At 38.1% G+C, this 72,089-nt stretch overlaps 1 protein-coding gene across 1 annotated transcript; it reads left to right on the plus strand.

Annotated features, from left to right (window-relative positions):
- The first annotated feature begins 561 nt into the window (after positions 1–561).
- LOC122412980 (uncharacterized) lies at positions 562–55,049 on the plus strand. The gene is made up of 4 exons (XM_043423017.1): positions 562–1,057; positions 1,736–2,005; positions 39,929–40,144; positions 53,590–55,049. The coding sequence occupies exons 1-4, from the start codon at positions 782–784 to the stop codon at positions 54,067–54,069; spliced, it is 1,242 nt and encodes a 413-aa protein (XP_043278952.1). The 5' UTR covers positions 562–781; the 3' UTR covers positions 54,070–55,049.
- Positions 55,050–72,089: the final 17,040 nt, after the last annotated feature.

Genomic DNA, 72,089 nt, shown 5'->3' on the forward strand with positions numbered 1-72,089 from the left:
TGCACGGAAAAAAAATTTGGGATGGTATATTTTTGTAAAATAAATTTCATTTCATCAAATGCTTGGTAATATGTGTAAGATTTTTTATTGAGAGGCCTCAAAAGGTATGGGATCGATCGTTTGGAAATAAATTTCCCTCGCTTTATCTCGACCGTGAGTGGCGTGAATATTATGCCGGATCATTTTGTTGGCATAATAACTTGAGGTTATGCTTTTCCATGATAAGATGAACAAAATCGGAGGTGGAGACCTTATTCTGAATATTTACCTTTTTTTTTAATGTAATGTTTTTTTCAAGATTTGTGAAATTTTTTTCGAATTGTTCTGTTAAAATTATTCAGAGTTGGTTTCATAATTTTCTTTATAGAATTTTCAATACATTTTTCTTCGTGATATGGTCAGGAAACAAGGGACCATTAATGTACTTGTCCCTCCAACCTTTTTTTCCTCAAGGGTTGGTTTTCAGTTGACACTAAAAGTTTACGGAAGGTTATCGGCTAAATTCATAGAGGTTACAAAAATTGTACTGGCACTTGCAATCGTTATTTCCTCTGTTCCCTCCTTCCTATACGTTTCCCCGACTGCTCTACGCCCTTTCCGTTGTGTCCACAAAACAAGGAAAAGCAATAGCGGTTTTTTTCCCGCAATAAAAAAATAGATTATTCAACAACGCACTGATAAAGCTGATAATATCTATCCGTGTTCAAATAAATTCCACTGTTTATCCTATTCATAGATCGCCCTCCTTTTGCCTGTCCAATTAATAAATACAGACCGGAATATGTGGAAATTGGTGACACGCGGGATACGTGAATCCCTTGAACGTCGTGCGAGCTGTCGCACAAATATTCATTCACAAACGCCAGGAGATAACCGTGGTACAACCAAAAGTGAGGTTAAATATGATTTTATCAAGAACCATAAGTTTCTAGCACCTAACATCGTAGTTAAGTGTAACAGCGGCCCCGGAGGTTCGACGAAAACTGATGGACCTAAATATAAAAAATACAACTCCAAATGGGATACCCGCAGATCATGGTCTGAAGCTGTCGGATGGGTAATGAAATTCATCAAGTGCATCGCATGAATACTATTGTTATTCCGTTTCTATTTTCATTATACGAAAGGTCAAAATAATTAATTGTTCTTTTACTTTGAATTATATAAAGATAGATCTTCAGGCAGAGCCCTAACTTGTCTCTGCAACTGGACTCTACATTCCTTGTATATATACCCAAATATGTATGTAAACAATACGGGGTCTGATTGCTTTGTAACAAAATAGGATTCTGTCTATTTTTATCACTTGAATTGATAAGTTTATTAAAATGAGAAGTGATATTTAGAAGCAGGCTGTGCAACTTTTTATTGAGATTATTTTTAAAGAATATGCTCGTCTTTTGAACCTACAATCAGTCATGATCAATTAAATTAATTTTGAAAATTTCCCCTAATACCTCTTAAACTTTCCTTCATTTAAAATGCTAAAAATTAGGATGATGGATGATCCAATGATACGAGTGTTTATCTCAGATTTTTATAAATTCTATCTTTTATTCAATAAGTCAAGGAGAATTTTGAAGAAAAAATTTTATGTGCATCCGATCTTTGCATTGAGTTGTAATACTTTTCTAATAAGTGATTATTAACCATGACAATTGCATTCATAAAAATATTCCTTATAAGTAACATTATGAATTCCCTATGACATTGCTCTTTGTTTATTTTATTTCAGTCTAGTGCACTTGCAGTGGGTTGGGTCGTTTGTCAATCATTGTGTTTCCGCAGACGTCCTTTCAAATGCTCAACGGAAAACAAATGGCACAATCACTTTTCAAAATTACACAGCACACGGTTTCTTTTTGTCGATACTTTTGGTCTTCATCCTCAACCGGTATTACCAATAACCAATTGCATTGCCAATAACAGAATTGACCAGTTTGAGAATAATGCAAAACAAGAATGGCTACCAGCAAAGCCATATGGCCCCATTACTATTGAAGAGGTGAGGATTCTCTATAGCAGTCATTAAACCACCTAGTTGATCAGACAAATGAAGTATCTCGTTTCCCTTATAAAACTTTTCAGTAATTCTGTAGATTATTTATTACTTTTTTCTGCATTATTTTTGTTATCAGTGTGGAAATATAATGAGATAACGAATGTTTTTTTAACCGGTTGACTGATATTGTATCATATATGTACAAAAATGTCAGGCCCATTCTGGTAATGTATTATATATATACATTAGCATAGTCCTTAATGGGATGTTTTTGAATTTCTTTGCTCCCAGGGATTTGAATGCTTCCAATTTGATGACAAAAAATCCTCTGAATATTGGAGCTCTTAATATTAAGTCTAAGATAGTCTGCATTCCAACCTAAGATTTTTGTGGAAACAATATGAGAAAAATTTCTTTCGTTCTTTAGGATTTTACAACTTTGGGATAAATGAATTCAAAATTACGAGTCACACATTGTTTCGTAGAGAATTTAATGCCCTACAAAAAAGGTCTCTTAGGTAAATCTTTCTTTTTCAATGTTGCTGCCAAGTATTCAGCTCCATCTTTAGGCAGTCCTAAACCTCGTATGAGATCACTCAATACTTCTTGATTAAAGGTTTGGGGAGTTTTGTTTCTATCATCTGGGACGTAATCGTTACCCTCGGAAATTTCTTCGTAATAGATCTCGTCAACCCCTATTACTACCGCTTCATCAGAAAGTTCCACATGCATCGTTTCGGGAGTTACGATTTCGTCCATGGCCACTATTTTTTCTGGTTTCTGTACTGATGAAACGTTGGCGTACACAATTTTACTTTTAGTATTTTTAATGAAACCAGTGATGTCGGTCATACAAAATTAGCAGTTCTCTTGATTTGTCGGTGCAGATCATATCATAGATTTTGTGAATTGCAAGTACTCTTGCTTTCTGGACTTGTCCCATCGGTTACATGGTCTTACACCGACCACAAACTGTATGTGATATCTAGTTTGCATACTAGTCGATCATTTTAATACCGAGGTAAACCTCATAAATCAATTTAAGTCGTTCGAAGACAAAAGAATCCGTTACAAAAGAAAGACGGTTTAAGATCAATGACGATTTTTTTCTTCTCGTTATTTGCACAAAAGAAAAATCCTGCTTGTGACAACTTAATATTCAAGTTTTTTATACAATTTTCCCCACTTTCTTGTTTTTCGCATTCATAATTTATACACTTTTTTTGTGTATAGTTTAGATGAATTGTGCATGTTTAAATCATTTACAAAACTACTTTTTGACATTTTCTTCTACTTTTAACGATTTTTGACAAAAGTATGCATGAACGGGACAACCAGCTGTCGGGTTCGGATTGAATCCCTCGAAATACGTAAAGAACGTTCTCGATCCAAGTGTCAAAAATTTTTCTCATATTCATCCCCTACGATTTTTTTTAAATTTTCATCCGTTTTTAGGCGGTTTTTCCCATGGTAATTAGATTTTGGAGATATATTCGTCAATCTGACCCCGGATTCGGATTCAGCAGGCCTATATACGTTGAGATAGGTGGGCCCGGTCCACGGTACTGACCAAATGTGAAATCGAAGAAAATGTTAACTCACGTGTTAATTTTACGGAACTTACATTAACGCTGGCACTACACGCCTACTTGAATTCGGATATCATCTAACATATGATCGGCGGCAACTTCGCAATGATTCATGGCATCAAATGGATCATGGAATAAACAAAACCATTGTAACGGATAGAGGCTTTGTATTTTGTGAATCGATTTTTTTTTTTTAGAGGATATATAGTAATTCACTAGGGTATTACTTTCCTTTGAATTGTTAAAAATGCTCCTGTTGTACTTATCTTTTGATGTTGATATCAACCGGGTACAATTGTGTACGCAATCATAAAAAAAACGAAATTTTACGGTCAAATCCACGCGAAAATTTATTGAAATGCGATTTATTATTAGTTTAATATTTTCAGTTCAATCTCTCAGTATAGGTCAGTTCTTGTACCGGATCAAATTCGTTCGTAGACAGAAATGTAAAGTAAAAATTGCCATCATTTCAATATAAATTGGGAGGCTAATTTGGAAACGGGTGGGGTTCAATATGTCGAATAATTGAATTGTAGAACGGTCGATATTTAGAAATTTTAATAGTTGTGATATCAGTTTGGAGAAAAATAAGTAATTTGAAATTCTTATTCTCGATCGACTATTCAGCAGATTGCGTGTTTAATCAAAAATTCCTTCTTTGAATTCGTATTTACCCGAAAATATATATTTCAATAGTTTTCATTTCGAATGCAATTTTAACAGACCATCCAAATGTCAAAACTTCATATTTTCGAATTCGAAATCAAAAAATCGAAAGTGAATTTTTCGAGCCTATAAAACTTATAGATATGCAGAATAGCGATAGCTCGAAAAGGTGAAAGTCAAAATGGCGATGTTTAAAATTGGAGATCACCGGTCTGAGTGAGTGAGTGAGTGAGTGAGACGCGTGTATTTGGAGCTCAACTGCATTTCTTTATTTTGATCGATCGACTTTCTAACGTTTCACTATTTTGACTGTTCGACTTTTTGGTGTTTCAGTATTTCAACCTCAGTAATATTTGGTCTTTCGTTATTATATTTTCAAAATTGTGAATTTTCACAGTATCACTGACTGTAGTAATTTATGAATCGAAAGAGTGATAGTCGAATTTTCGAAAAATCGATATTTTAGTCATCGTCCTATGGGCGATTATTACATTCTATTTTCGATGTAAACGTGCTTCGAACCTTGCAGTTTCTGCTTTATTTATTTTTGGCATTCAAAGCTCTAGTCGAATCTAGTCTCCATATTATCATTCGAAGTTTATAAACTCGAAATTTTAGCTGTTCGAAATTTTAGTCATTCCAACATTTGATCCCCACCCTTTGGAAACTTGAAAATTTTTCTCGTGCGAAGTGTACTCTTTTCTCGATACACAACAATATCTCTTATATAGTACAGAAAAATTCGTTTACATTTTTTTATGATGAATGCAATTAAGTTAAAATCTCTTAGAGGTAAGGTTCTCAATTCCCTCTGTATTATGCATATGCGTTTTATCAGATCTGGAAGAGATCTGGTTTTTATTTGAATGAGCAATTTGAATGGAAAGTGATAGGCCGAACCAGTACTTTTAACACATATTTAAACATAATTTGTACCGATACGAAATCGACGTCGAATATTATCAATAATACCAGGGAATCCTGAAAGTCTGAGAAGAATCGATTTTCTTCTGAGTCTCTGCCACCATAGAGTAACAAATGATTTTTACATTTGATGTGATTTTTTTTTTATTTGAACGCTTCTCGGAAAAATTTCATAAAATATTGGAGAATTGAAAAATTGATTGAAGCAATCTTTTAATAATTTTTCACATTCGAGACAAAAGTATTCGTCAAATCGATGTTTTTTCACCTCCTCACACATTTTTTTTACAAAATTAAAAAGTAATAAGACTATTAGAAAACAAGAATTTAAACATTTTTGATGAACATTTTTTTGAAAGTACATTCCACACCAATCGGTAGTTTTGGAACCTAAAAAAATACTTCTTATTGGGAAAGAGTATAGTATACATTTTTTAACGTCAGCTGGATAAAAAAGTTCGTTCGTGAGAGTTTGTTATTAATAAGTGCAAAATGCACCCAGGTAAATACTAGAACTCTAGGTATGTTAAGAATTGTTTTAACTTCTGTTTTAAGCTGTATATTTTTTTCCCAAGTGATTCTATGTAATATGATAAATAATAACTGATTGAATTCAAATTTGGAGCTTCCACGTATTTTTAGATATTCGATAATATTAGCTGCCCTTTCCACACCAAGAGTGTTTCATAAGCGGCTGTTTGTTCCAAAGATCATTGGAATATATTTGTTTATATGCCCGATGCCATTCAATAGATATAAATTGAAAGTTGAAGTTATAACTATACTTTAAACTATCCGTTATAGAGTTTCCATCTCAAATCACAACCATCATTTACGATAAAGAAAAACAGCTTATATAAGAATCATATGAACTCATCTCGAAATTTAAAAACTGAATTTTTTAAAAAGTTTAATTATAAATTTCTGAATAGTTACGTTTTCGTATTTTATAAATCTTTTAACGCATAGAAAGTGTTGATTGAATTAAACGAATCTCACGAGGGGAGGCCGTGGGAGGTGCATCGAGTTAATGACTCCCACTTTGCCTACTTATGGTATGGGGAGGGGGGGGGGGCAACCAAATTCCACAAGTGTAGGTGCCAAGTCGGCTTCGTTTCCGAGAAATCGCCACTTGAAGTTGGGAGCCCACTTATGAACCATAAAGTTTACACTTTTTCACAACCAGGCGAATAGCTCAGTGGCGAACGTACTAGACTCCTATCTCAACGGCTTCCGGGTTCAAATCCCGTCCGTGAAATTTTTTTTTTACTATTTTTTTCAAATTATTATTGAAATTTATAATCCACAGATAAACAATGGCAAAAAATTTACGTGCTTTTATTGATCAGAGCTGACACATTCAATATTAATTGTTGCTCTTTCAAATCTCTGGCCATTTTTAATAATAAATTAGCCGTCATCAAGAGACTCGGTAGAGTTTCGGGACAAGTACATTGATAGCCCTGTCGTCTGCTGGCCTGAGACTCCCACCGTGACTATACGTTCTCTGAATAAAACGATTCGCGGTGGTGGGGTTAAAATTGGCATGTCAATTTCTTTAATTACGAAGCTCACGAGTTATGTACGGCTTTGAAAATTGAACTTTCAGCTAATTAAGAAGTTCGACCAGCAAAAAACTGGTCGCAAACATACACTGAGAAACATTTTTGGTTCATAGTACCATATTTGCATGTGTCTCTGAGGTGATAAAAATACTTTTATGGTAACGCTCATCCAAAAAAAATATGATTGTATTTACTAAATTTTATAAGTCGTTTACATCAAGCGCATATATTAACAGCAACAATGAACTTGCCAAACATATATTGTGTACATGTCACCAAATTTTCCTTCTAAAATAAATAGAATCATTGACGATCAGGTATTGTACTCTCGACTATATGCTCATAGTACGCTTGGCAAAGATTTACGGTTGACCACGGAGAGGAAAGATTTTAACAAAAAGAAAGAATTTCAACAAACGGAAGAACATTGATTGACCTAAGTGAGACTCGATCCCGGGACTGTTGGAGTTCGAGCTTGGAGGGCTATCCACTGCGCTACCATACGTTCTATAACTAGGGGATACAAGCAAACGCATATATAAGTCGTTATCACGGTTTATATAGAAGTTTTGTTTTTTTCAGCTATAAAGTATGTGGTAGCGTACTGGATTGCGTTCCAAACTCAAAGTCTGAAAGTCCCGTAGTCTAGCCTTCCTCTGATTGACTTTTTTGTCGCGTCGTATTTTTACTCAGAAGAACGGTATAAACATCCCTTGCGGTATGGTTGCTTAACGATAACAAATAATCATCAATACCTGGAAACACAAGTTTACGCAAAATTACAAAAATTGTTCCTATCATGAAATATTATGATAATGCCTATTCAATTATAGATGTTCATTGCAATATAGATAGTAAAATTCAGTAAGGTTTGTCCAAACATGAATATGATACAGTATACCATACTTTTCATATCCAAAACAACTTACTTATAAAGTTACTTGCATTATCTGATCATTGTGAGGATTTTTACCGTAATTGTTAGTTACTTTTAAATAACACATGGTCATTCACTGTCACGTCCCGCTTTTAGTTATCATTAAACGCGAGACTTGACGACGATTCCTCTCAACTTTAAAATATTTCTTTTATTGAAACTGCTAGAACGTTCTTGATTCGGTGGGTACGCGATGCCTTGTGCCTTAGCAACCACTTGGAATCCGCCGATTCGGCATCGCCTGATCGCGATCTCCAAGGTGGCACGCGGATACCCTTGGTAACGACTAAAGTCATAACTTAGAGACGAAAGTGCTGAGATGCATTGAAAACCCCATCACGACGATCGCTTTCGAGCTCTCGTTGCCGTGGCGAGAATTTTTGTACATTAGTTCCGTTTGATTCTTAACCGACACTCGGTCGTCCCTCGGGATAACTCCGTAAGTTAGCAACTCGCGGCGGTTTAGTAAATCCTGAAAAAATGATGAAACCGCATAGAGGACCCGTAAGCCTAACTTCCGATAACAAACGCGTAGTGAGCAACACACCGCCCCTTGCCTCACGGACGTTCTTTCGCCGAGTTTTGCAGACTTTTGCGTACACCCTTTTGTTAAGTTTATTTTTCAATTTGTTATTCTTCATAAAACCAAGTTAATTCTGTGCGTGTGTGTAAACCGCGCATCAAATGACGGCGCGGTTATTGTGTGTGGAGCAGAACGGGAGAATTGTTCCCGTTCGTGTGAGAGAGTAAGCGGGAGTAGATGTTAATTCACGGTTCCGTCTTCAAAATCGTACCTCGATTCATTCAAATTATAAACCTTTTTGTATCTTTCCTTTTCGCATACTTTTCACATATATTTCTGTTCTCGTCGAACCTTCTATTTCCATGTCAATAAATCTGATTTCCCGGTTAATAATTATTTGAGCGACTCAATCTCCTGCTTCGGGGCCCGTACAGGACCATATAGGCGCCCTTTCGTTATTTCTTAAATTATTTCGATTATTTAATCACCTCAATATTGCAATATTTCGGTTATTCTCATAATTATCCAATTATTTTAATTTCATTTAGACCGAACAAAATATCTACTAAACATTTCACATTTCAAAAATCCTACACTTTGTGTAGGTTGGTGGCAGTGAAAACTAAGTAAATTTCTCAATTATGTTCGTCCCTTCTGGACGTAACATCATACCATAGGGATTACATGTTTTGTTGATCATGACAGATATAGTAGCAGCAACCACTGCTTTTTTTCTCAGTGCACAATGTCCGCAAAAAATACGAGAAAAAACATTCACTATCTAATCGGAATCGGCCGGGGTTTAACGTTACGAAGTGCAGGACAAATGTAATAAACGTTTGCATAGTTAGTGAATAATATAAATAAGACAAATAAGTTTATCAAAAATAGGTCTGGAAGTTTTGAGGAAAAACGTTCGTCAACCTATAACGTCAAATTTTCTTTTTTGCGAACTAAAACATTATGGTTGATAAGTAATAAAACAAGAACACACGGAACTATCAGTATAATGTGAGAAACTCCAATTGAATAAATGTTTTCTTATTTATTTCTTGTGTCATGATTATTTTTGAATATTCCCATATTTTGCTTCCTATTGAGTTTGGCTCTGCTCTTTCCGATCCTTGTTTTCACTCTATCAGTTTGCAGCGGATCGATACATGTTATTAATTGGTTGCCTAATATGTGTCCTATGATTTTCTACTACTTCTTCATGCTGATTGTGGTAACGTGATTCAAGAGGTTTCTAACCATGATCTTCAATCGCACATTTTGTACATCAGATTTTCAAAACAGTTTCTGGTCTTGATATAAGTGTAGTTATTTTTTTTCCACCTAGTCTGCCGAGTAATAAATTTGGAAACTTGTTCCAGAAAGCCTTTGGATGCTTTTTTGCTGATGATATAAAAAGTCGAATCTTCAGAATGCAGTGGGCAAACACAAATTATGACAACAAAACTTATGAAATGACATGTATGTTGAGTATTCCTACTCTGCAAACTGCAAATGTGGAATTATTGGTGAAAACATTCATTACGATAAGTCTACAGTTGCTCAGTTTTGGATGCGATTGAGTATAATGCCTGCCAACATCATGGAAACCTACAGAATTTCTGAATGTTATGGGCGCTATATCATTTTAATGTAACATCATGACTTTTAACAACTTTTCACTATAATACTATAGATTTGGATCATTGAAATACAGTAAAAATCTGCAAACTGTAAAATTTATATACTGTGCCATTCGTTTTACTTTTTGACTCTCACTGTAACATAGATATGAAGTGAAAAATTCATTACAAAAGTCTTCAGTTGCTCATTTATGGGATGGATTTGAAATTGCTGTTTTCCAAACTCATTGCGCAGATACATTGATTCGCAGCAGATATCTGCGAACTTTGAAATTTCTGTGGATAACTATATGTGCTAAGTATCACCCCCTATCTTTGATTGTGGTAATATGTAATGGAACTTGATTCAGCAAGTTTTAAAGTGTTTCTTTTCAAATAGTATTGAAGTTTTTATTACTGCGGTATGGAGCGAATACCTTCAAACTTTCATATTTCTGTGTCGCAGCATGTTTGCCGATCATTTAAATTTTTTACTCCAACCGTAACATGTATTCTCAAAAATTCATCACGAAAGTCTTCAGTTTTTCTAAATTACTAAATTTTCTTTTTCTTAAGTTCTATGCTAAATTTCTAAATTTCTAAATCCATTTCTAAATTGTCTTGAAATTGTTTTCCTCCAAAACCAATGCAGGTACCTTGAACCTCTTTGAATTCTGTTGCCCTGTTGAATTAAGTACGCTCAGTTTTTTTGCTTCTTTGAGTTTTGGCATAATAAATGTTTCCGGGTGCTTTTTTTCGGCAACTATTAATCTGTAGATAATTGGATCTCAGCGGCTACTTGCAAACATTGGAAATATATTTCATCGGAGGCACGTTTTGGATGACACGAAAATGTCTAGATTCAGAATGCAAAAGCGACATTCAAAAATGGCCAATTTCGTTGGATTTTTTGTGTCTTGAATTTGGTCTATCTTTCCTCTTTTTTTTCTTTTCTCTAACGTTATAAGCCGAAAATCATATCTCGGCCAATAACACGCATTGGTCCATGCTCTTGAGTTCCTAACGGACAAAATATATTAGAAGACAAGGGGAAAAATCACCAAAGTCGAAGAACAAACCTCTATTGAAATATTTTCAGTACAATTGTGACGAGAAATATCTTTTTTCGTGAAAACCATCGTTATAAGCCGAAAATCATAAATAATTCATGGGAATTTAAACTAAAATCCTATAGCTATCTGAATATAAATAAGGAACTTTTGAAAAAAAAGACGTGATATTAATCCATAAACTTCCCCTAAGGAAAAAAGGTTGGGACAAGTACATTGATAGTCCCTTGTTTGCTAATAATTTCATCCATAAAAAAAACTGAAATTTTTTTTTTAATTGTAAAAAAATTATTTTATACAAAAAAATACAGAACAATTCGAAAAAAATTTCACAAATCTTGAAAAAAAATTATATTAAAAAAAAAAAACTAATCTGTATCTATTTTTTAAAGTGTCAAAAGCATTAAATAACAAGTAAAACATAAAAAACCAAAAAATCGCGCTTGAAATCATTTTGGAAACCGATGCCTAATTCTTCTTATTTTATTCGAACAGCTAAATCAATTTAATAAAAATCCATCTAATTTACGTGCAGCATTAAAATTTATTACATTCATTCGAGACCAAGTATTTTCTCCCAATGAATTGAAAAAAGTTACCACTTGAATTACGTGCAGCACTAAAATTTATGATATCAATCGGTGGACAAGTATTTTATTAGTAACTCCAAATTTTGACATTATTAAATTGTTCTAAGAAGCTTTTAAATCCAAAAAAAATCACATGAAAGCTTTTGTTACTCTATGGTGGCAGAGACTTATAAGAAAATCGATTTTTCTCAGACTTTCAGGATCCTTTGGTACTATTCACAAAATTCAACGTCGATTGGATCGATACAAATTATGTTTAAATATGTGTTATAAGTACTTGTCCGGCCCATGACTTTTAATTATTCAAATTGCTTATCCAAATAAAAATCAGAGCTTGTCTAGAACTGATGGATCACAAGTATTCATACAGAGGGAATTGAGAGAATTATCTTCAAGTAATTTTTATCCTATCGCACTAATTTAATAAAAAACGGAAACAAATTGTTCCGCAATAAACAAGGGATATTATTCTGCATCGATAAATGAAAAAAATTGTACATAATATATATGTTTAATAGGGTGATGCAAAAAAAATCGATATTTTTTTTTCTCGGAGCTCCAACGAAAATCGTTAGTACATCAAAAAAAGTAATTTTCCCAAAATTTCAGATTTTTAAACAAAATTTTGTAAAGTGCTCAAGCCACTTTTCGATATTTTCCTGGTTTTTTTATCAAAAATCGCAAAGCAAAAATTTGTTTTTTGCTTTCATAACAGAAAGTGTTAGCACTCCATGGAATTATATAAATCTAATACAATTTTTTCACTCTCAAAAAAAATTTAAAGGCTACCTCGCATAATTTATTTCTTCTTGTCTGTATATTTAGCTATAAATTATGAGATTAAAAAACGTGGCGCTACAAATAACTATTCTTATTGTCCTTCCAAAAGAAAGGGTGAATGTACTTTGCAAAAAAATAGTTTTTCAAAATTACATGTTATAACAAATATTTTTGCGTTTTCTCAAACGATTGGTTTCAATTTTCTTGTATTTTTCATACAGATATATATTTTTATTGACAAGGGAGAGCGGTTGGTCCGATGGACAAAGATTCGGGTCCGCAATCCGCGGGTCCCGGGTTCGAATCCCGGCCAAGACACCAATGAAAAATTGAAAATGTTTTTCAAGTGTTTTCTGCTGTGACCCCGGGTGGTTCGGACTCCACCTTTATAAATCCATGGCCTAACACCTCTATGTGACACGTGTGCGGTTGGTGTACGGCTTTGGGGGCCTCCGTGGACGGTTCTCATCGTGCGGATGGCCCTCTAGCCGTGTACTGGCTGGCGTAACGTATCGCAGTAGAGGAGGTGCATGATTGAGCACCTCTGATGGAGGCGCTTGAGCATGCTCGCACTACCACCAGAGGGGATCAACCAAGTACCGGCTGTATCAGCAAGGTTTTCTGCAGTTTCCCTTCGCCCACGGCAAATGCGATACAGTGGGGAGTAAGTCGGCTGCAGCCGCAATAGGAGGGGAAAAAAATGGAATAAGGGAATAGGGAGGGATTGTAAAAAGGCAGAATGTCATTGTTCAGGATTGAGCGAGGCCTCGACGGTAGCGCGAGAGAATTCGGGCCGGGCTCTCGCGCTCCGCCGCTGGCGTCGCCAGTTCGCGGGTTCGGACATTTTGGGCGCGTGCAATTAGAGCAGCCGGGTGCTCGTTTCACGCGCTCACGGGGGGCGTCGCCACCTCCTGGGCTGTAATTAGCACGGGACCGGGGAAGCACACCGCGCATGTGCGCGGGGCTTCATCATCGATCTCCATGATTGATGCCTCAGTCTTGATCCGGTCGCTGAAGCGTGCAATACGGCTAATCACTGCATCTCACCTTCTCACCAGTTTTCGGTATCAAATTCGGGTTCTCTTATTCATTTTCGGTTCAAATCATTACACGGACTATGCGCATTTAACGGAACATTCTCTCGGACTCATTTTTAACGGAATATCTCAAAAAATCATCGGGTTCTTTCTCACGAGCACGCTTCGGTCGTCCATCTTGTTCGTCTCGCTCGTGCTCGACGAACACCGGGTCAACTCGCCATTTTCAGCATCGGGCTTAATCGCACTAATTGTCGGGCAAATACTGTACTTAAGATAGAACAGCGGAACAATAAATTCCTCACTATTTTTCTCGCACCACCGGCGTACTTATTCTTCGTTTACCACCTACACCAGACTCCTTGCAAAAACATTTTGGTCCTTCGAGCCGGATCTGGTGGTAAGTGCGCGCGGAGTGGGTGTAAAAAGTGAGTGAAAATTCAACGGGCTTTTCACGGCGCATCGCATCTCAACGGGACTTCGAACATTCTCGTCTCCACGGCGTGGTTCGCACGTGGTTCGAGCTCAACGGGCGGCCATCTTGGTCATCGACCGTGCACTCTCATCGATTCCTCGATCTCAACGGGTTTTTTCTCAGTGAGTCTTCACATCGGGTGAGTCTTTTGGCAAACTTTATTCATCAATTTATTTGGGAAAATGGACATCAGTGCGGGAAGTGAAGCAAGTGTGCGGTCGCGGGCTCAACGGTAGCGCTTTCTCTCTCACTCTCGGCGCGCGGGACCATTGGCGTCGATCTCGGCTCTCATTCTCGGGACGCTCACCGCGCGGCGCGGCGCGGCGCTGCGCAGTCGGTAATCAGTCACTGGCGTCGGGTCACGGGCGGTAAAGTAACGGTCACATTACCGCGCACCGGTAATTTATCGGTTTTCCACGGGATTCGGACATTCAGCGGCAACTCATCGGCTAAACTCAATGCATGGACAATTCTCACGACCGTTACGGGCAATTACTCGGTTTTTCACACCTTTTTGGGCAATCTTGGGTACTTTTCGGGAGTGGCCAGTGACTTCGGGCAAAATCAACGGACATTTCTCACGGGTTCTAGCAGTGATTAGTGACACTTCGCATTCGGGTTTACAGTGACGTTCCGTTATCGAATTTTGGACAAATTCGCGGGTGCTTTATCGGTATTCTGTGCACTTTCGGGATTAACGGTGACAGGTGGCGCGGGTCGGGCGGGTTCGGGGCCACCTCGTCTCTTCAAGCATTTCGGGCTTGTACAAAAATTACGGGCTGCAGCATTCATACTACGGGACAATATCCTCCGGTTTTTTTGGGGATTTTGTCGGTTTATTGGGCTCCACGCAATTCTTCGGGAGCATACGTCACCGGGGACGTATATTCGCAGGCGTTCCACCTGCACCAGCGCATCACCTCAATCATTTCTCGGTTTCGGGACGAGATTCAGCCTTCCTCAACGGGAGCTTCCACATCGGGCGGCGCTGCAGCCATCGGGAGGGAGAATCTTCCGAAGATCTCTCTACCCACATTCACCGGGGACTTCTCAGCCTGGATTTCACTTCGGGATCTATTCACATCTTTGGTTCGGGACAACGCATCGCTCACTGATGTCGAGCGTATGCACTATTTGCGGACGGCCACATCGGGAGAGGCGGCGAAACTCATCGCCAGCCTCGCAATAGAAGCCGAATCTTTCGCAACGGCTTGGGAGATTCTCTCGGATCGGTACAACGACACACGGGTGCTCATCCGCTCTCACCTGGACAGCATTTTTCGCACAACGGTCATCTCACCAAACTCTGCACGGGATCTTCGCACCCTCATCCACGACGTCTCGGAGGCGTACAACTCACTCCGGGTTCTGGGGGCACCTATCGACTACTGGGACTGGGTTCTCGAGTATGCGATCACGCGACGTCTCGATACCTCGAGACGCGTCGCCTGGGAAACAAAAGCGGGCCAATCACCAAATCAGCCAAAATTGGCAGAATTGCGGGCGTTCCTCACCAATCGGGCTCGGGCTCTTGAGGGCTCTGCTGTCTCCACGGGTCCTCCTCACTCTCGGAGCGGAAGCAACACGGGATCGGGCAAATCAGCACCGGGTACATCCTCAAGGCCGTCAGCAAGGGCTCATGCGGCAACAACGGGGAGCCAGCAATCATGCTCGCTCTGCCAGCAGGCGCACTTCATCGTCGCCTGCCCCAAATTTCGGGAGCTCACCAACGAGCAACGGCGGGAAAAGGTGCAGTCCTTGCGGCTGTGCTTTAATTGCTTGGGTCGGCACAACGTGTCGTCGTGCCAGACGACGACGAAGTGCAAGGAGTGCGAACGGAAGCATCACACCATGATCCACGTCGGGCGTGGGCCAGTACGCTCATACATTTTGCGTTGCGTGCGGTGCGCGCGCTTCCGGGCGCTCAAGGCACAGCAACTAATGGGTCAGTTGCCAATCTCACGGGTTACGCCGGCAAGGCCGTTTCTCTTCTCGGGGATCGACTACGCGGGGCCAGTTTCACTCAAAAGCTGGCGCGGGCGTGGGAGCAAATGTCACAAAGGCTGGTTGTGCATTTTCGCTTGTTTCGCTACCTCCGCTATGCACCTGGAAGTTGTTACAGATTTAACCACGGACGGGTTCCTCGCAGCACTCAGACGGTTCACGGGCAGACGCGGGATTCCGCACACGATCCAAAGTGATTGCGGAACCAACTTTCAGGGTGCAGCAGCGGAGCTACGACAATTATTCAAAACGGGTACACGGGAATCCAAACTCATTCAGCACACTGGGGCAACTGACGGGATTAAATGGGTGTTCAACCCACCGGGGGCACCTCATATGGGCGGAAAATGGGAGGCCGCAGTAAAATCGGTCAAGTATCATCTCCGGCGGACGATTGGGGATGCCAGTCTCACGTTTGAAGAATTTACGACTCTTCTCACACAAATTGAGGGCATACTCAACTCGCGGCCGTTGGAGCCTCTGTCGGATGACCCGGATGATTATTCGGTTCTCACCCCTGGGCATTTTCTCATCGGGGACACACTCACCTCCATTCCTGAGCCCTCAGTACGGGATGTGCCTCAAGGTCGCCTCACACGGTGGCAATGGCTCCAGGAACGGGTTCAATACTACTGGGAGCACTGGTCATCGGGATACCTGCAACGGCAGCAGGCTATATCAAAATGGCATCATCCGAGTCACGACATCCGGGTCGGGTCTATCGTTCTACTCATGAACGAAAACACGTCACCCACAAAGTGGCCACGGGCACGGGTCACACAACTACATCCGGGAAAGGACGGGCTCACACGGGTGGTTACTCTCAAAACGGCGACGACCACACTTACACGGCCTATCACCAAACTGGCACTCTTGCCAGTGCCTCAACCGGGATCAATCGACAGCACTGCTGCCGATGGCGGGCGGAATGTTCAGGATTGAGCGAGGCCTCGACGGTAGCGCGAGAGAATTCGGGCCGGGCTTTCGCGCTCCGCCGCTGGCGTCGCCAGTTCGCGGGTTCGGACATTTTGGGCGCGTGCAATTAGAGCAGCCGGGTGCTCGTTTCACGCGCTCACGGGGGGCGTCGCCACCTCCTGGGCTGTAATTAGCACGGGACCGGGGAAGCACACCGCGCATGTGCGCGGGGCTTCATCATCGATCTCCATGATTGATGCCTCAGTCTTGATCCGGTCGCTGAAGCGTGCAATACGGCTAATCACTGCATCTCACCTTCTCACCAGTTTTCGGTATCAAATTCGGGTTCTCTTATTCATTTTCGGTTCAAATCATTACACGGACTCTGCGCATTTAACGGAACATTCTCTCGGACTCATTTTTAACGGAATATCTCAAAAAATCATCGGGTTCTTTCTCACGAGCACGCTTCGGTCGTCCATCTTGTTTCTCGCTCGTGCTCGACGAACACCGGGTCAACTCGCCATTTTCAGCATCCGGCTTAATCGCACTAATTGTCGGGCAAATACTGTACTTAAGATAGAACAGCGGAACAATAAATTCCTCACTATTTTTCTCGCACCACCGGCGTACTTATTCTTCGTTTACCACCTACACCAGACTCCTTGCAAAAACAGCCATACACTGGTAACAATGAAAATAAAAATAAAAATATTTTTATTGACGAAAACTTTTTTCTTGCTAGGGCATCGTACAAAAATGACAACATACCAAATAAAGCTGTGTTTTGCCGAATTTAAATTCTCTTTTTCAAAGTCAAGTTTTTCACCGCAGAAGACGTTATACTTTGGAAATTTTCTAGTTTTCCCATTTATTATAAAAATTAGTAAAATATTTTGACTGAATTTTAATGGAAAATAAATGTAGGCTTATGAATGCGAAATCGCAAAAATGTTTAGTTCCGAACTCTTTGTTTACAATCAATAACTATTTGAGTTTGTACAGGGAGGCAACTTTGTACAATAGACCTATTTCGATCTTGTTAATTTAATTTTTTTTTTAATCAGTAAAGATTACGAAACCGATATTGGAAACTTTATGATAAATATTTGCGATTTTGCATCCATTAGTCTCCATTTTTTTCTAACAGAATTCGGTCAAAATATTTTACTAGTTTTTATAACGCACGAGAAATTAGAAAACTCCCAAATTTTAACGTTTTCTGCGGTGAAATAAACGACTTTGAAATAATGAATTTGGCAAAACACAGATTCGTTTGGCACGTTATCATTTTTGTACGATGGCCTAGCAAGTTTTCGTGCATAAGAGTGTTTATGTCTATGAAAAATACAGGAAAATTGAAAGCAATCACTTGAGAAAATGCGAAAATCATTGTTATAACATGTAATTTTGAATAACTATGTTTTTGCAAAGTACATTCACCCTTTCTTTTGGAAGGATGACAAGAATAGTTATATGTAGCGCCACGTTTTTTAATCTCATAATTTATAGCTAAATATACAAACAAGAAGAAATAAATTATGCGAGGTAGCCTTTAAATTTTTTTTGAGAGTGAAAAAATTGTATTAGATTTATATAATTCCATGGAGCACTAACACTTCTGCTATGAAAGCAAAAAAAAAATTTTGCTTCGCGATTTTTGAGAAAAAAACAGGAAAATATGGAAAAGTGGCTTGAGCACTATCCAAGAAAATTTTCAAAAATCTGAAATTTTGGGAAAATTACTTTTTTTTGATGTACTAACGATTTTTGTTGGAGCTCCGAGATAAAAAAAATATCGATTTTTTTTGCATCACCCTAATGTTTAAGCTTCTAAAATAACTCTCCAGTTTATATTCAATGATGGCAATTTTTACTTCCCACTAATTCTTTCAGCGAACGAATTCCATTCGGAATAAGAACTAACCTATACTATTATTAAAAACATTAAACTTTAAATGAATCGTATTTCAACAAGTTTTTAACCAGATTCTGCCGTACAATATCGTTTTTTTTTATGATTGACTTTTCATTGAATGAATAGTGATGGGCCGGACAAGTACTTTTAACAAATATTTAAACATAATTTGTATCGATCCAATCGACGTTGAATTTTGTGAATAGTACCAAAGGATCCTGAAAGTCTGAGAAAAATCGATTTTCTTATAAGTCTCTGCCACCATAGAGTAACAAAAGCTTTCATGTGATTTTTTTTGGATTTAAAAGCTTCTTAGAACAATTTAATAATGTCAAAATTTGGAGTTACTAATAAAATACTTGTCCACCGATTGATATCATAAATTTTAGTGCTGCACGTAATTCAAATGGTAACTTTTTTCAATTCATTAAAAAATACTTGGTCTCGAATGAATGTGATAAATTTTAATGCTGCACGTACATTAGATGGAATTTCTTTCAATTGATTTAGCTGTTCGAATCAAATAAGAAGAATGAGGTATCGGTTTCCAAGTTTTCTTTTTATGGATAGAATTATCAACAAACACGACACCATCAATGTATTTGTCTCAACCTTTTTTCCCTAGGGGATTTGGAGTTTTTAATAAAATACTTGTCCACCGATTGATATCATAAATTTTAGTGCTGCACGTAATTCAAGTGGTAACTTTTTTCAATTCATTAGAAAATACTTGGCCTCGATTTGATATAATACATTTTAATGCTGCACGTAAGTTAGATGGAATTTTGTTAAATTGATTTAGCTGTTCGAATAAAATAAGAAGAATGAGGCATCAGTTTCCAAAATGATTCCAAGCGCGATTTTTCGGTTTTTTATGTTTTACTTGTTATTTGATGCTTTTGACACTTTAAAAAATAGATACAGATTAGTGTTTTTTTAATATAACGTTTTTTCAAGATTTGTGAAATTTCTATTGAATTGTTCTGTATTTTTTTTATAAAATAATTTTTTTTTACAATTTAAAAAAAAATGATTCATTATTTTTTTTATGGATGGAGTTATCGGCAAACAAGGGACCATCAATGTACTTGTCCCAACCTTTTTTCCCTAGGTTTAAACGTTGGCATACAATAATACACACACTCACCTGAAAATTAAAAATCTGATGAAATATTTTTGTGAAAATAGTCAGAAACGCTTTAAGAAAATCTTTTCACCGGGTCATAAGAATTTTAAGCCTATCAGAGTGTACTCGAGAATATTCAAAAGAAATTTCGTAATTAAAAAATACATCTTTAATTCTCATATTTCTTGGTAATTTTTTAAATAGGGTATTTTACGCCATGTAAAAAAATACATAAAAATGCATGATTATCATAGATTGCGTAAAAAGTAAACGAGAAACGTCAATATTTATTCATCAAAATGCAATGTAAATTTTATAATTCAATTTTAAAAATCGTCTTTTTTCATCTGTTTTTCAAATGTCAAAAACGCCATCCGCCATATTGGATTCCAACGTGACGTCACTCCGCTAGTAAACAATCTAGACTCTTATCGTGCGCTTTGTGTTATTTTGAAATTTTACAAGTTATTATTCACGTTTGTGGACTTTTATCATTCATTTGATTAAAATCGCATTATGGAAAACGGTTTTGTGAAAGCAGAAAGTACAAATCTACCAATGATAAATACGTTGATGGTGACGATGAATCCACAATTTATGTAGCATTTTTACACTTGGAAAATGCATTCAGGCACGAGACACCAATGATATACCATTAAAACTCATTATTTTCACAAATCTTGTTACTTGGTCTTTCACAATCGTATTATTTACTAACGGAGAAACTGAAAATCATAAATAAAAAATAGTTTTTAAGACAGTTTTCGGTCTTATAAAATTGAAATAAAAATTCTACTGGTTTATTATGATCTCAGGATTATTTTAAAACAGTTTTCAAAAAAAAGTGTAATACCCTATTGTTCCATGCCTCATCAAAAAAGATATCGAAAAAAAACGTGAAAAAAATGTTTATTCAATTACGGCTAATTGGATGGGGTATGGATCAATAACTTCAAAATTTCGATCGCGAAATTCGTCCACACCGGTCAACCAATTTTGATAAAAATTGAACTGCTTATACAGTAGGATATTATAAATCCGCTGACAAAGCGATTTTTCGAAATTCTAAAAAAAAAATGTTTTTTTGTTACCACCGGAATAATCTTACAATTACTCTGGAAATAATTGATATATCGAAAATCCGGCTTGTCAGCGGAAGCGCAAAATCCAAACGAACAGTTTGAGCCTTGTTGCATCGGAATCTATGCAAAATTGACAACGAATTTCGATTTTGAAATTTTTGTAAAAAAAAGTTATTGTCAAGATAACGTGAAATTTCAACTCCCCGAAATTCCGTCTTATGGCGCAATCATCGATTTCCCAACAACATTTTATTTTATTTTTGCGAACTATACAAACAAACTGCCTCAGTTTGGTGAGTTGTCAGTTTTTCTGAATTTTTATTCGAATTAAAAAAGAACTTGCCATCTGAGTTGGACACAGATTTTTATACTAACAGTTTTGATACTGACGATTTTTGTACGAGCTCAGTTTATGACAGACATAGAAGTTTGTGTAGTGAGGTGAACGTAAAGGAACGGTTGGATTATTGATATAATTATTCTCTATAAATCATTTACAGTCGTTGAAGAATTCAATCAAAAATGATTATAAGTAGTTTCCACGTGTGACTGATAAGTAAACACAAAAACTATTGCATGAAAAATGATGAAGACAACAACCGTGTAGTATTCAATGAGTCTTTGCAGTACTACCATCGTTGAATACAAGGTTTGGCTGATTTTTTCGACTTTTTTTTTGGAAAGTAATAATGGTAAAAAATTTCGAAGTTCAAAATTTTAAAAGTTTCGAATATATATATAGCCTGTATTTTTCCCTTTCGGGTTACAACTCGACTTCCTTAACCTTCCATTTTTACTCCTTTACATTTTACATTTCTTTTACATATTTTACACTTTTTACATTTCCTTATTCTATCCACCTTCTTCTCCTTAGCCTATTTACATTCTCGACTTAACCTACACACACACATACACCCCACTCTAGTTCGAAAGAGAGAGAGAGCATTCACACCCACACACATTCCTCCCTCCTCTTACACCTATGCACGCCTCGCCCGACCTCCGTTTCCGCTGCACCTTTTTACTCCCTCCCTTCTACCCTCTCCACTCCTCAATCTTCTTCATCCACTCTTCCCCTTGACCCTCCCCTCCCAACACCTCTTCCCTCATACTTTGCCAACCCTCCTCCGTTCCCCATCCCATACATTCCTCCATCACGTGCTCCCATGTCTCCCTGCTACTCGTGCACACCCTACACTCCCTCCCTTCCCTCTGCTCCCAGTACCTCCCCCCTCTCATCTCGTACCCTATCCTGAACTTGGCTACCCTCCCCCATCTCTCCTCCTTCCACCCCTTTTTTAGGTACCCCGGGATCCCTCTCTCCTTTACAAATATATAATCCTTGATACTCCTTGACTTAATTATCCTTTTCCATCTCCCCTCCTCCTGCCTTACTCTCTCCGCCCTCACTATATCCTCCCCCTTCATATCCCCACTCTCCCATCTCCTCTCCACCTCCTCCAGATCCCATCCCATCCTTAAGTAAAACTCCTTCCTTTCACTCTCCCATCCTCCTGCTTCCCGCCTTCTTCCTGCCCTTCTCTTCATCTCATCCCTACATCTTCTCCCCAATTCTCCCCCCTTCCCCGTCTCCAATCTCTTCTCGTATCCCCATACTCTCATCCCCGCTCGCACCTCCAGTTTACCCTTTGCAATTCCTCTCTCACCATATACCCCGCCATCCCTCTCGACACCCCCAGCATCCATCTTAAATACCTTTCCTGCAGCCGCTACTATCTCCCTTCCCTTCCACCCCCAAATCTCCACTCCATAACCCACCACTGGCCACACCAACTTATCGAAAAGCCACACTCTCCTGCCCCAATCATTACCAAACCTATTTTTCCCTATCCCCCATACCTTCCCCATTATCTTCGCCGCCTTCATCACCCTCTCCTCCACCTGCTCCTCCTGAATTCCATTCGCTCTCATCATATAACCCAAGTACGTATACCTACTCACCTCTTCTATCCTTTCTCCTCCCTATTGCCATACCATCTTTCTTTTTCTTCCCCCTCCCACTCTACACCTCATCACCTTCGTCTTTCCCGTATTCACCTCTAGTACTTTCACCTCTATGTACCTCTCCAACGTCCTCATCATCCCCTTCATCTCGTCCTCGTTCTTCGCCAACAACACCACATCATTCGCATAAGCCAACGAGTTTACCTTCCGCCCACCCCCCAGCTTCATCCCTCCCCACCCCCCTTTTTCCAGTTCTTCGTCCATGTCCGCCAGCAACAGCGTGAATAGCTGCGGGCTCAGCGGACACCCTTGCCTAACCCCTTTCTCTGTCCAAAACTTCTCCCCTTTCTCCCCGTCCACCTTCACCCTCGCATATGTTTCCTTCATCACCTCCTCACACCTCTCAATTAACCCTCTCTCACCCCTCTCTTCCTCATACTCTCCACCAAGTTCGTCCTATCCACCGAGTCGAAGGCCGCCTTCAAGTCTACAAATAACAACACCACCTTTCCCCTCCTTTCCGTTATTTCTCTATTTATCAGATAATTTAGTACGTATACGTTATCCATGGTTCCCATACCGTCCCTGAATCCCGCCTGACTCCTTGGCATCATCTCTTTCACCTCCACCTCCTTCCTCAATCTGTCTGCTAGTATCCCTACACATACACCTTATACGCCGTTTGCGTTAGCGTCACCTCCCTGTATTCCTCCACCCTTTTCCCCTCTCCCTTCTTCACTACTGGCACCACTATCCCTTCCTTCCAACCTTCTGGCCACCCTTCCCCTTTCCACACCTTCTCGCACATCCTCTTCAGGCTATTCACCACCCTCTTCCCTCGGTACTTCCACACTTCGTTCGGAATTCCATCCTCCCCCATCGCCTTTCTGTCTTTTAACACACGCAGTTCATCTTCACTTCCCGAACCATTGACCTGCACTCTCTCTCTCACTCAAAAATCCCAGTCGTTCAATAAAGAACAATTCATTATAAACATTCTCTAATAACCCTTTCGGCCCCATCACATTAGTTTCCGAGTAATTACGCATTAAAGCAGATTTCTTATGCCCGGAATGTATACCTACATATATATGGAAACGTTATTCTTATACACGTGAACTTTAGTGATCCATTACTCGATAACTGTACAAAAGAAAAATCTTAAAAAAATTGTATTGTCAAATTTGGCACTAAAGAATATGTTCACCAAATTTTATAAAATTCTGATAATTTTGAAATTTTAGATGTTTTTAGCATGATTTAGCATGGCAACATTGTAAGCCTGTACCAAATATCCTTAATATGTTGAAGCTTTATGAAATAGAAACTGTGTTCGCAAGCGCTATAGTTGTCAATATAATTTCCAAATATTCATAAATGTCATTAAAAAAAAAAAATTACGGCAAAAAAAATTTCTTTCAACATGAGTAATGAACTGGTGATCTCTCGGATGCTATGGCTTGCTTAGCAGCGATATATGAGAGGGGCGTTCAGCTGACACTTTGAATGTGTGAAACACATGGATACGTCGCTGCGCGCTCTACAGCCCATGAGTGCATGCTAAAAACTACATGGGCCCTGTTGTTCCATGTAAATCTATGTTCTCTGATAATTCACAACAAAATCATTTTTCTCCAAATTTCAGGAATCGCGCGTGTCGTACTCGACTAGTGATATTTATCAAAATGTGTACGTGACTATCGAAAAAAAAAAACATTGCATGGCTGAGTAGGTTCGAAAATTTCTTGTAATGCGACTGATTATTTATCATTTTCATTGGTTCTTACCTAATGGAATGTGTTCGCTGAAGGAAATGAGAAGTGGATATTGCTATTATTGCAATACGAACTTAAGAACATCAAGTTCAAATTACTTGGAGATATTATTTTTATTTATTTATATCCATTTTATTATATTTGTGATTACAGAAGAGTCCTGATTTTAAAAAAAAAATTTCTATTTATAAAAAAAAATTATTAATAAATCTCTAAATTTTCGAAAGTTAGAGCGTCGACACCCTTTTTATGAAAATTTCAAAACGTCGTCAGATTCGTAATTTTTAACAAATTCTGACAAAATTATCAGAGAGTGAAGAACTTGTATAGATTAACATCTGTGCAAAACGGTAGCCCTGTATCTCAAACCGTTTCCGAGTTATAAGCGGTTGAATTTTGCAGTGCCATCACACACTCACACACACACACACACACACACACACATACGCACGCACGCGCACGCGCATCGTAACCAGCGCCGCGAGTATCGCGCTCCACCGCTTGCATCGGCCTTCGTATTGCCCACCAGTACGGCCACCGCCGGCCAGCAGTGACGCGTCTCACCGGTTGTTGTACGCGCCCGGTCAAAACATCGCGCCGCGTCGCGATGTTTTTCAAGGTTATGTTCGGGTTCGAGTCGATTCGGGTCGTTCAGGAGGATATTACGTCACAGTATATTGATTACTAGGTGTTTCAAAGCAGCTCGATAACCTCCCAATCCGTTCTTCTGTGACATCGGCGCCACTTGGCCGCCTGTGTGTGTAGCAGAGTCATCAGTAAATGTCTGTGATCTGACCCGGAGGGCTCTTTCGAGACCCTCCAGTTGATGATTTCGTCGGTCAGGCCATCCGTGCAGAGGGGGACATCGATAACCTCCTGTCTTCTGGAGTCCTTAAAGGTCGGTTCGCACCCCCTGTCAAGGATGACCAGGCCTGTTCCTACTACAAATTCGTGGAGATTGTCCCCCCTATCATTGATGTCAGAGCTCCCCCAACCGCGATGGTGGGAGTTTGCATCGCATCCAACCAGGAGTTCCAGTCCGCGATTCACAGCATATTCCCTAAGGTAATTAATTTCTCTGGGGGGAGGGGGGTCCGCGGAATCATAGGGCATGTATGCTGACCCGACAAATCTTGTGTACTCACCTGGGGTAGAAGTGAGGCCTCCAGTCTTCTCGTGATGATACACGCTCTCATTCTCCGTTCAGATGGGACGTGGTGTATTGTCCCGCGTCCCTCAAGACCCTTGATGGTTTTGTTTAGCAGCCAAGGCTCCTGAACTAGAGCCAGTCCCGTTTTCCATCCCGCCATCGCCCTGGTTAGGATTGCCGAAGCGCTCTTGGCTTGGTGGAGATTGATTTGTATGATGGGGAGGCCAGGGAACTGCCACCCTAGTTTTCACCCCCCTCCGTCATCGTTGACGTCGAGGTTGGTGCGGGCAAGTTTGCGGTGTTGGGTTTCGGAAGAGCCCGACTCTTATCCTTGCCCACAACTCTTACAAAAGCGCGACCTAGACCACAGAATGGTCTGAAGCCGCATTTCCTTAGCACCTCAAGGGATTTGTCATCAATTAGGCAGGCAAAGTGAGCGTTCGAAGCGTCCCTGCTTTCACTGCCCTTGGCGACAACCCAGTCATTGGCGCCTACCCCGGCGTTTTGACGATCGAGGAGTTTGATTGCCTCCTCGGTCGAGATATCGGCTTCCTCCACGTGAACCACCACCCGGTGTCGCTTCGGGAGCTCCTCCGGTGGAAGCACGTGTATAGGTTTGCCCTCCACCTGTAGCTCCGAGGAGAGGCTTTTGAGCCAGTCCCCGGTCTGTTCGTCAGCGCAGGTGATGACGAGGGCCCCGTCCCTCTCCCAGAATCCGATAAAGGTGGAGGCTTCTGTACCCTAGGGTAGTTCCAGAATACGCCCTCTGATTAGTTTCCTAATCGTTTCCACCTCCCTCGGTCCCAGTCGAGTTTCCGGGAAACCTTCCATCACCATGGCGAGTTTTGTGGTCCCTTTCGCCACCTGGGCATACGTTCCGTGGTCATTTGCCCTCGGTTTCTTGCCCTGGCGTTCCTGAGATAGGCTCGGGGTATCGTGCTCGAGTTTTGGTTTTGTTTTGTATTGTCTTCGTTCATGATCCCACGAGTACCACGGTGATTCGATATCACCCGGTCAGAGCCGTGATTGACCGGGGCTTGGCTAGATACTCTCGGAGGTCGCCCGGTATCCGAGAGCCACCGTTTGTGACGTGTCACGTCCGGAGGGGCGTGAAGGAAAGGTTCGGGTGTTTGAGCGTCGAGCGGCAAACGCTATGTCCCATAGACTTTTCCATTCAGCATGTATACGCAGAGCGTTATTATATAGATATACTCGTTCGAGTATCGTGGGCGCACGCTGAGAGACCTCGAGAAGTCTTGCTTTTGTCTAGTTGCGATTGAGGAAAGGTATTAAAAGTCGTGGACAAAGAGATCTAGGATTCCTTATACACTCTTTAATGAAAATAGATTTTTAGTAAAATACAGTAGTAGAACATGATAGAGAGATCTAGGATTCTCTATATGTTCGTGATACAACGTAAGGTGTTAGTAAAGTACAATCGTAGAATATGATAGAGGGATCTAGGATTCTCTATGTATTCTGGATATTGCGTAAGTTACAATAAGTGATACGATTCGGTACGATACGTGGTACGTTACCGGAGAGGTGTCTTCAACTCGTCGATGCGCGGTCGTTATTAGATTTCGCGATCGGTCGTAAATATTTGAAGTCACTAGTCGAGGCGATTGGAGGAATGTTTAAAGTCTCGAATCGGAGCAAAAATACCTTAACACCTTCGTTGCTGGAGTCGACTCGCTCTCTTCTACGGAAGACCTGGAGTTCGTCCAGAGGTTAAGTATAAGACGGCTAACCGAATGACAACCGAACTACTGCGAACAGTATAAACGCGACTCTAGGTACGGAACGGAATGCAAGTTGTACCGCAAATCTTGGCCTTTTTATAGGGCTAGATTTGGGTCAAATAGGTGGGGTTTGTTATCGTTACCTTGGGCACAAGTGTTCAGAGTTCTATTTTTCGGTCCTTATAAGGAAAAAAACATCTGTGTAATCAATCGATGAATCCCCGAAATTTAGGGCAGTAGTGCTCGGATGGGAGTTTCGTAAAGCCCAGAATACTTGCGTCAGGCACGTGTTCTTGGTAATGATATGTCTATGCGTTATATTCGGTGTTTTGATTAGGTGATATGCGTACTTAGTTCGAGTTTGTGTTAGTTAAGTTGTAACAGAAAAATAAAATAATAAAAGTTTAACGTCGGTTGTGACAGACGCAACTCCCTTGCGCCATGCAGCCCTCGGCATGATTGCTGACACACCTTGGCTTGGGGGGGTTCTCTTAGTTCGGCCGCTTCCCGCCGCGTCCTGGTTGAAAACCCCATAGAGCGGCATTTTCCCCCGAGGCGCCACCGGGAGCCGCCTTAAGCCCCACCACCGCCACGACAAGGTGGACCCGTCGAGGTGGAACCCCATTCGGCGGGGTAGTAATGAAATAAGACTATGAAAATCAGTTAATACACTTCAAACTATTTAATAAATAAATGATAAATAATTGCCTTGGCCATAGCACCAACAAATGGAGAAAAAAGGCCATTATCTATAAAAATCTATGGCCATTGTTTTCGTGTTCAAGAAATTCTATCAATATGTGTTTGGAAAAGAGATAACACTACGAACGGACAAGCCACTACAATTATTCCTCGGACCTAGAAAAGATATTCCGGTTACAACAGAGAATAGGATACAAAGATATGCGTACTATCTGGTTTCAGATACAAAATAGAACATGTGAAATCGGAAGCTAAGGCGAATTGTGACGCGCTTTCACAATTGCCAATCGAAGACGACATGGACTCATTGGACATTTGTGAATCCGATTGCTCACACATTTATTACCTAGAAGGAAAAACAATCGCGCTTAACACTTAAAAGCCGAAAGCAAAAAGATAGAACGATCAGTGATGTAATATGACATGTTACCGAGGGGCGGGTATACAATTTCGAACTTGAAATGACCAGAAAGACTCGATTATACCACAAAAAATGTAAACAAAAATTCTCAAATCTCACAATAAAAATTATTTCAAACTGTGAGGAATATTCAAATTCATTACAATTCTACAGCATTAGTGGATCTAGAGACGCGGCAGCGTCTTGACGACAAGTATTAAAAAGAAGTTTTGTAGGCAGAGCGAGTCAAGACGGCCGTGTATCTTTACTTGAGATTGGTCGATTTCCCCTGACTCGTGAAGATCTTGAAAATTCTGTCTTGTCACTAAATTGCCAAATAATCAAATCACTTGACATTCACGCACCCCTATGCACTTTTACTACCAGCAGAAAGATGGCACCTTGGCTGACACAAGAACTCGAAACACGCATAAAGCTGAAAAATCTAATGTGCAAACAAGCGAAACGGTCCGGAAATTTATTAGTTATGGCCATTTTCAAACAGTTCAGAAATGAACTATCGACTTATATTAAACAAATTAAAAACGAGTATTACGCTGAAAGACTTGCTTCAACTAACAATCCGTCTGCGCTTTGGCGTGAACTCTCACATCTGGGACTAGTCAGGCCCAATTCACGTTCTCCCTTTGCGTATTTCTCACCTGCGACATTAAACACGTATTATGCTCAAGTATCTAACCTTACTTCCCAGTATGACATTGATTCCCTTCTCAGCTCTCTCGAACCTGTAAATGGAAATAGGCCTGTCTTTGAATTTGATGAAATCACTGTGAGTACTTTACATAAACTAATTACGTCAAAAACATCTATGTCCTTGTCAACAGGTCCAGACTATATCTCACCCTTTGCCTTAAGAAAGAGCTCGGTAAGTATTTTACCTATTCTTGTAACCCTTTTCAATAATTGCCTCCGCTTCACGAAATATCTAAACTATTTGAACGTGCTTTATTTGACCAAATTTTCTCGTTCGTAATTGAACATGATCTACTAGATCCTTTCCAATCTGCCTATCGTACTGGGTTCAGCACTCAAACAGCACTCCTACGTCTGAATCACGATATCAGAGAAGCGGTAGACAATAGAAAAATAACGATTGTAATTTTACTAGATTTTAGTAAAGCGTTTGACACGTTAGCACATGATAAGTTGCTGATCAATCTTCGGAGCTTCGGATTTTCTGATGGTGTCTTACGATTTTTTCACTCATACCTTAATGGTAGAACTCATGCATGCATTAACAGTGATGGAAATTGCTCGAACTGGGCCCAAACAACATGTGGGGTACCTCAAGGCTCGGTCTTAGGACCTCTCCTTTTTTCTCTGTTCATCAACGATATAGGCACTGTCCTCACTCATTGCAAATACCTAACATTTGCTGATGATACACAGATTTACAGTAACTGTTTTCCTTCTGATATCGTTGATGAATTTGACCTTATTACTCATGATGTTCGAGCGGTTTCTAAATATTCCGCGGACAATGGCTTAAAGCTGAATCTCAGCAAGTCCAAAGTAATCATATTTGGCAGCAACAAATTTGTTAGTCGGCTCGATCTCCGTGTACTACCTACTTTAGATATCAACGGTGTCTCTATTTTTCATGTCGATGATGCACGCAATCTTGGCGTCATTATGTCTGCAAATCTGTCTTGGAGATAGCATATTAATAGTATCTCCAGCAGAGTGAATCAAGTGCTGTACCGATTACGGTATCATAGTCGAATTTTAACGCCGCAAAACAAGACTTTGCTGGTTACAGCTCTGTTGTTTCCTCCCATCGACTATTGCTGCACAGTTTACAATGATATTACTCACGAATTAAACTACAAACTGGAGGTTTTACTTAATAGTGGTATTCGTTATATTTTTAATCTCAAACGAGATGAACATGTAACGCCTTTCAGGAGGAAATTAGGATGGCTAACGGTCAAGTCAAGGAGATTATATTATATCGGAATTCTCGTTTTTCGCATAATTAATAACCAAGCACTGCACTACTTAACTGAGCTCTTTCAACTGGCAAATTTCCCTCAGAGAACGACGAGACGTCTTCAACCTGACGTTTTTCACATCCCTCGACACCGGACAGCCACCTTTAGAAATTCTTTTTTTCTCACAGCTATCTATTTTTGGCACTCATTGCCACTGCAAATTCAAACTTCTCCGTCTATGATAATTTTCAAGACACGCCTTTTTTCATATCTCTTTAACTTGAAAGACCCAAACCGTCTCTAATTCTACGAGTTATTATGCTCTAACTTTACCTATTATTCTTTAAGTACTAAATCAGCATATCAAAATGCTCATTCCTCTAGAGAAATATTACATATTCCATTTTAATCGTATTGTATTTTACTTCATTTCACCCTATCGGTATTTCTCAGTTCTAATCCATTATGCTATACTGTATATATTTTATATATTTTATATTTTATTATTTATTTTATATGTATATCTAATATCTTCTAAACTTTATTATTGTTACTACTCTATTACACATGTATATAACTTTCTTTGTACTCTAGCCTTAAGGACATTGTTCAGGGCAAATACATGTATCAATCAATCAATCAATCTCTCTCTCTCTCTCTCTCTGCATTGTCCATAGACAAATCACAGATTTTTTGACCGCTCATGACCTCCTCGATCCACGTCAATCTGGGTTCCGGAAGAGCCTATAGCACCCAGTCGGCACTTATTCGAATTTGCCAGGATATTCGTCAGGCGGTTGACGAACGGAAAATTACTATTCTCGTCCTTTTCGATTTCAGCAAGGTCTTTGATTTGGTTTCTCACCCACTACTTCTTCATAAACTTAAACAGTTTGGTTTCTGCGACAGAGTTCTAAGATGGTTTCACTCATATCTCACTAACAGATCGCAAGCGGTAATTGACAGTTCAGGAAATTGTTCTAACTGGCTCTATACATCTACCGGAGTACCTCAAGGCTCCGTCCTTGGTCCCCTCCTTTTTTCATTATTCATCAATAATGTGAGCAAAAATTTACTACATTCCGAGCATATGATTTTTGCTGATGATTTGCAAACCTATCTCAGTTGCCCTCCTACTGAATTAAACCAATCACTATTGAAAATTAGACGTGATGCTGAAATTGTTGCCGAGTTTGCGATGAATAATAAGCTTAAACTAAATCTTTCTAAATCCAAAGTACTAATTCTTGGCAGTGCAACTTTTATAAACAGGATTATGACTGTTCAATTACCACAAATTATTGTGAATAATGAAGTTCTTCCCTTCGTAAGTGAAGCCCGCAACCTCGGAATTATCATGTCAGCTAATTTATCTTGGCATAAGTATATTCTTTTGATTTACAAACGAGTTCATTTTACTCTTTTTAAACTTAAATACCATCGAGGTGCTCTGACGAGGAAACTTAAAACGTTACTTGTATCGACATTGATTTTTCCCTTAATCGATTATTGTTATCTGGCCTTTATTGATCTAACTAATGAACAAACTACGATGCTGCAGCGTCTAATAAACTGCGCCATTCGATTTATTTTTAATTTGGGCCGGGATGTGCATATTTCACCGTATAGAAGGGAACTAGGATGGCTCGATGTTAAGTCACGACGCCAGTATTTCCTGGGAATTGCAGCCTTCAATATTATAAACGGTACATCACCATCCTATTTGCGTGAGCTCTTTACTTTTGTACCGCGTCCTTCGCGTCCGTCTCGCCTTGTATCCCTAAATCCTCATATCCCTTATCATAGGACGGAAACTCTTCGAAATTCCTTCGTTTTTACCACCATGTATTTTTGGCACTCGTTGCCAGCCGATATTAAGTCTCAGGCAACCATTAGTATATTCAAAAAGCATTTATATAAGCATTTATTCGATTCTGAGCTACATTAACTTGATCTCCTGTCTGAACTCGTTAAATTCTACTCTATTTTTAGCAGCTTATTTGAGCCAAAATTGTTTCACTTTAAGTTACTACTTAGTCATCGATAGTTTAATTTGCGTTACTTTATATAAAGCCTTTGAGCTACGAGTTGTTACATTATTATTATTATTCTATATTATGCTATTTTGGTAAATCTATGCTCTGCGTACATTATAGCTTATTTTGTTTATATCATTTAATCTTCTGCTGCAGCTTACCACCACCACATTCTTGGTACTGTAATTCAATTCAATTCAATTTCATTTTATTTTATTCTATTTCATATTACGCTGCTTACGACATGCAGCACTCTATTACTTCGTTTTCTTCTATTATATTTGTATTATTTTGTTATTTTGTATTATTTTATTTGTTATACTGATTGCACCATGTGCCCCAAAGCATAGCTAGGGCATAAATAAAATTCAATCAATCAATCAATCAATCTCTCTCTCTCTGATTGTATCATCAGACTTGTCGATGTTTATTATTGGAGAATATAATAAAATAACCCAAAACAGGAATGTCGAAGAAGCGCAAGGGACTACAAAAGTATAAAAAGGCAGTATAAACGCATAATCTGTAAACGCATGACAAATTATTCGAAAGTGCTTGATTACAAAATCTCTATTGGTAATTCGAAACTGAGGTAATCAATATTTTTTTTCATTTTGCATTGGTGAATTTTTTTTCCATTAAAAAGATTAAATTGATCATAACGGAGAATTTTCACTTCAATTCCAACAAAGTAAAATTTAAGTTCGAAATAAAATATGTCCGCGTGTGTGTATGTGTGTATATTAGGGTGGTCATTATATTTGGGGTCAAAATTTATTTTGACCTTTCTGCCCCCTAAACCGGTTCGAAATACATAAAAAGTAATGCTGTAATTTTTTCAGATTTTTGAATCAATGCTTAACCCTCGACCACGGGGGTTGAAGTTTTTCGTTTATAATACATGGAATTTTTCTGCGTTTGTGGTCACGATTTTATTGCAGCCTCAATCCGTTTGGAAAATTTTGAAATTTTCAAAAATTATTTCACAAGCATGCTGCTACACGGAAAAAATTTCCAATACTCCTACCCTCAAAATGTTGTATAGCATCACCATACTAACCTATTAAAGCGCAAAACGATAATTTTGGACACACAATTTCAAGTAAGCAGTTTTAACTAAGGAAGAAAAGAAAAATTCTCCAAAATCTGATATAGGGGGTTTTTGAGGGTGCTCTTTCAGAATCTGGCATTTATTTTGTAAAATTAAATCAAAATTATCAATATTTGCATTTTGAATTGGAAAGTCAACAATTTTTGACGTTTTTTTTCTTCAAATCGATTTCCGTTACCGTTGCTGCACTCAAATAACCATATCATCGCCAGCAAAAGTGTTCTCATTGCCTGACCCTTCCAGAACACTGGTTGTAACCAGCATTATAAAAGTATGTATAAATACGCTTTCCTTACTCAGTCTTTCCAAGATGGCGATTTTTTCAAACCAGCATGATGTAAATGTGCGTGATTTTTTTTCCCGAAAGTCTCAACGTAGCAAAGAAATGTTACAGAACAAAAAATATTGAACATCATCTAAAGAATAAGTCTGATTTTTATCAAAAATTTTCTAGCTATTTTTGTATTTTTCAATTTTGACAATTTTCGGAAAAATGTTTAAAATTCTGAAAATAGTCACGTATTTTTGGGTGGGCTGTACTTCCGAAAAGCGGAAACCGAATTTTGAGCTGAAATTTTGCATACTGCTTCTTTATAACATAATAAGACTTACCCTAAAAGGATTTTTGGCGACTGGCAATATTTATTGAGAAATTGAATTTTTAAGTTGCTATTTTAGCCCGAGCGAGTATATCTATCGCAGCATTAAAATTTATTATATCAATTCATGGCCAAGTATTTTCTAATGAATTGAAAAGAGTTAGCACTTAAATTACGTGCAGCACTAAAATTTATTATATCAATCGGTGGACAAGTATTTTATTAGTAACTCCATATTGTAACATTATTAAATTGTTCTAAGAAGCTTTATAATCCAAAAAAAATCACATGATAGCTAATCATTTGTTACTCTATGGTAGCAGAGACTTATAAGAAAATGGATTTTTCTCAGATTTTCAGGATCCTTTAATATTATTCACAAAATTCAACGTCGATTGGATCCATACAAATTATGTTTAAATATGTGTTAAAAGTACTTGTCCGGCCCAACAATACAAATTTTGAGATCACGAGAAATAAAGCACTCAATAACTTTTTGATATAAATTTCCAAATTCATCATGCAACTCAAGGGAATATCTATGCATTTACTCGGCCCAAATTGTATAAACTAGACTCTTCGTTCTATATTTTTCATATTATGTTGTTGAAATCATTTCGAGGAAATAGAAATACCCACAACACACATATTATCTAGAGAATAATGAATTGAAATTGGTAGGGATATTCTGTAAGCTAAGAAGGTAGAAAAAAGGGAGTGGAGAGCACAGCCATGTCACATTTGAGAGAAAAAGTGAAAGACATGGTGCATGTTGAGGCAAGCGAAATGGTGTACTTTTGTATGTCTCCATGGCTATTCGCAAACTAAATATCTGATCATATCCAAAAATGATCAGGCGTAGACTTACAGACATAAATTTTTCAACCCATAATGCCAATTGCAAATATGAAGTAGAAATACTTTCTATATATGTCCTTTCATAACGTTCTTCAACTTTAGAGGTGTCCATCGCATTTCAACAATACAAATTTTGATATCACGAGAAATAAAGCACCCAATAACTTTTTGATAAATTTCCAAATTCATCATGCAACTCAAGGGAATATCTATGCATTTGCTTGGCCCAAATTGTATAAACTAGACTCTTCGTTCTATATTTTATGTTGTTGAAATCATTACGAGGAAATAGAAATACCCACAACACACGTATTATCTAGAGAATAATGAATTGAAATTGGTAGGGATATTCTGTAAGCTAAGAAGGTAGAAAAAAGGGAGTGGAGAGCACAGCCAAACTCAATGAAAGAAAATATTAGAATGCACTAGATTAGACACTTTTATTTAATCAACATTTTTTTAAATTTAAATGATTTCATTTATATACAACCAATTTCGCGAGTTTTTTTTTCATTGCATGACATACAATTTAGGAAGGCACACAGCTTGGAAAGAGCGTTTGAGGTTATAATGAACGAACGTTTTTTTTTCTCGCAACTCTCCTGTTGAAAATTTAACCAAATAAAAACAAATGATTGCAAGAAAATTATGTCACAAAATAACGTAAAAGTCAAAGTGTTTATACAAGGAGACATTTCCCAACATTAATGTTTATATATTAACAAACACTTGCGAACACATAGCCATGAGATTAATCTAAACCGCACTGTTTTCACGAAATTCGCATAACACATTTTACAGTTATATAAGAACTATGAATCGAATTTACACATCTCGCACTGTTTCCCCGAAATTTTATTATATGGACGATGAACGAATCTACGCAGACGGTGACCGAAAGAAATTATTTTGACAGTAGATATAAATTATGTGACACGAAGGGTGCGTTCGACTTGGGCGCTTACACGCTTTCAGCGTCCGAACGTAGAGTATCGTAAAACAAACATGGGAATGATGATGTTACAAGAAGACCGACGGTGTGAAGATAGGACCATTGAGAAGTTTTCTAATCGGCGATTGGTTGAAACCGGTATTTTCTCGGTGCGGATTGGCTATGAAGGGCATCAAAATGCTCTTATATGTGTCGGTCAGAACGCGTATACAGATACCTCCAGTTCATAAGTGTATTAGTAACTTTTGCATAATCTTAGGCCTGTGCAAAGTTTTTTCTCAGCAATTACGGCACCGATCACATTGACTTTGGGTTCATTCGAAAGGGATTTTGAAAATTAGTCTCCAAACTGATTTTCGCTTTACAATAAATCTCCTGGGCTCCGCAATTCTAGAAAATCACATGCCAGTTTTACCCCCACCACCGCCAATCGGTTTATTCAGAGATAATATAGTCTCGGCGAGCTCGGGCCAGCAGACGACAGGGCTATCAATGTACTTGTCCCGAGACTCTACCGAGTCTCTTGATCGCTTGTCTTGCTCGGCCGGTATCCTCCACTCCGCTAGTGCATCGTTTCCATTTCGCCTTTCCTACGTATGTCTTACCCCCACTTTTCGACTCAACTCGCATTTACTTTGTACGACGATCGTTCGTTCGCTTATTTTACATATAAGTATGTTTAATGGTTGATTTGAAGACTACAGGTTGGCAAAGGTTGCGCTCCTTGGCTGGGCTACTTTGGGGTTTTTTCCCTTTAAATTTCTTTCCCACCCATTTACTTTCCAAGAATTTTTTTTTCTTTGTTTAAATTGAAAAACTAAAAGAAAAAAATTCTTGAAAAGTAAATGGGTAGGTCACTACACAATTTCATTGCACAATTATGTTATATGTTTTTTCGGGTGCTTCAAAAAAAATCGATTTTTTTTTTTTCGTGGGCCGAAGAGGGATGTTAGTACATGTAAAAAAAGTGACTTTCCCAAACTTTGAGATTAAAAAAAAAATATTTAGCGATCCCACAAACGATTTTTCTATGTTTTTTCCTATTTTGAGGAAAATCGTCATGGAAAAAGTCTTAAAAAGTCATGAAACGTTATGCAAACATAAAATGCACTTTCTTTGTTGAATAAGTGAAATATTGTGAGCATAAAATACATTGGAATAATGCGCTGAACATGTGTTTTCCAGTATACTACGCAAATTCATTGCAAAATTATGTTATATGTTTTTTGAATATTTAGCTCGGAAATAATTTTTCTCTGCGCTGAATATGAAGCATATTTTTCCCATGTTTTTTGCGAAGCCCCTAGCTCATGTAGCTGTTGAGCTTCGTCCTTGTCGTGGTCACAGTAGCTCTGTTTATATTGCTTCACGGTCTACAATGTAACAAGTACAAGTGCACTAGTACGAACAAAAATGTCATACGAACAGGAAAGTCATTTGAGGGACCGTTTAATTAATGATTTTTTTTTTCAATACAAAGGTAAAGTTTCATGTATTCAAGGGAGAAGTGCATTTTATGTTTGCATAACGATTTATGATTTTTTTCATGACGTTTGTTCCCAAAACAGGAAAAAAAATACAAAAGTCGTTTGAGGGCCCGTTATATATTTTTCAAAAGATCTGAAAATTTGAGTAAGTCATTTTTTTTATATATACTAACACCCCTCTTCGGCCCACGAAAAAAAAAAAATATCGATTTTTTTTGAAGCACCCTAATGCATACACACCTATATAAACTCAGTCATCCTTAATACAAAAAAGGCTATATCTCTGAAACTATAAAAGACTCCCACCTATAATTATACATAAAATTGCTCGGGAGAACGCCCAGAATAGCATATAAAATAATTGGCACGATCGGAGGTGAGGCCCGTATTCTGAATATTTACCAAAAAAAAGTAGGGGTAAGACGTACTGGAAATAAAAGCACTAGCGGAGTGGGGAGTGGAGATACCAGCCGAGCGAAACAAGCGATATAGATATACTCGCTCGGGCTAAAATAGCAACTTAAAAATTCAATTTCTCAATAAATATTGCCAGTCGCCAAAAATTCTTTTAGAGTAAGTCTTATATTGTTATAAAGAAGCAGTATGCAAAATTTTAGCTCATAATTCGGTTTCCGCTTTTCGGAAGTTTATCCTTTGGGTGATTCTCAACAATTTTTGTTATATCAAATTTCTTTCTAAAGTTGAAACTTTTTGAAAAAAAAATTATTTTCCATCGTATAATAAATAGATTCATAATTTTGTTCTCAAAAAGTTTCAGCTTTTAAAAAAATGTTACATAAGAAAAATTGTTTGAGAATCATCCTAAGAATGCGTGTGAATCTTTTCAGAGCTTTTAAAATTTTACAAAACATTGAAATTGAAAAATACAAAAATAGCTAGAAAAATTTTGAAAAAAAATCACACGTATTCTTTAGATGATTCTCTATACTTTTTGTTATGGAACATTTCTTTGTTATGTTGAGACTTTCGAGAAAAAAAATCATGCAAATTTTCATCATGCTGTTTTTCGAAAACCGCCATTTTGCAAAAATCGAGTGAGAAAAAGTGTTCATCACCAGTGTTCTGGAAAGGTCAGTCATCGAGAAAACTTTTGCTGGCGATAGTATGATTATTTGAGTACAGCAACAGTAACGGAAATCGAATTTAAAAGAAATAAAACGTCAAAAATTCTTAAGTTTTCAATTAAAAACGAAAAAATAATGAAGATTTTGATTTAATTTTACAAAATAAAAGCCATATTCTGAAAGAGCACCCTCAGAAACTTCCTATGCCAGATTTTGAAGATTTTCTCTTTTGTTCCTCAGTTAAAACTGATGTGTACTTGAAATTGAGTGTCCAAAATTGTTATTTTGTGCATTAATGGATTAGTATGGTGATGCTATACAACATTTTAAGGGTAGGAGTATTGAGGGTAGGCGTGTAACACCAACGTTAATACTAGTTCCATAAAAATAATGCATGAATCAATGTCCAGTTTGATTTTTATTTGAATGAGCAATTTGAATGAAAAGTGATGGGCCGGACAAGTACTTTTAGCACATATTTAAACATCATTTGCAGTGATACGAAATCGACGTCGAATATTGTGAATACCAGGGGATCCTGATTTTTTTTTTTCAGATTTGAACGCTTTTCAGAACAATTTGATATTGTGAAAAAGATGGTAACTTTTTTGATTCACTAGATCTTTCTCAAGTTCCGGATGCTTTCCGTAGGAATGAATTTCTCACGTTCTATTTGAATTTTTTTTCCTTTACAATAAATTTACAGATTTGTATTTTTTTTAATATAATGTTTTTTCAGGATTTGTGAAATTTTTATCGAATTGTTCTGTTGAAATTATTTACAGTTGGTTTCATAATTTTTTTTATGGATTTTTTTTTACATTTTTCGTGATATGGTCAGGAAACAAGGAACCATCAATGTACTTGTCCCAACTTTTTTTTTCCTAAGGGTCTCATTTTTGTAAATAAAATAGATTAGAAGAAAATATCATTTTTTTATATTTTGAAATTTTTTATTGAAAATGCAAATATAGAAAATTATTTGAAACTAAAGTCGCGACCTTTTAATACTTGGCGTTCCTTTTTCACTTTTTGAAGTTTTTAAAAATTCATCAATCTGAACAAATAAGTTACACATAATTTTCATAATTGCGAGAAAAAATTTTAATCGTTTCTTTGATCATTCAAAGAGCAAAAATGTTGGGATGCTTTTTTGAATCACAAGTAATGAATAATCTTCTTTAATTATACAATTTGAAGAATAATGTAGAATTCAAAAAAGGGAACAAAAAAATGCATTTAAAACATGACATTATTTTACGAATTTAAAACCCATTGATGTTATTTTACTTCAGGCTCTGAAAGAAGCTAAAGACGATTACACGAAAACTCATCGGATCGTTATGGGCGAGTTTGAGCTACGTTTTGGAATAAAGGCACTTGAAGAGAAACGTTACAAAGATGCGGTCAAGCATTTCACCACTGGTGCAAATCTTTCATCGTCTGGAAGTATGTTTAATTTGGGACTTTGTCATGAGCTTGGGATCGGAACTCTGACAGATACAATACAGGTAAATTATACAATAACAAACGGTGTTACATTAAAGATAATTTGATTTCTGAGAAAAAACTGATCTGAAACCTGAAGGGATCAATTAGAAATACCGGCCTCTTGGGTCCGCCAAGATGGCGGACCCAAGATGCGGATCCAAGAAAAACAAATAATTGAAACAAAAAATTTCATTAAAAAAAAATTTGACTGGAAAAAAAAATTGAAAAGAAAAAAATTGCCCAAAGTACTTGGCGAGTGTTTGTTCACATAAATCTTATTATAATATATTGATCATTACCACAAACTCGCCAAGTACTTGGGTCAATCTTTTTTTTTTCAATTTTTTTTCAGACAAATTTTGTTCAATTAAATTTTTTTTCGTTTGAAGTTTATTTTCGTATCGGAATTTTTTTTTATAATTATTTTTAACTTTTATTTTTATCGGATTGTTTTGTGTAGAACAAATATACTTTCAATTAATTTTTGGTTATATGATCCTTTTTGGTTATATTTTGAGTAAAACCCACTTACCTTTACGCTGGTGCTTAGGGTTTACGTGGATTGTGCTCTATGTCTGCAAGGCGGTCCGATCCCTTGTTCTCGGGTCACCCGGTATGTAGCCGACGGCGATTAGAGAGAGATGAGTGGAGGATAACGGATGGAACCGTTGTTCGCGGATATATTCGCGCGGGTGCAATAAAAACGGAACTCCGCGCGTTAAGTATTTAAAACAATAAAATTATATTCAAAATAATGAGTTAATGGTGCGATACAATTTTGGATGGGTTTTAATATTTGTCAGAGCGACCAAAGCCGGAGGAGAACCGATCGGTTTCATTCGCGAATGAAGACTGACTGCCCTTTTGCATTTTTCTCTCTGACTCCGGCTATCTTGTCCGAGTCAGTCAAAAATGCTTAGGCCGAGGTTCCCATGATCTTGGATTGATGCTTCAGCATTTTTCCATGGCAAACCGTCTCACGGCGTTCGTCGCTGCTGATTTGTGTTTTCTTATCGCTAGATGCGAGGGACCGCGAGCGGTTCGTCTCTTCGAATAATTATTCTATTAACGTAATTTACTACGTTAATTATTTATTATATTTCTATAGATTCTGTTAGGCAAAAATCGAAACGAATCTCCAGGACGTAACACTATGGTCTCATCATCCTAGTTATGGTGCATTGATATCGATTTGTGAAATGATAACACGGGAATCTCGAGAATATCGTCATTACCCATCCACGTCTCCGAAAGAACTAGAAAATTTGATGACGATACTTCTTTGTCAAATTGAAGATCTTGTACACGTGCTCGTAATCTTTTGTATTTCAAATAGTGACAGCCCTTTCCTAGAATTCATAAAATCATATAATAATTTTTCAATTGTATCAAGTCAATCGGTATCACTATAAAAATACTTTGAAAAAGTAAAAAAAGAATGCCAAGTATTAAAAGACTGCGACCTTATTTTCGAATAATCTTTATATATTTTCAATCAATTTAAAATCTCCTTTTCCATTATTTATTGCTAAGATGACATAGTAGGATGATCATGATTGGAAAAAATGAGATCATTCTAGCATAGCCAAGAATATATAGTGAATTTCTTTCATATAATGAATTTCGGTTTTTGAAGAGAGTCGTGCTACACCTCCAATGGTACCGGCTAAAGAGTTTTGTGACCTCAAGCGTTCCCAGAATGATTTTGCTATTAAGAGATTGTTATTCTGATTTTATGCACAAATTTACTGTCAAAATTACACACTAACTTGGCGTGGATGGTTTTCAACTGGAAGCTCGGGAAGACACGATTTATCAAATATACCACCCAAATCGATTACTCAATTAGTTTTATCAGCGAAAGTAAAAAAATTTCGATTCCTCGATGGAATAAGAAGTCAATGATTTGTTGAATAAAACAGATCCCTGAGATATATAGATGAAAAAGATGAATGAAGCGGGTGTATGAGAAATTAATATAATTAGAAAATTATTGACATTAAGAAAATGATTGAATCAACAAACGAATAGGAGGTGGAGAAAGTATGGTTTTATGAATAAAAGAAATAGACAATCTAATGAGTGCATCAATGAATGGGATACAGAATACATGTGATGAACAAGTACATGACCAAGTAGATAGGCAAAAAATTCATGCGTGGTTGGGTGAGGGATAACGAAATGAAGAACAAATAAATAAGTGGGCGTTAAAATTTGCTGTACATGCAGATGGATGGAGCATTCCTTCGCCGAGCTTCCATTTCAAAACCATCCACGCCAAGTGTGTAATTTTGACAGTAAATTTGTGCATAAAATCAGAATAACAATATCTTAATAGCAAAATCATTCTGGGAACGCTTGAGGTCACAAAACTCTTTAGCCGGTACCGTTGGAGGTGTAACACGACTCTGCAGGAACCGAAATTCATTATATATTCTCGGCTATGCTAGAATGATCTCATTTTTTTCCAATTGTGATCATCCTACTATGTCATCTTAGCAATAAATTATGGGGAAGGAAATTTTAAATTGACTGAAAATATAGTAAAGATCATTCAAAACTAAGGTCGAAATCTTTTTTTACTTTTTGAAAGTAGTTTTATAGTAATTTCGCTTTTTTTTTAGAAGAGTGACAATTACTAAATATTTTGGAAAATTATACATTTTTTCTTATCTTCAAGAAAATTTTTACAAATGATTTTTTTAAAGTTGAGTAACTACTTTCAGGTGGGGAAAGCAATTAACGCTGCTGGAAACTTATTGTTTCTACGATAACGGACAAAAACTGTTCAGTCAATTTCAAGTGATGTAAATCTTGTCTATGTTAGAAAATAATTATCTTCAAGTAATTATCCCTTAATTGCATTAATTTAATAAGAATGGAAACGAATTGTCCTGTAATATACAAGGGATGTTATTGTGCATCGATAAATAAAAAACATTTTGCACATTAAATATGATCAAGCTTCCAAAATAACTCCCCAGTTTGTATTGCAATGACGGCAGTTTTTACTTCTCACTTCTTCCAGCGAACGAATTTCATTCACCATAACTAACCTATACTATTATTAAGAATATTAAACTAATAATAAATCGTAAACAATAAATAATAACAATAGAATTTTAACCTGATGCTGCGGTACAATTTTTTTTTTTTTATGATTGATTTTTATTTGAATGGATAGTGATGGGCCGGACAAGTACTTTTAACTAATATTTAAACATAATTTGTATCGATCCAATCGACGTCGAATATTGTGAATAATATCAGAAGCTCCTGAAAGTCTGAAAAGAATCGATTTTCTTATAAGTATCTGCCACCATAGAGTAAGAAATGACTAGCTTGTATGTGATTTTTTTGGATTTAAAAGTTTCGGTAAATATTTACTTTATTCACTTTTGCTCAAAATAGTCTTAACATTTTTTTCCAGCATTATTATCAATAACGAATAATACCGCGATCAATTTTAGGGAGGGGGAGGTACAAAAACCAAAAAAAAAAAAATTTGAAAAAGTCCGAAAGAAATTTCAGTTTCTTCCCTATATTCAAACCCATCCAACGATTCCGCACACACATCCGAGCATTATTCTCAATAAAAAATATTATCGCGATTAATTTTAAGGAGGGAAAACGGGAAAAAACAACATATGATTTTTTTATTCCTTAGTTTGTAAACTGTTTTTGGCAACGCCAAAATCTGTTATTTTTATCGAGCACGGCAGGATCACTTCCCGTTCAAACACTCCGTGATTTTCCAAAAAAGTTATACTTTCAGATTCCGTTTGAAATTTAACGATTGCTTCTGTAAGCGACAAGGAACACCCGTCACACATGATTATTCCGTATATACTGTTCAAATTGAAATGGTTGACATTCATACTTTGTGGCCAGACACGTGAACATTATGCCTTTGTTTACTTTTTTTTCATTCCATTGAATGATACTACGTAAACTTTACTATCGTTCATATTAACTATATTACATACTATTGTATTTGTAACAACAAACAATTGTTGTTGGGATGTTGGTTAAACAGCAACAAACAATTGTTTGTTGCTGTTTAATAAACAATAAACGATGCTCGTCGCTAACGACCTCGAATCTCGTACAATATGCAGAGGATCCTTTATATGCAGTTATATGCGGTAGGAAATTTTAAAAATGGATAAAAAAAATTGTTTGTTGCTGTTTACAAATACAATAGTATAATATGAACGATAGTAAAATTTACGTAGTATCATTCAATGGAATGAAAAAAAGTAAACAAAGGCATAATGTTCACATGTCTGGCCACAAAGTATGAATGTCAACGATTTCAATTTGAACAGTATATACGGAATAATCATGTGTGACGGGTGTTCCTTGTCGCTTACAGAAGCAATCGTTAAATTTCAAACGGAATCTGAAAGTATAACTTTTTTGGAAAATCACGGGGTGTTTGAACGGGAAGTGATCCTGCCGTGTTCGATAAAAATAACAGATTTTGGAGTTGCCAAAAACAGTTTACAAACTAAGGAATAAAAAAATCATATGTTGTTTTTTCTCGTTTTCCCTCCTTAAAATTAATCGCGATAATATTTTTTATTGAGAATAATGCTCGGATGTGTGTGCGGAATCGTTGGATGGGTTTGAATATAGGGAAGAAACTGAAATTTCTTTCGGACTTTTTCAAAGTTTTTTTTTTTGGTTTTTGTACCTTCCCCTCCCTAAAATTGATCGCTGTGTTATTTGTTATTGATAATAATGCTGGAAAAAAATTTTAAGACTATTTTGAGAAAAAGTGAATAAAGTAAATATTTACCAAAGTTTCTTAGAACAATTCCATAATGTTGAAATTTGGAGTTACTCATAAATTACTTGTCCTTCGATTGATATCATAAATTTTATTGCTGCACGGAACTCAAATGGGAACTTTTTTCAATTTATTAGAAAATACTTGGCCTCAAATTGATATAATAAATTTTAATGCTGCACGTATTGTGACGAAACACTCGCGCTACGGCCCGAGCCCGTCGAAACGAACGAAACTTCGCGATCTTTAGATCGCGGACAAAACATCGCGGCGACCACGCTCGTCGTTGTTGACAGGTGGCGGCCATCTTAGGCCCGTAGGCATGAGCCCGAGCGGGGCAACCGGCACCGCTCTGAACTTCGCCGTGCTATATTTTACTGAAATTAATTCTTTTTGCATTTTTGTCATTTTAAGTCTCCCAAGCACGTAATTACAATCAAAATTATCAGAAAAATAACACGAGTTTAAGAAAAATGATCACAAGTCAAATTAATAACATAAAATCTAATCACAATGAAAAATGTAAAAATCGACTGCGACGTATGCGCGGGGAGAGCGTTAATGGGTTATAGGACGTGTACGTGACTTTTAGCGATTATAATTTTACGAATCATATTAAAACAACTAACAATGTTAAAAAATGAAGAAAATTAAATAATAACGGATCAAATTGAAGTTTTTGTTGTTGAACATCGTAATAAGCTGAAAATCATAAAAAGCGGTAGTCCGCGCATCGTATGTTAGCCCGCGCAACCAACGGGCGAGCGTGAATCATGGCATTGGGCCAATCAGAGAAGGCGTTTCAGAAAGGTGCGCAGAACCAGTCTAAAACAGACATTCTCGGCGCTCGAGAATTTTATGGTGGGGAACTGGGTATAAGAATCGCTGCGCGACTCACTCGAGAGACAGTTCTCCCTGGCTAAAAGCTCAACTCGGACCTCTCTCAGTACACCTCTACACCAGCCTCAACAATAATAAACCTATCCTCAAAATTTCTGGGGTTCCCGTAGCGCGGACTCTCGGATCGACTCGGCGACGTCTCAATCCCATAGCCCGTGGACGGTGAATTGCCTATTTCCTTGGATGCCTGGATTCTCGGAGCGACTCGGCGACGTCTCGATCCCATAATCCAGGGTCCGCATCTAACCTCTAAAAAATTTCCAGCTTTCCGTTGCACGGAGTTCTCGGATCGATTCGGTGACGTCTCGATCCCATAACACGTGGACGGGAAGTTACCTCTACCCTGTAGATGCTCGGACTCTCGGAAAGATTTGGCGACGTTTCGATCCGGCCGCAATCTCGCTCGAAACTTCGACACACATGTTCCCCGAAACGCCAAATAAACCGGAACTAAATTCCGAAACTCAAAATGCTCAACTCCATTATCCATTCGGGGAGAAAGAGAAAGGGCTTACCGAGAAACCAGCTCGTCGCACGCCGAAAGACAAAGGAACCTCGATGATCGGGAGGTATTGGTGACTCGCCGGTGAGGTGATCGGAAGAAGACTCCTAGTGCGACGAGCGGTCCTCCAGATTCGGCGTTCTCCCCACCACTAGGCGCACAGCGCTCACGCGCTAGGCGCGAACTAGAGTACGGACTCTTTGCTCGCGCTTTCGCGGGAAACTCAAAACCATGGAGCGTGTACGGAGGATAATTCCCGTCACGCTTCTTTACACAATATCGCAATAATTACCTTTCTGCTGCTCTCACCTCTCCCGCTCACTCGAAACACTCCTCTCGATTAGATGACCGTGATCCGGGTGTCTTTCCTCTTGGGGATCCGGTGGGCAGCTCTGAAAGGCCGAGGGGAGGCCTCCCTCACGACTCCGGATGTCGCGGTGGGCCCACAAAATAAACCACCAGGTAAAACAGCACCTCGCCTCCAGAAAAACTCCCCCAGATCCCACCTGACGAGTTGCCGGTTCGCACGGACTGTGACACCCGAATTCACGGTATTGCGGGCGGTGCAACTCTGGGTTGCTACGGCGGGAAAGACACGGGCGGCGTTCAATAAATGGCCTATGCCAGCGTGCTCTTTCAACCGCCCGCAGGTCGAGAATGTTCTTCGGTACTCGAAGACGGCGTGAGAGGAATGATTCTCGCGAGCGAGATCAGCTCGAACAGCAGGATCGTAACGCCAAATGAATAATGCTAGCGGGGCCAAATGTGGTGACGTTAACACCAAATCTCCCGAAAACAAACGAAATAGTCAAAAGGGAACTTCATCAAAACTCAAAATTAAACAATCAAAAATTCTGTCTCCTCCTTGCACACGGAGGTAAAAGGTAACGGTTATTATACGTAGTGAATTGTCGCTCGAAAGGTACTATACGCGATTCTTAAAATAAAACTTATAATTACATGACGATGAGTCTCGTTCCGACCAACACCCGACGAGTCGAACGGCGTCAAAATTGGCTGTAAACCCGGTCCACTGGTCGACACGATTCGTACGAGTGGCGGGGCAAAAATGTCACGTCACAGGACTTTATTGAAAAGTATCTAGTTTCCCACAAAAACCCATCAGGAAAATATTGCTACATGAAAATGAGCAGAGTGGTACCAAAAATAACAGTTTTTTCAAGGCTAATCAAATGGGAAACTTTCAATTTCGATTCGCGAGCTCTAAATATTGTTTGACAACGGTACCCTTTCGCGAGGCTGCGTTTTTCGATACTATCTAAAGACCTTCAGGCACTATAGATAAAAACAAAAGTGAGTGTGCTTTTGACCACACAACTGAAGTAAAGCTTTTTTCGCAACGTACAGATATATGGATCATTCCACCAATTATGGTATTAATTTGTGCCGGAGGGTCTGAATTATGTATAATGGTTGTTGCTTTTCAAAAGTACGTGTCACTATGAGCTTTCATGATTTTTTTCAAATTTTTTTGTCGAGTAATTTCTAAGTTATAGAGGTTTGAAAATTTGAAAACTTGTAATTGTTAACTTTTTGTGTTGGAAATATCGAACCCCTCAATTATTTTTTGGAACACGCAACGTAGTAATTTTTATGTTAAAAAATCTCAGCTTTTCGATAAAAATATTTGAAATATTCTCAGGGATCAGAAAAATCCCGAATAAGCAATTATAACTTTAAAATCGCTTTTTTGCCTAATGTACTATTTTTTAAATATTTTTGAAATTTTTTTTCCTATTGTTCAGACTTTTTTTTTACAAAGGAACAGTACTATTTTATTTTGAGATTCTTAAAAAAACAACCGTAAAACAATTAAGTTGAAAGATACGTCATGAATTATCGGTGTGTGCCGTACTGCCGCAACGGTCGTCACGTCATTTATAGGTTGAAATTCAAAGATCTCGACATATAACATTATATTCAGTAGCTGTGTACTTCAATATGTATATAAAAAACACGGCATTCTTGAGGTTTTTCGTAAAGGATTACTTCCTTTAGTAAAAAAGTGTTACAATTATTGTAATTGTAAAATTTTTATAAAATTACTTATTTTTATTGTTTCGTGTTTGGTTTTCATATCGTTCGTGTAAAGCTACTGAAAGTAAAACTCACACACGCTTTACTGAGATGTATATATTTCATGAACTGGCAATGAGAAAAAGAGTAAAAGAAAATATACGTGCAAAATTCTTCGTATGACATGCCCCTATAGGATTTCTATCAATGTTTGTATAAAGCAGCCTAACTCACTAACACTGCATAGATGAGACAAAGAAAGAAAGAAAATGTGCGTGCGCATCACTCTCTCTCTCTCTCATTCGTTCTCAATCTGAGTTATCTGCATTACCATTGATCGACGGTATTCTTATTTGGCGGACTTCTTGAAATTTTAAAGTGTTAAATCGCCGTGCATCTTGTTTTCACAGTTCTGTGATTGTCTCAAGATGACTAAACGCTACTGCTCCATTTGTAAATGCTTGGCAAAAAATGATATTGTCGTTTGTTCTGGCCCATGCAAAGAATCTTTTCATATCGAATGTGCTTCGACCAAATTTGAGCTTGATCTTCATAATAAAGATCTATTTAAAGATTTTTGCTGTGGCCCATGTGGTCAAAACCTTCGGATTCACATGTTTCACCAGCTGCTGGTTCAACGTCACCGATCACGCTAGAAGATGTAATGCGTCAAATTCAAGCCAATACAGCGGCGATCAATGCAAATTTGGCTACTATGCAAAACCAAATGACATCGAGGTTTGAGACTCTTTCCGAAACTATAAATGGAGTCGTTCAAGACATTTCTCTTCTCCGCAACGAAGTCTCAAATCTTGCGACTACTCAGCAAAACATGGGTGAGGTTATCTCTGAGGTACGAACTGAGGTAACGACTCTCAGTGACCAAACTGCGAACATCGCTGCAGAAAACATCGAACTAAGATCTCAGATGAATGGCATAGTAACTAATGTTGCCAATCTGAATGCTCAGCTTACGTCACCTGGAGTCGTGATTCGTAACCTACCGGCATCCTTAAACGACTCGCCACGCGAACTTGTGGAGAAGATCTTTTCATCTCTTGGTGCATCGGATCTATTGACGGATGTGATGGACGTTCGCACCCTTGAAAAAAAGCCACAGAGTACCATCGGTGATAACAAACAGGCTTCATCTCAGACTCGTTCGAAAGCTCTCCTGGTTCGTTTTAAATCGGCATCAGTGAGAAATGAAATTCTATTAAAAAAACGAAAGAGAAAAGAACTTTCCATCAATGAAGTTTTCTCGGCTAATATCAGTGGACACATCATCATTAAGGAGTTTCTCCCCCCTCAATTGCATCTTTTCCTTGGCCGAGTTCGTTCAATCACCAAAGAACGTGGATGGAAACATGCCTGGGCTAATTCGCGTGGAGTATTTGTACGGAAAACCGACGGCTGTGAGATCATTTCTATTGACTCGGAAGCAGATCTTTCCAAAATCACCTGACTACCGTCGAAGTCATCTCCATATTCAACATCATCGCCCGGAATTTCATCAAAATCTCACCAAAAGAAGACTGTACTTTGTGATAACTTATTAACTATTACTTCGTTTAATGCTAATTCTCTGCTCGGCCACATCGATCAGATCAGAGCTTATTTTTCACTTAATTTTTCGCATATTATTTCGATCTGTGAGACTTGGCTCCACTCTCAACTCTCTGATGATTTGGTCAAGTTGGATGGTTATACACTTGTTCGGAATGATAGAGAAGGAAAAGTGGGAGGTGGGGTTATGTGTTATGTTCACGAATCTCTCATAGTAAAAATTCTGGGGCCGGGTTGAAGTTCCGAACGGTGAGAAATCAGAAGGCTCAAAAGTCCGAAAATCTAGCTGGGACTCGAAATATATAGATATACCGCACTAGCGAGATTTTCGGACTTTTGAGCCTTCTGATTTCTCACCGTTCGGAATTTCAACCCGGCCCCAAAATTCTCGCTTCTTCGCCTAGCCAATTCTCAAATGCCCCTGAATACATCATCCTAGAAATTCGCACCATCTCAAACTCTGTGCTCTTATTTGTTTCCATGTATAGAAGGCCTAAAGGTTTATTGTTTCATACCTTCATTGATGACTTCCTGCGCTTTTCTCAATTCTACGAAAATATCATAATTTCTGGAGATTTAAACTGTGATCTAGCTTGTTCCAATTATGAAGGTAACTACTTGAGAGACCTTGTTTTTTCACAGGCTCTTCATATTATTGAATCAGGAACTACTCATCATACGAAAAGCTCAAACTCGTGGCTAGATATTTTTATCATTGATAATCCTGACAAAATTTCCTTATTCAACAAGTCTGAGATGCCCTTCATTGCTGGCCATGACCTTTTAACTTTGCGTTATGCTTTCCCCGTTGACCGGGATAATCAGCGCACAGTCACCAAACGAGTTTTAAAAAATTTGAATGATATTGAGTTCAATGAAACACTTGGTGTCCTTCTACAGTTTTTTTATGTCATTCTACAGTTAATCTTGACACCATGTTAGACGCCTTTTGCAAACAGATAATTATCTCTCTTGATATTCACGCACCACTTCGTACATTAAAAATTAATAAACCACTAGCACCATGGCTAACGAAAGAACTTAAAATGCTTATTAAACAGAAAAATGTGATGTATAAACAAGCTAAACGATCTGGCAATATCCTCAATATGGCTATTTATAAACTACTGCGGAATGAAGTATCTCTGAAAATAAAATGCGCGAGAAATAAATTTTACCTTGATAGGATCTCATCTGTTAGAGATTCTGCTTCCCTTTGGCGTGAGCTCTCTAAACTAGGTTTAACCAGAATAAGCTTATCATCACCATTTACATTTTTTTCACGCGATGAGCTAAATGCACATTATGTTCGTGTCTCCAGCGCCACTGCACCTTGCACTTTAGATTCACTCTTCAATTCTCTTACTCCCCTCGATGAGAACAGGCCAGTTTTTGAATTTACTGAGATTTCAACTGATTCTTTACTAACTATTGTAATGTCCAAACTATTTACTTCTCTGTCTCCTGGTCCTGACGATATTTCGCCATTCGCTTTACGTAAAGGTTTAACCAATACCTTACCGATAATTGCATCAGTATTTAATAACTGTCTTAGGCTTGCTCATTTTCCATCCCTATGGAAAAAAGCATATATCAGACCGCTTATAAAAACAAACCCTCCAGCTACACCGTCAGATACAAGACCTATTGCCAACCTCAGTGAATTAGCTAAGCTCTTTGAACGCTGCATATTTGATCAAATCTCTTTATTTCTTTCCAGACATATGCTGCTTGACCCTTACCAGTCAGCCTATCGCGAACGACATAGCACTCATACAGCCCTACTTCGTTTATGTCATGACATCAGGGAAGCGGTTGATGATAGAAAAGTTACCATCTTAATATTATTTGACTTCAGTAAAGCCTTTGATACAATACCACATCTTAACTTACTTACTAAACTTCGCAGTTTTGGTTTTTCCGATCATGCTTTAAAATTCTTCCATTCGTACCTCACCGACAGATCTCAAGCAGTCATTGATAGTTCGGGAACTTGTTCATATTGGGCTAAAACCACATCTGGGGTACCCCAAGGTTCTGTTCTTGGTCCCCTGTTATTTTCACTTTTTATCAATAATATTAGTAATGTCTTGACTCATAGTAAACATCTTATTTTTGCCGACGATACTCAAATCTATCTTAGTTGCTCCCCACGTGATATTACTGACGTAATAAATAAAATGGCTCAAGATGTTCAAGCAATCTCCAACCATGCTTTTGCTAATGGTTTAAAACTTAATTTGAACAAATCTAAGGCTATAATACTTGGTAGTTGCAAATATGTTAGTAAATTAAAGATAAGCACTCTTCCTGTCATAAGCATCGATGGTGAAAATCTTCCCTATGTTCAAGATGTTCGAAATCTGGGAATTATAATGTCGTCCAATTTATCATGGGCTAAACATGTTAACAGCATCTCGAGCAGAGTAAATGGTGTATTGTACCGTCTCAGATATAACAGAAATGCACTGACTACTGAAGCCAAAACCACAGTTGTAGCGACGCTAGTTTTTCTGGTGCTTGACTATTGCTGTACGGTTTACAATGACCTCACTGTCGATCTGAATACTAAGCTGGAGGTTTTGTTGAACTCAGGCATTCGATATATTTTTAATTTAAAACGCGATAAGCATATTACTCCGTACCGAAGACAGCTACGCTGGCTTTCGGTAAGGTCTCGGAGACTATATTTCATTGGTATCATGGTTTACCGTATTCTGAGTAACCAGGCACCATCCTATCTTATTGAACTTTTTCCGCGAGCGAATATGTCCCTCAGGATGGGTAGCCGCAGAGAGGCTGATACTTTTCTTATTCCTTCGTGCCGTACAAACACATTTAAAAAATCGTTTGTTTTAACTGCTATCTACTTTTGGCACTCCTTACCAAGTTTGATTCGTAGTTCACCATCTCTTAATATCCTGAAAACTCGCCTGTTCTCATATCTTTTTGAAGTTATTGATGCATAAAGCACTCTGACAACACAAACTGCCTATGAACATTGATCAATTAGCGTTTCCTAGCGTATTATTCTTAGCAGTAAATCGAATCTCATGAACGCCACTCTACATACTTGTTTTGTATCAAATTGGAAACAAACTACCATTCTACTTAGCTATTCATTTTTACACTCTTTGTTTACGCAATGATGCCTGGACTGTATCTCTTAAATCTTCCTAAATATTTTCATATTGTTGACTCATATTTTGTATAATTATTGTAAATGTAACTTTATACTTTTGTATTCTTAGCCTTAAGGACATATCCAAGGCTTAATAAATCCATCAATCAATCAATCAATCAATCTCTCTCTCTCTCTCTTATTGCTATAATGCTTCTAGGTCAGGGTTTGAGACTAAATGTAAGAGTGGGGACGATGGGCCTACACTGTGTAGAAGGTATTTCTATCTCTACCAACGTATATCTCCCTCTCAATTATCGTTCGCCTCGCTCAATCACATGAGCCCATGGCGATGAGCGTGAGATAGAACGAAAATGTATATGCGCATGCGCAATCACACTTTTCGTAGCACTTCCGTTACACGCTCCCGTAACATTTCCGTTACACTTTCGTCATTTTAGCCCCCAAGCCCAGCGCGCCTATAGAAGTTTTACTTCAAAAATTGAAATTGTAATTCTACACTTGCTGAAATCGTTTTCATTTTCAGGCCGCGAAGTATTATAAAAATGCAGCAGATAGAGGTCATCCTGACGCAATGTACAATCTCGGTGTGTTTCATGCCCAGGGACGGGGTGGGATGAGTTCAAATGCAAATAAGGCTCGTGAATTATTCATCCAAGCAGCCAATCTTGGTCAAATGCAGGCACAACTGGCATTGAACATGGAGAAAAAGGTTGGCTCAACTGATACGGAAATCTCGACGATCGATAGCTCACAAACGGAAATCATTCCTCGAGAAAACCATGTCGTATATTGTAAGACGAGAACTCTTTCATCAACATTGAAACATGAAGGTGCGATCGCTTTAGAGGAACTTTGTAACGAGTCGGAACGCTTGTTGTTCTATAATAGAATGGAACTAACCGAAAATTCCACAAATACTTTTCTCAATTCGCTCGGTATTCAAACGAATCGACATAGAATTCTCGTAAATTCTAGTGATTGTAATGCGTCTTATTACACTTGAATATCGCATACATAGTGTGTCATAATGATTTGTTTATGTATAGCCGGAGCAAAAAACTTTTTTCAATCATTTCTGGATTATTTATTTTACTGTAAATGTTTCAATCATTGGATCCTTGCTGATTCATGAAGATAAATATATACGCTCGTAGCGTGTAGCTTGTTTTTTTGACGAGGAATCGAACTTTTGTTCCTTAATTCGGGAACCTGTGAAGCTTTTTCATTCCTTGTATAAGAAAATTTTATGATGCAGTTTTCAGAGTCGGAAAAAATGTTGCTCTGCTCAGATGATAAAAATTTCAATGTTACGCTATTATCTATCGAAAGAAAACTCGTTCATACCAATTCGTACATCCGATAGCATATACAGAATTCAAATTACATTTTCAAAAACTTAAGAATATGTCGCTGGCGATATAATAGACTAAACCAGTTATAAGCAAGACTAAAACCCGGTTGACTGAAAAGTATGGGAGAAATAGACAAGTTTATAAGGCATAAATTGTATTTTTTGATTATTTCGGTATAAGTCGTAATTAAAATTGCGAGTGAAAATTAGCAACATTTTATCTGTTGGTTCTTTTAGCATAGAAGACTAAAGTTAAAAGATAATTACCATAGGTTTAACTAAGAAAAAACCATATATTTTTGACAACTTATTTATTGAATCAAATAAATTTGATTTTCAAGGTACAACAACTAAATGTTAAAATAAAAAAAATTCCGACTCTACCTGGCTACGGGTGTACACGTTTGTTTTTGACACATATTCTGTTCCTTCCAAGTGTAAACAATATTATGAATACATACTAATTCAATAGCGTTTTACTTTTAGTCACTCGATATTTTATAATGATAATTTGAACAACCATTCTGTAAATGAAAATAAATTATCAATCGCCCAAAAACGGAAACGAGAAGTTAATCATTTGTAGTATGTATACAATCACAAAGATATTATAAATCTGCATACTTTATTAACCTTTTAAGCGGCAATGACGCCATATGGCGTACATTTTTTCTGGGCCCAAAGCGGCAATGACGCCATATGGCGCACATCGATTATCTCATGATTAAGTCAATCAATTATCACCAAATTTGATACTCGGGGGTTTCTGGGGTCGCTGATTACGAATCCGCTCTCAAAATTTCGAAATTCAAAATGGCGGATCCAATATGGCGGCCAAAAATTAAAAATTCATTTTAATCGGATAAAAATTGGTACTCGGGGGTTTTTAGGGTCGCTGATTACGAATCCGCCCTCAAAATTTCGAAATTCAAAATGGCGGATCCAATATGGCAGCCGAAAATGCAAAAATTCATTCGAATCGGATAGGAATTGGCATTCAGGGGTTTTCGGGGTCGCTGATTACGAATCCACCCTCGAAATTTCGAAATTCAAAATGGCGGATCCAATATGGTGGTCAAAAATCCGAAAATTCATTTGAATCGGTCGAAATTTAGTATTCTTCGGGGTCGCTGATTACGGAGTATATAAATTGAAAATCGAAGATTCTCTATGACACATGAATTGATAATGTAAAATTTTTGCAATGGCACCTTTCTCTTCATATTGATTTTATATTAACCCTGAGTTTTTCAAGTTTTATATGTGAATAAATGTAACACAAATACTATTAAAAATTGCCCCGTGCATGGTCGGCATATGAGATATTGTTTTCGAATTATAAATTTTGAGGGCGGATTCGTAATCAGCTACCCCGAAAACCCCCGAGTACCAATTTTTATCCGATTCAAATGAATTTTTCATTTTCGTCCGCCATATTGGATCCGCCATTTTGAATTTTGAAATTTCGAGGGCGGATTCGTAATCAATGACCCCAAAAACCCCCGAGTACCAATTTTTATCCGATTCAAACGAATTTTTTATTTTCGGCCGCCATATTGGATCCGCCATTTTGAATTTCGAAATTTTGAGAGCGGATTCGTAATCAGCGACCCCAAAAACCTCCGAGTACTAAATTTCGTAACAATCTGAATACTTTTTTTTTCCCGCATTTTGAGCACTATGAGGCGAATTGGTTCTGCCGCTTAAAAGGTTAAAATAAAAAAAACATGCAAATATGACTTGCTTATCCAAATTCCAGCATATTTATGATTATTTATTGCCTCCTTTCTTTCCTTTTATTCGCTTTTCACCTAATCTCTCATTCTCCGCTTTTTACGTTCTTACTCCATCGTCCCAACACTAACCTCCTTTTCTTTCATCTCCGAGGACCTCTTCCCTTCACTTTTTTCCCCCCCTCCTCTTCATTTTCGCATTTTTTTGCTTTTACTCTTTGTTCGTCTTATTCACTCTCTCTTTTTATGCCGAAAACGGAAGTCCTCCAAATCGCAGTAGTATCGAACGATCTCTGGTTAAAGCACTTCTGGTGGAAATTTTTGTTATCATTTCTATATTAGGTCTGTTCGCGCTGGCTGAACTTTCTGCACTTTCGTGAGTTACGACATCACTATATATCAAGAGACTCTGTAGAGTCTCGGGACAAGTACATTGACAGCCCTGTCGTCTGCTGGCCTGAGGCTCTCGCCGAGACCATACTTTCTCTGAATAAAAGGATTCGCGGTGGTGGGGGTAAACTGGCATGTCATTTTCGAGAATTGCGGATCTCAGGAGATATTTTGTAAAGCGAAAATAGGTTTGGAGATTAATTTTCAAAATCCCTTTCGAATGAACCCGAAACCAACGCGATTAGTAGCGTAATTGCTGAAAAAAACTTTGCATAGGCTCAAGATTATGCAAAAGTTACGAATACATTTATGGATTTACCATGTCTGTATACGCGTACCGACCACTACATGCAAGGGTACTTTGATGCCCATCATAGCCAATCCCCGCCGAGAAAAGACAGGCTTCAACTAATCGCCGATGAGAAAACTTCAGATTGGTTCTGTCGTCTGTCTTCACACCATCGGTCTTCTTGTCACATCGTTCCCATGTTTGTTTACGATACTCGGTCTCTCGGTTTTCGTGTCACATCGTTTAAATCGACAGTCAAAATAATTTCTTTCGTTCACTGTCTGCGTAAATTCATTCATCGTCTCTATGTATAATAAAATTTCGGGGAAACAGTGCGAGATGTGTAAATTCGATTTACAGTTCTTATATAACTGTAAAATGTTTACATGGGATTAATCGGGGGAAAAAGGTCTATTTTCACCAATTTTTTTAAAATATAAAAAATCAAATATTTTATTCAAACTTTTCACTGTTTTCATGATATACATTTGAAAAAAAATTTCTGAAATTTTCAAAGGAAAATATTCAAAACTCCGGCATTGTGTTGTGCCCGTACATCGCACTCATTAAAACAAATTAAGCACTCTCAGCGCAAACGCAGCAATGATGAAATATCGATGCTCCCGAACGAGCGCATCGACCCTCGATGTCAACATCGAAACTTCCAGAAGGAAATCTAGGTTATATTCGCACGAGAAGGGGAAAACCCCCAAATCTATAAAATTATCGACTAACCCAAAATTCGACAGTCTTTGACGAGAATTGTAACGATTGGTCTCGAGGCAATAAAACCTCGAATTTGTAACTTCTTAAATAAACTTATTGTTAACTTGCTGTAAAAGTATCGAGTTGGAGTTCAGCTCTTTTGGCCTAAATCCCTTAAATACTCGTCCTTGATAACTCGTCCCTTCGCGACGGTCTTCGCGGACACAACATTGGTGGCAGCGGTGGGATAGCCACTACTCGAGAAACCCGACACGTCTACGATAGTCAAACGGAAGGAATTCAAATTGCTGAGGAGGACCGATAATTCTAGAAAAGTCGATATATCGAACGGACTTTCGATCACCGATCATCGCATCCAAGGCAGACCGATCTACGTTAAGATTCAACCCAAAATACAACTGGAGCTGGAGCGGAAGAAATTCAACACGACAACAAATCCAAACATCATGTTAGCGATCATCTTACTGTAAGTGACGGAACATTATTAAATAACATTGTAATCCGCCAAAGCCAGATCGTATATAAAAATTTATATGTCAGACGACGAGTACGCTGAACGTCTCAAGTTACCGGGCGTAAGCACTATTTCGCGTTCGCTCAATTCATTTCTCGACGATAAACTTGACTATAATCGCGAAAGAAAAAACGAAATCACCTCGCAAAGTAGAAGGCGACGAAGTAGCGCCCAATCTTTAAATCGATCTCCGACATCGAAAGACGATTATTTAGACGCGGAAAATACGTCGGAAAATTCGGTAATAGAAACCACAAATCCCTTAGTATCAACAATGGTTGAAACGGTAAATTTAGACACAACGGGAGATAATCAGAATTCCGGAAATCCCGGAAACAGTCGAAATAATAATCCCGGAAATCCTGGAAATAATGGCGAAAATAATAGAGGAAATAATTCTCAAAATTCCCCGCCAAATCACTCGCGAACTAACAGACTTCGAGGCTCAATGTCTCTTAAAGAAGCGCGTAGTTTAATTCCTCGATTCGACGGTTGAAAACCGGAAGAAGCGCGAGAACTTGTAGATTCTTTTGCTCACGTCAATAAACATATTTTAGAAGAGGACCAAGAGATTCTCCTGGAATCAGTGTTAACTACTAAATTAACTGGTAAAGCTCGAGCAGAAGTACGATATAAAAATATTCCAGATTTCGAAACGTTTAAATCCGTTATGTTAGAAATATTCTGCGGTACGAGAACCGTAAGAGCCCTCCAAACAGAGCTGTATTCTTGCCGACAAAGATTTAATGAATCAGTAAAAGAATTCGGAAGAAGAGTAGAAGATACAATGATGGGACTAATTGATGCAAGTATAAAAAAGCACTCGACAATGATCGAACAAATGGCGATAGAAAAACACATACGCGAAGTAGCCCTTTCGAGTTTCGCGCAAGGCCTCAAACGCGAATATCAAACAATTATTAAAGCTAGGGCATATCCAACCCTCAACGAAGCTATCACAGCCGCGATAGACGAAGAAAAAATACAGCAGGGAACTCGAAGAGAACCCGGAAGTAATACGGTTACTTGCAATAGGTGTAATAAAAAGGGTCACATTGCTCGCGACTGTAGAAGCTCAGGAAATAGGAATGAAAATCATGGTAACGGAAACAATAGTTTACCGACACCGAGTCGAAACAAACATTCTGTCTTCTGCAATTATTGCAAAAAACCAGGTCATGTCTATGATGACTGCTGGAATAGGAAAAATAAAAATGGCGATCAAAGAGGAAATAATCGGAATAACCAAAATAGAAGTCAAGGAAACAGAGGAAATAATAATAATCAAAATAATCGCGAAAATCAAGGAAACAGGGGTAAAAACAGAGGTTATCAAAATAATAGACCGAATAACGGTCAAAATAATAATCAAAAAGAAGAAACGAAAACAATTGGGTCACTGAACCTAAGTCCCATCGAGCGGACGGCTTCGCAAAACAATACACGCGTCAGCTGTTTGGAGGCCGAGCGAGCTACAGGCTCACCCACACCTCAGGCAAACCAAACGCGAATAAAACTCGAAATAAATTCTTTCGGTTCCTGGGGAATGGCTAGCGATTTTTACATCACGTCACCGCACGCTATAAATTCAGCTCTCCTTTTGAAAGCCCGATACGGGGGCCCAATGCAGCATAATTAAAAGGGGCGCCCTAAAAGAAGATACCGAAATAATTGAGGAAACCGTCGAACTGACTGGCGTCGGAGGAAAAGCCTTCAACGCTCTGTGTAAAGTCATACTCGAAATCGAAACGCCCACCGTCAACATTCTTCATGGATTTTTCGTCGTTGACAACGACGTTCCAATCAAAACAGACGGAATCCTGGGACTCGATTTCATGAAAAAACACAAGGTCGATATATTGGGTGGCCGCATAATCAAAATATATGGCCACGTCGAGCCTTTGGTGAACGGTTCGGAGAAATTAAAATTACCCCCCCCCCCCCCCCCCCCCGTTCTGAGAGTATTCATTACGTGAAAGCAAAAAAACTGGCAATCGGATGCGTAGCAGCCAGAGAAATTGAAAAAGGAATAAAAATAGGACAAGGGACGGTTCACGAAAAAAGTATGATTTTCCCCATCTCTTTTCTAAACACGTTGGACCAGGAAGTCTCGATCGAAAGACCGACAGTCGAAATCGAAGAAATAGGAAGCGTCCAAGAACAAAATCAAACGAAAACAGGCGAAACGGCGAACGGTCCAGCCAAGGAAGAAATCTACGTCACCAACACTGAAGAGAAAGGTAACAGAGTAAGTCAAATAATGATGCAAATTGGTGAACATTCGCACCTCAACAAAGAAGAAGAAAAATTTCTACAAGAATTTTGCCAGGAATTCGGAGATGTATTCCACCTGGAAGGAGAATCTTTAGGAAATACGAGCTTACTAAGGCACTCGAATCTTTTTTCAAGATAACGCGATATTGATCGATTGGAATAATTAAATCCAACATAGGGGGTCACCCCGCATGGCGGCCGAATTTTGTAGGGTTTTTTCGCAATTTTCTTGCGGCAAAGAAAAAAAACATAGACTTTTGAAATTTAAAGGGTTTATTCAATGGTATTTCAACTCGATGGTAGAATTTTTTAACTCTGATATCTCTGGTAGATTCGGTGTAAAGCTACTCCACAGGAACCCATATGTTTCTTCATAGTCTCCACGATTCTAGGCGATCGGTTTATCTGAGATCAAAAAACCAAGGAGCGTTTGGATTAGTAAAGCAGTGGTTATCACCTGAATTAAAATTATACAGAAATATTAAACATTGAAGGATTTTTCCGTTTAGAAAAACCTTATTTCAATTTTTCAAAATGTTGTATAGCTCAATAATCCTTCAATTTCGATATTTCTGTATGATTTTAGTTCAGGCAATAGCCCACTGCTTTACAAATCAAAACGCTCCTCGGTTTTTTGACGGCAGATAAACGGAACCCCCGGGAATCGTGGACACCATGGAGAAGCATATGGGATCCTGTGGATTAATTTTACACGGAATTAACTCGAGACATCAGAGTTAAAAAATTCTATCATAAAGTTGAAATACCAATGAATAAACTCTTTAAATTTTAAGTCTGTGTTTTTTTCTCGTCGCAAAAAATCGAGGAAACCCCAAAAAATGCGGCTGCTATGGGGGGTGACCTCCTCAAGCCGAATCAGTTTTTTTGAAAATAAAAATTGTTTTATTATGCATGCAAGTTGTTTTAGGTATTTTAATACCCACTAGGGTGGTAGTTATTTGGGATCAAATTTATTTTACCCTTTTCGCCCCCTAAATTGGTTCGAAATACATAAAAAGTAATGCTGTAATTTTGTCAGATTTGTAGAACAATGCTCAACCCTCGACCATGGGGGTTGAAGTTTTCTGTTCATAATACATGGAATTTTTCTGCGTTTGTGGTCACGATTATACTGTGGACCTCAATACATTTGGAAAATCTTGAAATTTCCATAAATTGTTTTACAAGCATGTTGCTACACGAAAAAAATTTTCAAAACTCCTACCCTTAAAATGTTGTATAGCATCACTATAAGAACCCATTAATGCGCAAAACGACAATTTTGGACACACAATTTCAAGTACGCAGTTTTAACTAAAGAACAAAATCTGATATAGGGGGTTTTTGAGAGTGCTCTTTCAGAATCTTGCATTTATTTTGTAAAGATAAATCAAAATCTTCATTATTTATTCGTTTTTAATTGAAAAGTCAAGATTTTCTAACATTTTTTTTTTCAAAGCGATTTCCCTTACTGTTGCTGCTCTCAAATAACCATATTATCGCCAGCAAAGATGTTCTTAAGGTCTGACGAGTCCAGAACACTGGTTATAAACACTTTTTTCTTACTCAGTTTTTGCGTAATGGCGGCTTTTGCAAAACAGCATGATGAAAATCTGTATGATTTTTTTTCTCGAAAGTCTTGACATAACAAAGAAATGTTCCAGAACAAAACGTATTGAGAATCTTCTAAAGAATACGTGTGATTTTTTTCAAAAATTTTCTAGCTATTTTACCACCCTAATACACACATATACACACACGCGGACATATTTTATTTCGAACTTAAATTTTACTTTGTTGGAATTGAAGTAAAAACTCTCCGTGATTATCAATTTAGTCCTTTTGATGAAAAAATTTCCACCAATGCAAAAAAATACTGATTGCCTCAGTTTCGATTTGCCAATAGAAATTTTGTAATCAAGCACTTTCGAATAGTCTGTTATATGTTTACAGACAATGCGATTATACTGCCTTTCTATATTTTTGTAGTCCCTGGCTCTTTTTCGTCATTCCTGTTTTGGGTTATTTTATTACAAGACGATGCCGCGTCTTTAGATATTCTGCAATAACAAACATCGACAAGTCTGATGATACAATCAGAGAGAGAGCTGATGAGAAAGAGCGAAGGCATGGATTTTTATTTCTAATGTTTCAGAATCCGGACTACATCTCAAGATATATATAGAAAAAATCTAACCTTTCTAAATATTTTTACCATCAATCCGAACGTTGTTGACAATTTTCGGTTTTTTTTTCCGTTACACAACACTCTTGGATTCCTCGGTCTTTGTCTCTTTCTTCTTCACTTTTTTCTCACCACTTTCACTAAAACATTGTACTGCTTTTATCTATTTTCTACAGAACCGGAAAAAATTGGAACAGTTCGGTGAATTGTAACATTCGCGATCTTTATAACCTCATTTAGTTAGCATTGAAATAACACACCATATGTCATATCATAACGGAAATATATAGGTATATACTTGTACTACCGACCGGGATATCGGTGAACTGTCAAATCGCGATCTTTATAACCTCATCATCTATCAGCATAAACAACACACCATACGTCATACGACACGAAAATATATAGGTATATATTGGTATTATGGCACCAGAAAAAAAATATATCGGTATATAAAATGTATTATGGCACCAGATTTGTCACTAGATATAAAACAAATAAACATCAAAAATGTGTGCGAAAATCCGACCCATTTTTTGACGCAATTAAAAAATAAATAATTAATATCTCTTCAACGCGTCAACCTACAGAGTTCGATGAGGTCGCAATCGAAAGAAAAAAAATAATAAAAAATATGTCAACGTATAATATTCTCCGAAATGATATAGGTAATTAATTATTGAAGAAACAAATTTTGAAAATTTTCGAAAACAATTGGAAACGCTATCGCTCCGGTAAAGAGTCTCTGGCAGCAACTCGTCATATCTTATAAATGTACTTGTCTCAGAGTCGCTGCCGCGACTCTAGATATATTCTTCTATTATCCAACTCTTATAACTTGGATTTCTCGTTCATTTCAGAATACCGGATGCTCCATGATATTACGCGACGGAAATGGAACTATTTAGCAGATAGCAGAAGATTGCGCGGACTCGATTCGCGAACCGAACTGGCTTGACCTCGCGCCTGTTCTGTGCATCGGTGCTTATCGACAATCGACAATCCCTATACCGAGCTGTTTCAATTCGAGTAATCTCAAGAATAAAGTCGCTGTTATTGCTCTCATCTTTGACAATCTAATGCTGATGTCGCGTATACTGAGATGCGATTATGACGGTGTGAAGCGAGTGTTCCTCAACTTGGAGCACGATCAAAGTAAGTTGAATTAGCGCTCGTGCACATTTCTTATTTGATCCGACCTCGCAAAATCCGATACTACTAGAGAAGGGTGCGTTACGTTTCGGCGCGGCCGTTTCGGCGCGACCGATTTGACACGAGACATTCGGGCGACAGGACATTTTGGCTCGGGGATGTTTTGGCGCGACCGTTTGGGCGCTAGGACGTTTCGGCACGGGGACATTTCAGCGCGGAGACGTTTCGGCGCGGAGATGTTTCGGCGCGGGGACGTTTCGGCGCAGAGATGTTTCGGCGCGGGGACGTTTCGGCGCGGAGATGTTTCGGCGCAGGGACGTTTCGACGCGGGAACGTTTCGGCGCAATGTTTCGGCGCGGGAACGTTTTAGAGTGAATGTTTTTTCGTTTTAAAAAGTTCGTTAAAAAAGCACACACAACAAAGACTGGGATGTAAAAAGGACAAAATATCATGCAAAAAAAAGGGAATGGTATAGGATATAAAATAATAGCCATCATAACAAGTAAGCAGTAATTCATTAAAGAAGCAAAAAAATACTGACTCCACATTTACTCCATCTTCTTACTATTAGCAAATTCGAAGCAGATTTATTAATTGAGCAGAAAATTATTGGCTATGCCAGTCAAAAACTCCATCACCGTTCTACTTGAAAATTTTCGGATGATTTCGACAAGCCTTGCATCAGCTTCTTGATATTTTTCCCGTTTATAAGGTGGCTGTACTCCATTCAGAAATGCGGAGTATTGTGCATCCCTCGTTTTTTGAATATTCCTCAAGCCATCGATAAATTTCCATATGGATGGGTGGCAGACATCCAGTTCCGACTGGAGTACTCGATGAGCAGCTTCGGCGTAATTGTTGGTACGGTTCTCGCCCGATATGAACCGACCACACATTCGGTGGAAAAAGAGGGTTTGAACGGATGGAATTTCGATTGACTCGTCCCATATAATGAGCCTACATTATAGAGTGCATTAAATAACATGCAGTGCAATAAAAAAAAGATTCAAAAAGCTTTTCAAATAGCCTAACCACATCAAGCATCACAACACATCCCAAGCACGAATCTAAACAAGCGCATACAAACTAAACAGACTCAACATTTATGTACGAGATATTTCGGTGTATGTTTCAATAAAAAATGTATTAAAAATTTCTTCGAATCTGAAAAATACCCCACCAAAATTTTAAGGGTTTACAGCCCCCGCTCTCTATTTGTTGCGTCTGTTTGTGAGAGCCTGCGTATATGTATCGAGGTGGCATTATTGATATTTGTGGCCCCAAGTTTTAACCATGCAGCCTTTATATTTTGAATAAATAAGTCTATTCAAGAGTGATAAAAATCAAAATTCGGTCTTTAAGGGGGTAAAGAAAGGGGGGGGTCACAAATTGAAACATTACCATAAAATTTGTGGTCCCTAATTCTGACCATACAGCGTCCATATTTGATCGAAAATTAAACTTTTTTCTACTGTAATGAAAATCGAAATTCAGCTTTAAGGGGTGAAACGGGGCGATTGAAAGTTGGAGTATTATTCCAATACTTTTGGCCCCTACTTCTGACGATGCAGCATACATATTTGACCAAAAATGAGACTTTTTCTCGTATATCAAAGATCGGAATTTGGCCTTTCAAAGGGTGAAAGAGTAGTTTTTTAATTTTGATATAACGCAACCACGTTTTCCTCGCTCTTTCTGGCGTTCTTTTACGGTTTTTGCGCGTTCTTTCACGGATTTTCACACTTGCACGTTTTCTCGCGATTTTTCGCGGTTATTTACCTTTGGGAAATTCATGACGGATTTGATAGGTGTTATAATTACATTCATATTTAAATCGTTATTCTCGGGGGGCTCTGCCCCTTCCACCCCCATCGCTCGTTATTAGCATCAAAACATAGGGAAGGAACAGGAGTGGCTTTCTTAGTGTTCTAAGGCACACGCACACGCAACAAAATAAATGAACCGCATGGTACTCCATCGCATAAAAAATTTTAAACCTTACTTTCACCCCCTTAAAAGGTGAATTTCGATTTTTTTATTATTTAAAGAAGTCTTATTTTGAGCCAAATATAAAGCTGCATGGCCAAAACTTGGGGCCACAGATATCGTTATGTCCCCCGAAATTTATTTTAAAATGATTGCTTATTCGGGTTTATACACACACATTTGCACAGGACTCATAAATTTTTAGTATTCGTTAAATTATATTATATGACATACCTCAAACCACTCCAACAAGGCTTGCAGACTTTCAGGTAACCGGCTATATAAATGCTGAACTGCCTCATTGAGATGAGCCAAAGGGACAAATGAAAGTGCTACGATCATACGTGCTTGAAGCGCGAAATTAGCGTCTTTGTTGTATTGCGCTAATAAGCGTTCCCTGCCCAGCTTTTTTTTAATATTTTACGCCAAATGGAATAGGCATCCTTGAATTTCTGCCGCTGGAAATTGCTCAGTAACGGCATTATGGCAATTTCGTAGTCTAAAGAAATACTTTCAGGCTCTAAATTTGGCCAAACTGATTTTATCAACCGAAAAAGAGCACAGTATGTACTCTGTCTCTTATTCGTTAGAAGGGTATAGAGAACAGGAAAGACGAATCTTTCACGTTCGACAAGAATTACGAAAATTTGTTCGAATAATGGAGGAGCCAATTTGAATGTGCCATCCATGTAAATTTTTTTCATGAAGTGACTCCATTCTATTGCATCCTCTCGACCGAACAACAGAATTCGACTCTCGTCATCATTTCCGGTATCGCCCAAAAGAAAGGAAATTGTATTGCCATCCGATAAGTCATATGTTTTATATGACTCTGGCAAAACGAGGGATTTCAAATCCAATGGCGATGGTAAGACTGATTGTGCAGCATTTCTTGTCCGCTGTACAATTTTGCGCATCGCACCTGCTCTTATCTGGCCTTGAATTGCGGAAGATGTTCCCGCTAATATCGTTGTAAGCAATTGGGCTGGAGTCTCAACACTTTCGACTGCTCTTTTCTTTATTTTGTTTTGAAGTTTTTGCACTTCGATGGCTGCAGGGTCACTACCGTGGGTGTGGGCGTTTATCATCAGCAAAACCTTTTATGACAAACGAAAATGTCTAGAAACAACTTTTTTCTGAGACGAAATTTCATTTCCATTTAAGAACATTTAAAAAGTATTTTGAGTATCGTATCAAACACTACGTAATAAAAACCTCCCACGTGAAACACCCGCAAAACACCCGTAATCATCACTCGTTAGATTATTTGTCAGGCTCAAGTTTTCTAATTTAAATTGGACAGTGAACTCTTTAACGTGACTGTAGCAAGACTCTTACTTTAACGATTAGAACACCTTCTAATCTCATTGAAAGAATGAATAAAACAAACTAACAACATTCTTTTTACTATGGGTTTTTACAATTTTTTAACTTGGAAAAGAACTAGTTTTAACAAAAATCAACATAAAGTAATACATACAGCGTCAGACATCACAGATGTGTGGAGTCGGGCGTTGCATTTGTCTGTTTTCCTAGAACACCGCCAAAATTTTTTTTCACCACACGCGCTCAATTTATCAAAAGTGTAGGTATATCCTTCATGGATGAATTTTTCTTCAGCACGTTTTGATAGAACGAAATTATGTGCGTTCGATTGCGCATCGTCAATATCCATGTTTACCGAACAAATGCTCAATTGAGACTACAAACTCGGAGCCCGAGGAAAAAGTAAGACGAAACATATTTTCGAGAAAGCAAAATTTGCTACAGAGGAATTAGTACGTATTGTTGTGAACTGATTGTTGTATCAAGAGACGCAGTAGCGGCTCGACGCCAAGTATTAAAAGGAAAATCAGCAGCGCGTAAAGAAAAAGCCAGCGCGAGCACTGCCGCACTCTTATATACGCAAATATCAAGAGACGCGGTAGCGGCTCGACGCCAAGTATTAAAAGGAAAATCAGCAGCGCGTAAAGAAAAAGCCAGCGCGAGCCCTGCCGCACTCTTATATACGCGAATATGCCGATTTTTGACGTCACAGAGTTTTCAAACGGCGCTTGCGGACAAACCATATTATTAAAAAATCTAAAAATTGGTGAGAATTTTTTTTCGATTTTTCCCTTTCCATTGGTCTTTGTTGAAAGTAAATCCATTCAGCCATTCCCGAGATATGTCTCTTTAAAGAATTGAGACCGAACGCTTTACGATAAATTTCATTTCTTAGAGACAGAGAGGCGTAAGTTGAGCATGTTTACGTTCGGACTTACGGCCTTTGCAGGCCTGGTATACATTTCTCGGCTCTCCTGTCACACAGTACGCTGAACGCGGCTACCCCCTCTCTTGCGCGTCGCCGAGCGAGAGAGACAGAGAATGTGCGGACAGCGGGGGCAATACCAGCTCCTGGCTTACGCATAACTCGTATTATTATATAATATATATTTTATATATTAATAAATAATAAAATATATTATAATAAATATTTTATTATAATTAATGTATAATGCAATATATATATTATATTATACAATATATAATATAATATAATAATAATATAATAAAAGGAAAAAATATAATAATAAAAATAAAATTAAATAATAAATATTAAAATAAAAAAATATAAAATCCTGGTCGACGCCGCTGGATTTTTCGAGTATGTCTAGGTCGACGACCCTATAGTATTTTATGTCCGGATATATTCCTCCATGGCTTTCGTCGTCTAGGTATGTTTTTTCATGGTTTTCGAGGTCTGGGTCGACGGCTCCTTAGTTTTCGATGTCCAGGTATGTTTCTCCATGGTTTTCGTGGTCTCGGATAATTCCTCCATGGATTTCGATGTCTAGGTATATTCCTCCATGGTTTCTGATGTGAGAGTGTATTTCTCCATAGTTTCGGATATCCAGGTATATTTCTCCATAGTTTTTAACGCCTAGGTATATTCCTCCATGGTTTTGAATGTCCACGTGAATTTCTCCATGTTTCTTGATATCTCGATATATTCCTCCATGGTTTTCGTGGACTAGGCATGTTTCTTCATGGTTTTCGCGGTCGAGGGCGACGGCTCCACAGTTTTCGATGTCCGAGTATGTTTCTCCATGGTTTTCGTGGTCTAGGATAATTCCTCCATGGGTTTTGCTGGCTAGGTATATTCCTCGATGGTTTTCAATGTCTAGTCATGTTTCTTCATGGTTTTCGTGGTCCAGGTATATTCCTCCGTGGTTTTCGATGTATGGATATGTTTTTCCATGGTTTTCGTGGTCTAAGTAGATTCCTTCATGGTTTTCGGAGTCGAGGTCGACGGCTCTACAGTTTTCGATGTCCAGGTAGTTTCTTTCGGGTTTTCGTGGTCTAAGATAATTCCTCCATGGGTTTCGATGTCCAGGTATGTTCCTCCATGGTTTTCAATGTCTAGACATGTTCCTTCATGGTTTTCGATGTATGGATATGTTTCTCCATGGTTTTCGGGGTCTAGATAGATTCCTCCAAGGTTTTCGTGGTCTAGGTATGTTTCTTCATAGTTTTCGCAGTCGAGGTCAACGGCTCCACAGTTTTTGATGTCCAGGTATGTTTCTCTCGGGTTTTCGTGGTCTAGGATAATTCCTCCATAGATTTCGATGTCTAGGTATGTTCCTCCATGGTTTTCTATGTCTAGACATGTTTTTCCATGGTTTTCGTGGTCTAAGTAGATTCCTTCATGGTTTTCGCAGTCGAGGTCGACGGCTCTACAGTTTTCGATGTCCAGGTATGTTTCTCTCGGGTTTTCGTGGTCTAGGATAATTCCTCCATGGATTTCGATTTCTAGGTATGTTCCTTCATTGTTTTTTATGTCTAGACATGTTTCTCCATGGTTTTCGTGGTCCAGGTATATTCCTCCATGATTTTCGATGTAAAGATATATTTCTCCATGGTTTTCGTTGTCTAGGTGGATTCCTCCATGGTTTTCGTGGTCTAGGTAGATTCCTCTATGGCTTCGTGGTCTAGGTATGTTTCTTCATGGTTTTCGCAGTTGAGGTCGACGGCTCTACAGTTTTCCATGTCCAGGTATGTTTCTCCATGGTTTTCGTGGTCTAGGTAGATTCCTCCATGATTTTCGATGTCTACGTGGACAGCTCCATACTGTTCGTTTGCGTGGTATGCTTCTCCTTGGCTTTCGTCGGCTAAGTATGTTTCTACATAGTTTTCGATGTCCAGGTGTATTATTCCATCATTTTTTTTATGTCTAGGTATGTCCCTCCATGGTTTTCGTTTTTTTTTCATGGTTTTAGTGCGCGAGGTCGCCGGCTTCATAGTTATCGATGTCTAGGTATGTTTCTCGATATTTTTCGTGGTCTAGGTTGACGGCTCAACAGTTTTCGATGGCTAGGTCTGTATTTACATAGTTTTTGTTCTCTAGGTATATTGTTCCATCATTTCCGTGATCTAGGTCGATGGCTCTATAACTTTCGATGTCTAGGTATGTGTTTACATAGTTTTCAATGTCTAGGTATATTCCTCCATGGTTTCGGATATCCAGGTATATTTCTCCATAGTTTTCAATGTCTAGGTATGTTCCTTCATAATTTTCGTGGTCCAGGTATATTCCGCCATGGTTTTTGATGCCAAGTCAACAATTCCATACTTTTTGATGTCTGGATACGTTTCTCCATGGTTTTCATGGTCTAGGTCGTCGGCTCCATTGTTTTCGATGGCTACGTCGACAGCTTTATGGTTTTCGATGGCTAGGAATATTTCTTCATGGCTTTCGCCGTCTCGGTATGTTTTTCCATGCTTTTCGAGGTCTAGATCAACGGCTCGGCAGTTTTCAATGTCCAGGTATGTTTTCCCATTGTTTTCGTGGACTAGATCGACGACTTCATAGTTTTCACTATCCCGGTCGATAACTTCATAGTTTCTGATGTTGAGGTGAATTTGTCTATGGTTTCCGGTATGAAGGTCAACGGCTCCATAGTTTCCGATGGTGCAGTCAGTTTTTCTAAGGATGACTACGTTGACGACCGCATGGTTTTCGATGTCTAGATTGACGACTGCATGGTTTTCGATATCTTGGTCGATGGCTCTATTGTTTTCCATGTCTAGGTTGGCGACTATAGGGTTTTCGACGTCTAGGTGGATGCCTGCATATTTTTCAATATATATTCGACAATTTTATATTTTCCGATATTTAGGTAGACGGTGCAATGGTTTGCAATATATTTCCTCATAGTTATCGATATATAGATCGGCGATTTAACAGTCTGCATTGAGAAAGCATGTTCTGACGTTATAGAAGACCATGAAAAAATATCACTGGACACAAATAACTATAAAGCTGTCGTCTTAGATATTAAATAGCATGGAAACGTTTCTTTGGACATTGCAAATCATTGACAGTATCCATGTCAACATGGAATCCATTGAAAGAGAAGAAGAAGAAGAAGATAGTTTCATAAATCAATTTTCCAAATAAACAAATGGAGCTTTCCAAAAAAAGGAATAGAAAATGAAAATATCATCCCCTTGCATAGGAATTTCCCAATCTTTCATTAGAAAATTCGATATGCTGAATGGATAATCAAAATCGTCACCATTATTGCTTGTAAAAGGTTTCAACTCACATGAACATAACCGCACAGTTTTCGTCCATCTACATAGAAAAATTGGCTGCGTCGATTGCTTTTGCCACATAGAGAAAAGTACTCAACTTGAAACAAATCGTTTTAAAAATTTTCGTCGAAGACGAGGAATGTATTTTTTTTCTTAAGTAAATATTGTCACGCCTCTAAAAAATAAGTGAATACAGAAAAAAAAATAATTGACAAAGTAAAAAAAGAACGCCAATTATTAAAAGGTCGCGACCGTAGTTTCCAATAATTTTCTATATTTGCATTATCAATAAAAAACTTCAAAATATAAAAAACAATGAGATCGTTTTCTGAAGTTGACAAATCCAGTGAATGAAATACGATTCCTATATAGTTGTCACGCTTCGCAAAAAGAAGTGAAATCAGTAAATATTAAAACTTCAAAAAGTAAAAAAGGCACGCCAAGTATTAAAAGGTCGTGACCGTTGTTTTAAATGATTTTCTATATTCGCATTTTCAATAAATAAATTTAAAAAAATGTTTAACTGTGAAAAAATATGAGATCTATTGTAACATATACAGTGTATGAATTACGTTTCCTGTAGGAATTTTGAATTTTGGAAATAAAAAAAAATGAGATCATTTTTTAACGTAGCCAAGTACAGTGAATGAATTAAGGTTCTTGTGGAATTCATTCGTGTACACTTTTAGCCCTAATCCCTCACTTATTCAGAAAAATTTTCCAGCAAACGTCACAGAGCAACAAAGGTTTCTCGAATGATTCTGCAATTATTAAGAGATTATCATCTGTTTTTATGCTAGCTCGCGTTATAAACTTAAAACAGTTTACGCGTACAAGTGCATGCAT

The sequence above is a fragment of the Venturia canescens genome, chromosome 7 (genome assembly GCF_019457755.1).
Source record: "Venturia canescens isolate UGA chromosome 7, ASM1945775v1, whole genome shotgun sequence".
Lineage (NCBI taxonomy): Eukaryota > Metazoa > Arthropoda > Insecta > Hymenoptera > Ichneumonidae > Venturia > Venturia canescens.

Coding starts and splice junctions, on each gene's coding strand:
- LOC122412980 (XM_043423017.1), top strand. CDS start 782: ATGTGGAAATTGGTGACACGCGGGATACGTGAATCCCTTGAACGTCGT. Junction 2,006..39,928: donor GCCCCATTACTATTGAAGAG/GTGAGGATTCTC, acceptor ATTTTACTTCAG/GCTCTGAAAGAAGCTAAAGA. Junction 40,145..53,589: donor CTCTGACAGATACAATACAG/GTAAATTATACA, acceptor TTTCATTTTCAG/GCCGCGAAGTATTATAAAAA.